The sequence below is a fragment of the Tachypleus tridentatus genome, chromosome 13, assembly GCF_004210375.1.
Source record: "Tachypleus tridentatus isolate NWPU-2018 chromosome 13, ASM421037v1, whole genome shotgun sequence".
In the NCBI taxonomy this organism is placed as follows: Eukaryota; Metazoa; Arthropoda; class Merostomata; order Xiphosura; family Limulidae; genus Tachypleus; species Tachypleus tridentatus.
In genome coordinates, this window is record NC_134837.1 from 29,804,368 (window position 1) to 29,866,269 (window position 61,902).

The window sequence follows — 61,902 nt, forward strand, 5'->3', positions numbered from 1 at the left end:
TTAGATTTTGCCCTCTAGATTGCTGTATGTTAGCCTCTTCTTTTGTAATAGACATTTAAGAATTGCATTCTTTAGGAAATATTAGAACTACTTTGTAAATATTAATACCTTTTTTAATACAAACCCTGAAAATTTAAAAGTAGCTTAAGTACTGGAGCAGTCAATGTTTTCTCAGCATCTTGAAGTAATACATCATATAGCACCTTGCTATCTTTCATTGACAGACAGATGTCCAATAACTATCATTATTGCTACTATTAGCCCTTAAACAGCAGCCATCAACAATTGATGCTGCAACCTACAACATTCCTGCTGTTTAAGGGTTAAAGAGAAATATTAGGGGCTGTCCTGGAAACTGTAGGCCACTTATTCCTACTTTTGTAGTGGAAAAATCCTGTATGTTCATAAAAGAAGCTTTTTTAAAGTTATTTAATATCATAGTCTCCAAAAATTCACCAAAGACAAATCTAAGGTTTTCTTTATGAAAGAAAAATGTTATTGTTATGTGGATGGTGAAACAAATGTATTCTTGGTCAATCATTTTGAAAATCACAAGTAAGGGTAAAAGATTACTTTAACTGGGTTCTAGGGTATATGAATGTGAGAAAGAAAACTTGTTATTTATGGACTCCTGTCAAACCAGAACCTTTATACTGATAGTGGCTTACTACAGGCTACTAGGGTGATTTAGGGGAATAAATGTTTATTATAGGGATTAAGATAATTATTTTCAGATCAACTGACTTCTCAGTATATTAAGTAGGCTTGCTATACAGCAGAGGATTGGCAGGCCAACCTGTGAAGTAAAATAGAAATCTGCTAAAACTGAAGTCTGTGCTGAGAACTAAATGTAAGTAAGCTTTAATTTATAGAAAACAACGCACATATATTACCTTACAGACAATGAACAGTTGTCTTTAGTGGAGTTTTGAAATGAGCAGGTTGGCTCTTGTCCTCAAAAAACTTATTTCCAAACTGACCATCTCACTCCAGTTCACGTTCTAGATTAATATCTACCTGCTGTCACAACTTTAACTGATGTGTGTGTGTGTGTAATTTTTTCCCTGCTGTTTTTTGTTTTAAATCTTCCATTGATTTAGCTAAATCAATAATTGTAGATTTATACAAACAGCTACTCTCCAAATAGCTTAATTCCTATTCAAACATAAAGGAGATTGTAACTTCAAGATATCATATGATCCTAACAATGAAATATATCACTTACCTTTCATGATCAAGGTACAGCTATATCCTCTATGTACACATATATATAAACGATTAATAAGAAGGATAACTAAGATGAAATTAACTTTTCTTTACTGTATGTTATACAAAACTTGCATGTGTTTAGAATAAACAAAAATTTCTACTTTGAAAGAGTAAGGTATGTCACAAAATCTTATAATATCATAGGAACAGGCAAAATAAAGGCCTCAAAATGTACCCAATTCTGAAGATAATAAGATGGCAAGACAAACGTTAAAAATTTGGAAAAGACAGGCTATCTACATTTAAGTTGTATTATCTAAAATCAATAAATTCTTTAAGCGAGGTGTCAACAGTTTCTTGAAATTGAAGGTGGATTTAAATTTGTACTTTCTTCAAAGGTGGATATGCAAGGGCAGTGGGGTAAGACCAAATGATCCTTTGTTGTAGTGTTATCACTGTTTCCTACCGATTTTTTATAAATTCTTCTGGTCAGGGTTAAAAATAAAATAGATGGTAAATGCTCATGTAATGCTGTTGTGTAATGATAGTTTTAGATTGTCTTTTATGTGCTTAAAGTATGTTCTGGTTTCTACAGAATCCATCATTTTCAAGTCTGTAATTTAACAATTAAATATGAATTTCTTTGCTATATTTGGAACATAATGAATTGTTGGAAAAGAACTGCAAATAAACTATACGTATATATTTAATTACTCGAGTCTAGTTGGAAAAGGATTTCACTGGTAAGTGAAATAAAATGTTTAAAGATAAAAAAGTAAGTTTAACACTGCTCTCTGTTATGTTTAGGTGAATTTTACAAACTATGAAATAAACTATAAAATTATTTTAGGGCAGAAAATTAAAGAGTACAAGTTTTTCATTACTAGTAAAAATAAACAAACAATCATGATATTAATTACCCATTTCGTTACAAACCTATAAAAACCTGTGTAACATTTAAACAACAAATTTTATACATACTAAATTTCATTCATTAAAATTCTTGTCATTACTACTAGCTGCTTCATCCTCATATCTTAAGGGAAAAAAATTGCATGTATTGTATACTTTCAATGTTTCATCACTAATTACATGAAAAAATATAGTTTGTATTCTGGGTTATTTTAGATCTCCAGTTTACACAAACTGATTTAGTAAATCCTTTGAATCATTGAAATCCCTAGGTAAATGTAGTTCACGTACATAAATTCACTACACAATTTTCATGATAAATCTTTTATTTTATACTTTAGTACAAATTACACCACGTGGTGGCAATTGGAAGAAATAAACGCATTAAGTTTCGTTACAGGAACAAACAAACTCTAAACCCCTGTCTAATTAAATGAATGACTTTTGTAGTACACACAACTTTATACTAGATCAGGCCCACAGCTTTGTTAACGATTGCACTCTCAAAATGATGCAAATAACTTTGGGTTTCAGTTCTTAAAGTGTGTATGTGACAGCCTTTAATGTTAAATCTGACAATTGATACGTTGATACGTTGGACTAACATGTAAGCTGTAACAGAGGTGCAGTCAAGCTGTTTCAATGTTACTTGGTCAAAGTTCAATCTTATCATTGAATAGCAAAGTTATGACGTATTTCAGCACTTTCGACCTTCCAATTTTTTTTATAATACTCAGACACTGAACAAAAGAGCCAAAGCTAAGACTTTCAAGTTACAGAAATATTAACTTAAGTTTCCCATTGGAAACGTTCATCATGTAAGGCAGCTACAGCATTTATGCAAAGTAAGGCTGCTTCAAATAAGTTATTCAAGAATCAAGATGGAAGTTCGAGCGTATATCAGTATTGTTTTTATACTAATGTTTATGCTTTATATCTTGATATCTAATACCTAAGTCCGAACACTTAATGTTCAAAAACATGAAGCGCCATCTCTTATCCACATTATGTATACCTTCGAAAATCACCGTGATGTATATATGAGATACAATTAACTGCATATATGTGTTAGTACGTCATATTACAAGAACTTTCTAAGCTTCTCATTGTTTAAATTGAGTGTTATTGCACCATAATATCTCAAGTATGTAAAACGCTCTAGTCCTCGGTCAGGATTAAATACGCATTCAAAATGAAGTTCAAGTTAGATAATTAAGTATATAGAAAGAGAGATCTAGAATGCCTTTAGCTATAAAGAGAGGCCCAGCATAGCCAGGTGGTTAGGGCGTCAACTCGTAATCCGAGGGTCGCTGGTTGAATCTCCATCACACCAAATATGCTCGCCCTTTCAGCCGTTGGGACGTTATAATGTGACAGTCAATCTTACTATCCGTTGGTAAAAGAGTAGCCCAAGAGTTGGCGGTGGGTGGTGATGACTAATTGCCTTCCCTCTAGTCTTACACTGCTAAATTAGGGACGGCTAGCGCAGATAGCCCTAGGGTAGTTTGCGCGAAATTCCAAAACAAACAAACAAAAAATTTTAAGTTATTAAACTATGGCGTATGTTAACATAACTGTATAATCAGTATGACAACTGCATTAGAACAATAGTGAAACAATAACCTATACGTTGTTTGGAGCACGTTACGGAAGATTGGAGACAAGTACTTTTATAATCTAACTAATATTTTAATATTAAGTAGTAGCATGCAATATCACTGATGAAGCCGCAAAGGTGAAACGTCAGTTAAAATTAAAAATATATATATTTTAATAATGTATGAAGAATAAAGGTTGTTTTTTCTATCTATTTTATCAAAATACGTATCTCCAGCATGCACTACAAATCGTAAAAGACAACAATAAAGTTAAATGATAATATTACCGACTATGGAGACGAAATATTACAATAAAAACCTAAATATGAGAATCAAGAACACAATTTTATAGCCCAAAGTTTCTGACTTTCCGTTCCATGGGTACTTCGTCCAGTACAATTTATAGCTATAAAGTTTTGTAAAAATATTTTAATTTTATTTTCACACAAGCTTAATCTATAAATCTCAATTTATTATGTGTTATATTTATTCTGGCTAACACTATCTGTATTCACAAACTTTAGAATACCTTTTGGATGTTTAAAAAGCAGACCCATTAAGTTCAGTTCAACTATCCAACACACAGTTATCTTGTCTTTTTCTGATCCTTCTCTGTATACCTACTTAGATTTCATCCCTTCACCTCATGTCAGAAGTACGTCATAAAGATGCTGATTTATACTGCAACGATTCTTGTTTACTTGTTTTCTATTGGACAAATCATTGTTGTGTACTCTTTCTGTTCACTTAGATAACTTATTATTGGGGCTCTTTACCTCATTGTTATGATCTTTTGCCTCCCCCATTTCTGTGCAATGACATTTCAGGAATATTCTAGATACTGTTGAATCTAGGGAAGAAGCTGTATGTAACCAATCTTCTCTTACCACATTCGACTCAGTTTTCTCAATCCCACCATTCCTCCACGGTACTTGACCGTGTTTCTGATACTCCCCTTTCAATTCCTAATTTCAATTTTTTTCATCCAACTTTTTGGCTGATGTTTGTTTTGTAAGACTCTTTTGTTGCAGACCCTGTGAATACGCGTTTTTCTTAGTTTCCCACCTCTGATCCCAATGCCAACCAATGTATGGTTTACCATCATTCTTACATCTTCAGCTGTGAAAAAGATAACCAACCCTCCTGCAGGCTTTTATTTCTATTTTATTGTGGTTCTTGAAAAGACCAGGGATGGTATTTAGTTACTAGCCTATCCATCGTTTTTGTCTGTAAAATTTCACTTCTTTTCATTGGACCTTTACCCTTGGTGCATTGATGACTAAGGTCCATCTCTCATATTCCTTTCTTCGTATTCCCATTACAGACTGCTATATATGCTTCCTTTGCTACATCCATTGGTACTATATTTTTATGTTTCCAACACTACATCGGCTACTATGATTTCAGTGACGTGATCAAAGCCTTTGCTCGACATGTCCATTGACTTGGCTTATGGTTTCGTTATTACACGCAAGATCGGCTCACTTTTCGTATTCACAGAAAGAGTCTTCCAGTCATATTTTCATTATTCTGAGGTGGTAATTCACTTTGGGTGAATTATCAAAATGTTCAAGTTCTTTCTCACTCCCACCCAATACCTTGTGCACTTGAGGGTTTTCTTCATTTTCATTCTAAGCCACTCACAGCCTTCTCTTCTTCATTTATTTGCTCTGGAACTTTCTGTCACCAGGATGTAAAATTCTCATACTTTTAAAGAGGTTCTATACATGTTGGGGAGTATGGCATTCATTATAACAGTTTATTCCTTTATGAATGGCTCATATGTGACTTTAAAGACCAGTGGGACCTTTCGAGGAACCCTTTGACCCCTTCAATTTGCCTGTCCCTCAGTGTACTCGAGAACTTTTTGTGGTAGCGATATCAATCTAAGACCACTGTTGTGGTTCCCTTATTTCAATTCATATTAGACCTACACCTCTTTACAGATGCTTCTCTTACCAGTTGAGATACACTCACCTCAGGCACATGAACCAGCACATGCAATTCCTTCATATCAGTGTGCTCGACCTTCATTCTGTAAAAAGGACATGCTTGCATTTTGTACCTCTAATAGTGGGTTGTTTGCTTATGATCCATTCTGGCAATTCTATGGTAGTTTTGCATAACAATCATAGAGTATGTAATAAATCTTTAATACTTTGTTTCTAAACACTCAAACTTCATTATTGGGCAACTATCCAATAAATTTGCATTATAGATTCTCATGTATTGAGAGCGATGAGCCTCACAGCAGACCGTTTGTCCCAACTGTATAATGTTTTTCCTATGGAATGGTTACTTTACTCAGAAGGTATTTTTGATAGGTATGCTTTCTTTTGGGTACTTACGACTTCGTTCCTCGTCGGTAATGAACTTTCATGTTTGGAACAGTATAGAGGAAGCTATCAAACAGAAATTTGATGACACTTTTCTATTATTGGAGGGCTTTTACTGCACAATAACATCATTATTCAGTAATATAAATCACGAGAAATCTCGTGAGTTGCCTAAGTGCTAGTGTCATTTAAATATTCAAGGCAGGTAAAATCTATGTGTGAAATGTTAGGTATCTATTGGAAATACATTTTCACGTAGGGAAAATGCTAACTTTCGAACACTATATCTCTTGCAAACTAATCAGCAGGAGATAATAGAATGGAGGTTTCCATTTTCACCCCTGAATCTGACTACTTTTATAATATCTCATAATTTTCCCTCTTGCTTTCACTTCAACGCTTTTCTTGTTGTTTATTAGTTGTTTTACCCTATATTTTATACAGTTATTAATTAATCGTAGTTTCAAAATTAACTCCATTTGAACGTGAATCATGAATTTCATATTAATATATATAGTTCTGACACTGAATCCGATGCAACTGGTTTACTTATGTTTTCCCTTAAATTTATTAGGTTACATATTACGATTTCAAACAGCCGGATATATTAATTTAGAAGTTAATTAAATGTTGATATGTTTCAAATTTATGATATTTGCCAACAACATGGAAACACAATTTTGTTTTTTAACACAAATATATTTTAATATACAAACAAAAAAAAGATTGTCCTCGCTTGGACAGCGGTAAGTATACGGATTTACAACGCTAAAATCAGAGGTTCGTTTCCTCTCGGTAGACACAGTAAGTAGTCCGATGTGGCTTTGCTATAGGAAAACACACATAAATATAATGACGGCTATTATAATTATTAATTATCGCGTTAGGTCAGACAAGAATAGAAGCAGTCTTCTATCTGGTCTAAAATTTACTTTTATGTTGATACACAGATACACTTCATTTGACGGGAGTATTAGTTAGCCCTATTCTTGGATGACATAACACGATTTACAAGCTTTCTTTTCAAAGAATGTCCGAAGTTAAACGGATTGTAACGATGAAACCTATAAAGTCTCCTGGTCAAATTTTGTACTTTTCCGATTAATTAGCGTTTATCAAAATTATAGTTTCCGAGGCTTATAGTGTACTGATTGGCGTACAAGGCAACTGGATGTATAAGACGACCCGCTAATTTTCAAGTGTAGGTTTCAGGTTATACTCGCCATATAAGTCGATCCCTCACCTCACCCCGAATCGTGTGTTGGATTAATGGAAACAAATGAGCCTGTGACGAATTGCTGTCCGATAGTCCTTAGTCGTCAGTACTGGAAAGAAAATACAGTGTATATGCTAACTAAATACATTCAATACATTCTACGATTTTATACACAATACAGGTAATTAAAACATAACTTTACGTTTCATAAACAATTAAAACATTTTATAAGTTTAGATTTTATCGGCTATTTGAATTAAAATGGTTATAAATTATTAAAATCCTTCATCATCTGACATCATAAGTTCATCAATTACATCCGATTTTAACTAGTAACGATGTATAACTGGTTCACGTGTGATCAGGCAATTTTTTATTTTTTGTTTTTTTTTATCATGAGCAACATTTCCCCAACTTTTAACTCTTCAGCGGAGATCTGGCTTGTATTTTTTTATTCCATCACCAATACATTGTAAATCAGCCCCACTATCCAACTGCATTGGATCCAACAATACAAACTTACCGTATACCACAGGATTAAAGGTTCACGTTTCATACTTGGTGTACATGATGACCTCTAGTTTTGAGGTACCTACATTACAAGTGAAGTTCAGCAATGTTTCTTTGACTGTATAATCTCAGCTTCTCATCCACTTCTTCATAGATGAGATTGAACAATTAAAGAGAGCCTACTGAACCTTTACACACACAATGCTGTATAGCTTTGATACTTTCTGTTCACATCTATTTATACAAATTTTAAAGGTTTTGATAATGTGAATGAATACTGTTGAGCTCATTAAATGGCAAAAAATATATATATGAGATAAAGTGTAGGTTTCTGGCCATACAAGTTCAGTCACTTTGAAAAAATTAACTTGGTTAATTGAATCAGAGAGGGTTAATTTGAGTAAAAAAATAATTATTAATTTAAAATGACAGGCTGTGTTCTACAATACCTCCTACAACTTATTGTTATGTGATCTTGACCAGTAAAGTTACTTGTTTTAGTAACTTGGATTTACTATTTATGGAAGATGTTTTTGCTATTCTACCAACATAAGTAACAGTGTAAACTAACGTAAAACAAATATTATTGCTTTTCACTTTCAAAAATTCTCTATACAAGTTTGAGAAACAGACGAGACCTACGCAATACATAATCAACAATATACGTTACATACACACACACACAAATCATACAAAAACCAACGTAGGTGGTGGTGGGTTTGGCGTTTTATGGCGCAAAGCAACAAGGTAATCTGTGCTACAAACGTAGGTACTAACATTGTACAGATGTGACTACGTTTCACCTTCCTTCTCAGAGAATTGAAAATTGGCCAAGGATTATAACACTTTCAAAAACCATGACAGTATGTAAAACAATACAAGTAACTTTATAATCATAAAATTACACAGCACAGAAAAGTGCTTAAACACAAATTCCTTTATTTGGCTTAGTCATTATTTGCACTACTTATGCGTTCTTTAAAAGGTGAAATATGTTTTAAACAAGTAATATAAATTTTCTTTTTAGGGTTTTCTAGCCAATAGACATGTATTTTATAAAAGCGACAAACATCTTGCTCAATTTTTGTCCAAAAGAAATGTTTCAATTTTGTTAAGTATTTCATTGACATCTAGGTTACGTCATTTGGGAAGTTAATGGGCAGCTTTCAATATTTCCGATTGATACGCTTTTCGAACAACGATATGATAAATTACAGCTCAGTCCTCTGAAGCTGACACCTTTGGTGATCTCCATTTTCTCATGGGCACACCATTTTTGAAGTAACCTTTTGAAACTTTTTCCGGTTCATCCTTTGGGAGTACATACTTAAATAGTGATGAGATCTGTGTATCCTCTTCTTGCTTATCAGTCAGTTTACTTTTAGCAAATGGAACTTCACCAGTGGAACCAGACATCTCCATCATTTCCGTTTACCATAGTCTTGTCAGTAAGATAATAACTCAAAAAATGTCTCTGAGAAATTTATACTGCCATCCTTTCTGGCTAAATTTCGTATATTTAGCTCAAGTCACAGAACATGAGGAAACATTTCTGGATTCTCCTCAACAACACAATCATCTTTAGATGAAACAGTGATCAGCCAGCTACCCATTTTGTGTTCGGCAACAATTTTTTTCGCCAATCACTGCGTTTCCCAAAACAATGACACAATCTGAACTGGCAGAGTAGGGCTTACTCCAGCCGCAACTTGTCCCAAAACTAGGTCTGATGTTAAACAAATGTTTTGAAGAGGAACATTAATAAAACAACATGGAATAACCTGAGCCATAACAGACTCACCAGTGGCAGAACTCGAATCTAAAGGCAATACACCTTCTAACAAATATGATTGAACCGCCCCAGTATCACCTAAAATATCTATGAGTATGGAATTAGCATTTTTATCTGTCAAAGTCACAGAACCAAAAAAAAACAGAAAAGGTCTAAATTCCTCCTAACTTCATCAACCTTTTCATCAGTGGCCAAATCAACATCAGGTGGGCAAAAACGCATTGGGTGTTGTATCCTTTTCGGTTTTCTTTTCAAAGACCAACAATCGGACACAACATAACCAGTCTTTTTACATAAATAACTAGCAAGCTTTAATGGTTTTGATAAAGTTTTATCGTGAGTGTCTGAAGATTTCGAACCATAGGATGTGGAATTTTTAGAAGAATCCTAAGCTTTGATGTATTGGATAGATATTGGTTTTTGCTGAGACGGCAGGAACTTCTTTTCTATGAAAAGTAGTTTTATGCGTTAAAATGTAATCATTAACCATCGGAAGGAGCCTCTGCTTCCTGTAGTGTTTCAACTTTTTTTCATCCAAATACGTTTTGAGGTCGTCACTCATACAGCGTATAAATTCCTCAATTAGATATAATTATCTTAATTTGTCGAAATTGTTACCAGCAAACATAGAATTCCACCATCGATCAAAATAAACTTCTTTTTTTTGTAGACAAATTCCATATAAATTTGGTTTTCTTGTTTGTGATAACCTCAAAACTTTTGACGATAAGTCTCCAGTACTATCTCGTTAACTATGAGGATAGCTGGTTTAACCTTATCATAACTGATGCAATCTTTTACAGATATGGCCAAGCGTGTTAAGGCGTGCGACTCGTAATCTGAGGGTCGCGGGTGCGCATCCCCGTCGCGCCAATCATGCTTTGTACGAAATTCAAAACAAACAAACAACCTGTAAACATAAATTACCACGCTATACTTATGTGTTATATTTGATACATTATACAACTGTTAATATAAGTATTCATATCTTACTTGTTGTGCATTTTATTTGAAACATTATAGAGCTGTAAATATAAAGAACCATAGTGTACTTGTTTCGCATTTTTTTAAACATTACAAAACTTAAATATAAATAACCATACTGTAATTATTGTGTTTTATTTCGAACATCACAACACTCAAATATAAAGAACCATACTGTACATGTTGCGTGTTTTATGGAAGATGTTACAGAACTAATAAACAACACTGTACTTGTTTTGTGTTTTTTTGAAACATTACAGAATTTAAATATAGATAACTATACTGCACATGTTGTGTGTTTTAATTGAAACATTACAGAAATGTACCAGAATTAGTTGTTCCCATCAGGACCAGGATGCCCAATAAGTACGTACCAGAATTAGTTGTTCACACCAGGACCAGGATGCCCACCAAGTACGTACCAGAATTAGTTGTTCACATCAGGGCCAGGATGCCCACCAAGTACGTACCAGAATTGGTTGTTCACATCAGGGCCAGGATGCCCAATAAGTACGCACCAGAATTAGTTGTTCACATCAGGACCAGGATGCCCAATAAGTACGTACCAGAATTAGTTCACATCAGGACCAGGATGCCCAATAAGTACGTACCAGAATTAGTTGTTCACACCAGGACCAGGATGCCCACCAAGTACGTACCAGAATTAGTTGTTCACATCAGGGCCAGGATGCCCACCAAGTACGTACCAGAATTGGTTGTTCACATCAGGGCCAGGATGCCCAATAAGTACGTACCAGAATTATTTGTTCACATCAGGACCAGGATGCCCAATAAGTACGTACCAGAATTAGTTGTTCACATCAGGGCCAGGATGCCGACCAAGTACGTACCAGAATTAGTTGTTCACATCAGGGCCAGGATGCCCACCAAGTACGTACCAGAATTAGTTGTTCACATCAGGACCAGGATGCCCAATAAGTACGTACCAGAATTAGTTGTTCACATCAGGACCAGGATGCCCAATAAGTACGTACCAGAATTAGTTGTTCACATCAGGACCAGGATGCCCAATAAGTACGTACCAGAATTAGTTGTTCACATCAAAACCAGGATGCCCAATAAGTACGTACCAGAATTAGTTGTTCACATCAGGGCCAGGATGCCCACTAAGTACGTACCAGAATTAGTTGTTCACATCAGGACCAGGATGCCCAATAAGTACGTACCAGAATTAGTTGTTCACATCAGGACCAGGATGCCCAATAAGTACGTACCAGAATTAGTTGTTCACATCAGGGCCAGGATGCCCACTAAGTACGTACCAGAATTAGTTGTTCACATCAGGGCATCAGGATTCCCATCAGTACGTACCAGGATGCCCAATAAGTACGTACCAGAATTAGTTGTTCACATCAGGGCCAGGATGCCCAATAAGTACGTACCAGAATTAGTTGTTCACATCAGGCCAGGCCCAATAAGTACGTATGCCCCAAGAAGTACGTACCAGAATTAGTTGTTCACATCAGGGCCAGGATGCCCAGTAAGTACGTACCAGAATTAGTTGTTCACATCAGGGCCAGGATGCCCAATAAGTACGTACCAGAATTAGTTCACATCAGAGCCAGGATGCTTACTAAGTACATACCAGAAAATTTTTGTTTTTTGCTCACATTTACATAATTCTAGCTAGTTTGATACAGTGCAGTTAATACATAAAGATATAGATTTCAGTTTGTCTACCTTTTAACAGTTACTAAAAACTGATACATTGTTGTTACATTTGAGTAAATATAAATTTTGTTATTTTTCATGAATATTTTTTTCAACATTTATCACTAAGTTCTTCCCATGAAACGTGCATATGTAAAAAAGACATGCTATGAGCAAAACGAATCCCCTCTCTCTGTCCCTAAGAAAATACGAGCAACGTTCATAATTGTTAAAAACGATATTTAACAGCCCAAGATAGCAAATTATTTACCAAATAAAGTTATCAGCCTTACCGTTAATAATTACAGCTTTTAGTTACTGCTAACGCATAAAAGATCTACTGTTAACTTCTACACTGAGAGACATAAAATAATTTATTTATCAAATCAAAGTTAATAATTACCATTGAAACTTATAGCAGATTGTTTGTAAAATTTATCATTTTAATAATATAAATTCATTTGATTCTATGATATCAAAGGTCAATTTTTTAACAAACAGTGAGAATTTTTAGGGGACCAAAGGTCACGAAAAATATAATTTGAGGTTTATGGTCAATTAGTCGGCCATATTTTGACCAATTTAATTTACATTTAGCCCAAAGATACTTTTCTAGAAGTCCAACCCATCGACAAAATATAAGGTGAATTCGCCTGTTTTTCGTAATTGTAGGGGTCTAAAAGCATAATTCTAGGATTGGTTTTTCTATCATGACTTCGGCAAATTACTGTAGTTGTTACCAAGATATTTGACAGGTACAAGAACAATACACACATAAATGTGGAATATGTCCATTTTGGGTCATTTGGGATGGTAAAAAGCTTAAATAAGTCCATAATTGTAGTGGTTTTGGTCAATTAACAATATTTCGACCAATTCAAGATGGATTTAGTAAAAAGACACTCTTTACAGGTCCCAAACAGAAATATTCTCAAGACGGCTAGTATGGGTTTTAGCACTTTAATTTACAACCAGTTTACACGAGATATAGTACAAAAATAACTTGTTGTTGAGTATCATAGCACTGGGAGTAGGTACTGTTTAAATATGTTTTATTTTATTAGGACTCTATAATTAATAAACTCATAAACCACAAGTTCATAAAGATTGTTTTTATATCCAGCCGGCAATGGTGTTTCTAAGTTCAAAATGACCCATAAAACGACACCTGAAGATGAGCTGTCTCAGTATACATTATTACAGACTTACTTTATAGTATTCTTCAGCTAAATAACTAGAAAAAAACAATAACAGTGGAAGTAAGCACAGCTAGTTGCTTATTCATGTTAGATACACCAATAAAATATTTTTATAATCGTTCAGTACATAATTTAAAGCAAGCCTGTAAACAAAACCAAAACCTACCAATGTTTTCAATTCCAATTCCGTCATTACGTTCTTCTTATTTCTCACAAGCCAGAAGTTTAGAGTTTGTATTCCACCATTTTTCTTTCAGTTTTCAAGTTTCCTCTGATTTAACAGTTCTAGAATCCTATAATATAAGGGTATAAATAAGATATAATAAAAATCTAATCTCAGAGATAATCAATCCGGTTCTACAGTCCTGTGATCCATACAGTATCATCAATGTTTAATTCAGTAAACACTTCCAACAAATAGAGAAAAAAAAATTCAACCTAATTTGTCACTTCATTCTTAAAAAGCTCAACATCCAATCCGTCACAGATTTATTAACTCATCTAAAATCTGATTCAAACTGCAGATTCCAGAGCGATTTATCTGTTTTAACTGCAGTCAGATTGAGATAAAAAATAACTGATGTATTATCAACTGCTTTAACATATAATTTAGGTATAAAAGAATATTCTATTACATTATACTGTCAGACTAACGTCAGGTTATGATTAGCATCTGTGTCTGAATCTGCATAGATAAATAAACATTCTTATTAATGTATTGTTCAGTTTTAAACAACTCATTGTTTGATTATCAACACTAACTGAAAGTGTTTAACAAACACCCATTGATGTCCGGTTCAGTTTTAAACAACTTCCTGCAGTATTTAACTTTTTATATATCTTACGTTAGTATTTAACGTATATTATTATATGTCTTAAATTAGAATTTAACTTATTTTATATCTTACGTTAGTACTTAACTTATATTATTATATATCTTATATTAGTACTTTACTTATATTATTAAATATCTTATGTTAGTATTTAGCTTATATTATTATATATTTTACGTTAATACTTAACTTATATTATTAAATATCTTGTATTAGCATTCGTTTTGAAACACAACACAGAACAAATAAACTTATATTCAAAAATAATCACGCTAATGGTGGAACGTTGAACATATTCCAACATATTAGGTTGGTTTGTATCATAAGTAATACTATTTGATCACCATATGTATATACATATGTTCAGTATTAAGTAAATAGATGCCTAGTCCTGTTCTATGTAGGTAGCACACTTTTATTAGAAGATATACAAATTAGGATTGAGGAATAGTCCTGATGTTTAATCAAAGTATTTTTCTTTTCCCAACTTGATACTATGTTTTCTGTATTAAAGTACACAGTAAATAATCATATCAAGCATAACTAGAACCGTAACATACCCCAAACAAATTACCATTGTTTCAAAATAGGATTTCTGACAAACTCGCGACTCTGTGTAATATGATATGCTACTGCTAAAGGTGAAGCGGATTCATGGGCACAAGTATCTTAACCCACGGGCTTTCAGTTTTTGCTACACCATTAAATATGTTTTACAAATTGCTAAAATATCTAACAGTCTTCTGTGGCTCATTTCTCTTTCGTAGGTTTCGATTCATTATTTCAATTAATATATCAGTTACATGTGAAAACGAGTAAACTTATTCAATAATTATATGATACCATACTGCGGTTATAAGAGTACACAATTTTTGGTAATTACCAGAATGTGTAGTTTCTGTTTTAAAAGAAATAAAATTAACGTAAAAGTCTAATTATGTTTAAGAAAACAAAGAATACTCACGAACTAGATAACTGGTCCCTAAGGTATGATCCTTCTTGCGCTGCGATAGTCATTGGTTTGCGGCTGAATTCGTTCCCTATAATCTGCAAGTTACAATCCGAGAAAGCTGCATACTTAATTTGAGTGGAGTCGGCTATTGAGAAAAGTATAATGTTTAATATTATTTATTTATTTAGATTTGTAACCTTACTTCTAAACGATATTGCTGACTAACCAATATCTACACCAAATACGAAGTTATTATTTACCAAACTGATTTTCACATAATGATAACATTCCTTACGTAATTTTAGTTTTGGGATTATTAAACAGAGATCAGAAAAAAAGTGCAGTGAAAATAATATATGTAAATGAAATATACTATTGATTAGTAGGAACATTTCTCACTTGAATAGTTACAACTAAACAAGTAATAAACATATTAATATGTATAATAAGTGTATAATATGTATAATATTAAATAATATGGATAATTAGTGTATAATATGTACAATAGTAAGTAATATGGATAATTAGTGTATAATATGTACAATAGTAAGTAATATGGATAATAAGTGTAAATTATGTATAATATTAAATAATATGGATAATTAGTGTATAATATGTACAATAGTAAGTGATATGGATAATTAGTGTATAATATGTACAATAGTAAGTAATATGGATAATAAGTGTATAATTTACACTTTAGTGTGCATGTCAAATCTCAAATATTCGTAAATATAGTAAGAAGTGACCACACAGTGTCCAGTATGCATACTTAATCTAAGTAATTTAATAAAGTTTGTTTTTATTTTGTATAAAACATCGTGCCTAGTATGTTTTTCCTACTTGAACTCTGTTAATTAACTGTAGATTCACTTTCTAACTTTACTGCTGTTTCTCTTGTTATACAGTGAACCTTTGTAACACTACGTGAGAAACCCCTTAATCTGGAAAGATTGTGGTTTTGTGCAGTTGAACTGTTGAGTTCAACAACATTAAGAGGAAAGAAAGACATTTTAAGACCGCTGAACCCAGTCAAGAAGAACTGGATGTGTCACTAGTGGATGACCTCTGCCTATCAGAATTGTTTCATCTGCAAGTAAAATAACGGGACCAGTTGAAACAGTCCAGTAGCACACAACTATCCACTGTCCATAAAGCAAGTATACGCACTTTGTGTATATAACCAAATAAATATTGCTTTCATTAATATAAACACTAAGTTTCCGGTCCATGTTTGGATACAAAATTAAATATTATCATTAGTACGAAACAAAGTACCTGGTAGGTTTATTTCTTTTGAATTAAGTAAGTATTGTTTTCATTAGTGTAACACAGAGTGTCTGGTCAGTTTATTCCTTTTGAATTAAGCAACCATTGTTTTCATTAGTGTAACAAAAAGTGTCTGGTCAGTTTATTCCTTTTGAATTAAGCAAGCATTGTTTTCATTAGTGTAGGAAAAAGTGTCTGGTCAGTTTATTCCTTTTGAATTAAGCAAGCATTGTTTTCATTAGTGTAGGAAAAAGTGTCTGGTCAGTTTATTCCTTTTGAATTAAGCAAGCATTGTTTTCATTAATGTAACAAAAAGCGTCTGGTCAGTTTATTCCTTTTGAATTAAGCAAGCATTGTTTTCATTAGTGTACCACAAAGTGTCTGGTCAGTTTATTCCTTTTGAATTAAGTATTGTTTTCATTAGTGTAACATAAAGCTTCAGACCTTTTCCTTAGCTCAATTTAGACCGTAATAAAGCAAACTTACAACTTACTATCCTAAAACACCCTACAGTTTAAAACAGTGATTCTCAACCTGGGTGCCGCGAGAGATTGGCAGGTGTGCTGCTGTGGTTTTGAAACACATTCAACTTTCTTGAGATTTTACAAGCAAGTCGAACACATCAGTTAATAAAAGCTACTATAGAGACACTCTGAAACCTTCCAAAACATTCGATAGTTTTCATTAAACTCGAGCACTGAAAAGTTCATACTTAAATTTCATTCTCGATTGCAACGGTTCGACTGTTAGTTTTATTGTGGCGCAACAAGCGCTTCGTACGTCATAAATGATGCATCAAACAATCAAACTGCTTTCTGGAACACGTTATCATTCTGCGGTAAGCTACAGCTACTACGCTGTAGGTAGGAATTTTATATCAACTGCACAACTTCGTGCTTATCGTGTATGAATTAGCTTTATCATTTATACATGGAAAAATATTTAAGTAAGTCTGGTGCTGCAAAGGAGAATGTGTTGAATCAGAAGCAAGGAATCAAGTACAACGAAAGTACAAAAACGATTTTTTTTTTCTTACAGCAAAACCACAAAGGGCTATCTGCTCAGCCCACCGAGGGGAACAAAAACGAATACATCGAATAAGGTTTTATCGCTTTGGGATCGAAACATTCTCAATTACCATTCTGCCTACTCTGCAATTCAGCTTTATCCAATGACACAATTTCGCACAGAATTTTAGACTGGTCATGGGTTTTGAAGGATCAAGTATGCGAACACTTCGAAGCGCCTGAAGATGAATTGTCTCTGCTATGGTCTCTTCAAGTTGATGAATCTACTGACGTTAGCGGAAAAGCTCAAATTCTGGCTTTTGTTCGATTCATAAAGATGGACAAATCGTAAACGAATATTTATTTTGCAAAGATTTAAAAGTACAGCAAAAGACCAAGACATTTTCGAGTTGGTGAATGAGAACATTTTGCTCTTCAAATTACATTGGAATAACTGTGCCAGCGTTTGCACAGATGGCTGTCCTTCTATGCAAAGAAAAGAGAAGGGATTCGTCACTCTGGTGCGTCAATAAAATCCAAACATTAGGATTTTTCACTGCATGATTCACAGAGAGGCGCTCGCCTCCAAATCTTTACCGAAAGATTTGCAGTCTGTTATGAATCAAGTTATTCAATTGGTGAATTTCATCAAGTCTCGGCCATTTTAATCTCGACTTTTCTCTGTGAGGCGATGGATTGAGACTACAAAAAGCTACTGTATTACACTGAAGTTCGATGGCTTTCGAAAGGAAAGGTGTTAGAGCGTCTTGTCCAACTAAAACTAAAGTAATTTCTTTCTTGGAGGTTGAGGAAGGAGGTTTTGAATTTTCTTTTCATGATGAGATCTGGTGGTTGAAGGTTCAATTTCTCTCCGACTTGTTTGACAAATTAAATTCTCTGAACTTAAGTCTCCAAGGACCATTTGAAAACATTATTACTGCAACGTCCAAACTGAAGGCCTTCGATGAAAAGGTGATGCTGTGGAAGAATAAGATCTCGAAAGGAGTTCTTGATTGTTTACCTTCTGTTAACGAATGTCCGTCAAAGAAGAAAATTGCCCCTCAAATTTTGAACACATTAAGCGACCTACAGTTCGCACTAAAACATTACTTTCCGTCACTTGCTGTCGACTAATATAACTGGGTGACACATCCATTCGGAATTAACGAGACAACAAATCTTACAACTGAGGAGGAAGAACAGCTCATTGATTTACGAAACGACAAATTTTATCAGTCATTGTTTCCCGAAAAGAGCTGGATGAGTTTTGGATCTCCATTAAAAAATTGACATCATGCAATCAGTTCAAAAGCAGTTGAAGTTATGCTTTCATTTGCATCTTCGTGGTTTTGCGAAATTGAATTTTCAGCATTGACTGAAATTAAAGCCAGAAAGAGAGAGAGGCTTCTTACAGTCGATGATGAAATGCGAGCTTGTTTGTCTACGTTAGAGCCTCGCTTCAATTTGATTTGCTCTCGGAAGCAGGCACAAACGTCACATTGAAAACCCAGGTAAAAATAAAAAGTTTTGATTTTTCTGCAAAACCGCAAAACTGTTAAAAAGCCTCAGAACGAAACTCACGGCCAAAGCAAGCAATATTAATGTCATCTGCACATTCACGATACTATCGCTTGCTCTGGCCGTGATTTTCGTTCTGAAGCTTTTTAAGTTAACTCTTCTGTGTTACGTGTATCTAAACGTGATGCACAATAACATTATTATCGCTTACTTTGGCCGTCATTTTTGTTCTAAGGCTTTTAGCGCTTGCCGTATAACGTGTACCTAAGCAAATTGTTAAGGCTTTCCAGGTGTGCCGCGAAAATTTTCAGATTGTCGTAGGGTGTCGCAAGTCAGAAAAGGTTGAGAACCACTGGTTTATATATACGACTCTATCGCCCCCTTTTTTTTGCTCTTGTTTTCGAGTATATACATTGAAGAGTACGTATTGGTACCTTTTCAAGCCATTAACGACAGTAGATGTTCGCTTTAAATGTAAACACTGTCACTGTGTTTCATTTATTTATTTGAAAATACAAAAGAAAAGAGCATTCGTAGATTGAAAAATTCAAAACAAAATAAAAAACACAAAAAAAGAAAGTATATCGCTACTTTTTACCAAAAGTAACCACACCAGTGTTAAGGAAGCTCAGTAGGACTTCCACCTCTATACTTATCAAGTGACCCGTCAGGAAGAGTGACCCGTCATTTACATAAGGTCTGAATAAAACAAATGAATCAAGATGTACATGTATTTATACTAAAATTATAAAAAATGTTTAGAATTGAGCATTTTAGGTGGTGATATGGTGCATACAATCATCCCCCCTACAGTTTGGTCTGTTGAATTGTTTTATTGCATCACAGGCCTACACATTGTGTTTGTTCTTGTGATTCTCGTGTTCTTACCATTCGAATTACATAATTAGGCCTAAATGTAGTTTTTTTTTCAGTAGCCGAAATGTACATCTTTAATACAGGCGTGCTTCTAAGCTTTTCGATCTAAGCGATAGTTCGTAAGTAGCAGTTAGTAGGCCTAAGTATACATGCAAGGCTTGCAAGCACTATCACACAATCTACCTACGTAGATACGGGTGTAGTTTTTTTTTTTTTTTTTTTTTTGAATTTCGCACAAAGCTACTCGAGGGCTCTCTGTGCTAACCGTCCCGAATTTAGCAGTGTAAGACAAGAGGGAAGGCAGCTAGTCATCACCACCCACCGCCAACTCTTGGGCTACTCTTTTACCAACGAATAGTGGGATTGACCGTCACATTATAACGCCCCCACGGCTGAAAGGGCGAGCATGTTTGGCGCGACGGAGATGCGAACCCGCGACCCTCAGATTGCGAGTTGCACGCCTTAACACGCTTGGCCATGCCCGGCCATACGTAGTGTAAGATTAAGTAAAATTTTCATCACAACAGATTGCCCCCCGCTAGTACAGCGGTATGTCTCCGGATTTACAACGCTAAAATCAGGGGTTCGATTCCTCTCGGTGGGCTGAGCAGATAGTCCTTTGTGGCTTTGCTATACGAAAAAACACACACAACAGATTGAACAGAGCATGAAATTCGAAAATATTACTCTCAAGCGTAAACTCCTGTGATGCAGATCTGGCAGGCCATTTGTAGCTTGCAGCTGCATCAATCTTATGTGTATATTGTGCGGTTTTCCTGCGCCATTTGTTCTTATGCATGTCTAACCGGTTTTATTGTTGAACGCCTTACTCTCCTTAACTGCCGAATCCGCTGACCATAGTGTATGTTTAGTGTACAGTTAACGACAGGTTCGGGCTGCTCAGATCCAGACGCGCCCTACATTACCCCCCCCTCCGCTCCCTTAAGTCTGAGCATCGATTTTACAACAGGGCTCATTAGACCTGTGTTTGTGGCCGTCATTAATCATGAAATTTCAGATCATCACCGCCCTCTAATAAAGTGCTCGTGCTTTATGGTAAAAGAACTATATTCTCTTATCATAGATAGTAAAATATTCTATTTTCTTGTATAATTAGAACACAAAAGGAGCGATTTCAACGGCCTGAAGCCTCTACTCGAATTGTATTGCTAGTTTTTGTTTAGGTGTTTTTATTTAATAGACGTGCTTATAGACATTATATCACAACGTGTTTGCCTTTTGATGAGCTTTAACAGGAATATAATATATTTGTGATTGTTCAAGTATTTTTCGAGAAACTTGCAATTACTTGTGTTCTAACTGGCACACATTATTGTCCCAGCGATGCCCAGGCGGTCAGTCAGCTCGGTAGTCACTCTGAGGTTCGCGCGTTCGACTTAAATACATTGTACAGTTCAATCCTACTTCCATTCTGTTCTATCTTCGTTCGTTGTACGTTAGAGTTTTTCAATAAAGATTGTATTTTAGCTTGTTGAGTCATCTGGGAAACAGATTCCAATTATGACAAGCAAGCGTCTGAAACTTTCCGATATTAGACAGTTCTGCAAGCCAGTTACTAGTACTACAAGTGACAATGCAGATATAGATAATCCAACAACCTCAAGCAAAGGAATAGAAACTTGCCATACAGAGAAAATACCATGTTCATCAAAGGACGAGTCTGAAAATCCTGGTGCAACTATTGTACATCATGAACCACCAGATAGTTGTGAAACAAGTTTGTGCAGTAATGAAAAAGCTGACACTCCACAGATACAGTGTGAAAAGCTATAACACCCAGACGCACAACTAATACCACGACACAAAGCAAAATATCAAAATAGCAACTTCCACGGCAAGTGGTTTGATGAGTTCCCATGGCTGCACTTCGACAATCAGACTCAAAAAAGTTATATGCTTTCATTGTGCCAAGGCAGAAAATAGAGGCCTTTTTACAGGGAAATTGGAGAGGTCAGTGGAGTATACCTTCCTATCCACTAGTTTTTTCAACTGGAAAAAGACAAAACAGAAATTCAACGAACACCAATCCTCCTCTCAGCACATATTCGCTGTATCTCCAGAAGGTTCACTTGATGTAGCGCCAATGACTGTCCAGCTACATGATAGAAAAAAAGAAGCAGCAGGAAGAATGCAAAAGAAGTCTAGCCAAAATATTCAGAAGTTTACGTTTCTTACTGCATCAAGGTTTAGCATTACGTGGACATACTGATACGGAGAGAAACTTCCTGCAGTTAATGAAGCTCCTGTAAAACGAAGATCCTGTGTTGACGGCCTACTTGTCAAAGAAAATCACATTCACATCACCCCAGGCTCAGATTGAAATAATGGAGATGTTCAGCCATCAAATACCGAGAAACTTATTACACGAAGTGCAGCAAAGTAAAATCTTTGCATTAATGGTTGATGACACTTAAGATGTTACAAGTGCCGAACAGGAAGTAATATGTGTATGAACGTATATGAGAACCTTGACGTCCATGAGACATTTCTTAGTTTGTACAGTGCTTCCAATAGAATTGGTGAAACAATATCCTCGACTATATTTGATGTACTGAATAGACTCAATTTACCACTGTCAGGATTAAGAGCAAAAACATATAATGGAGCCGCTAACATGAGTGGTGCGTACAGTGGATGCCAGGCAAAAATAAAAGAGAAGCAACCTTCAGCTTTATTTTTCACTGCGGAGCACACAAGGCTAATTTAATAATGCAACATGCAGTTGAAGCTTGTGAATGTGTTCGAGATTCTATCCAGTGGGTACACGAACTTGGTGTCTTGTTTCAGAGGTCAGGCAAATACAAGACAATCTTTGAAAATATTGTAATGTCAGACAGCAACAATGGTCCAGTTAAATACATCCGCCCACTGTGTCCAACACGCTGGTTGTGTCGCCTATCTGCAATTACATGTGCTAATAATCACTACAGTGACATTGTTGATTCTTTGTCTGAATTAGCAAATGAAAAATCAGATGTAGCAGTGAAAGCACGAGGTCTGCTGGACAGATTTGACAAAGAAAAGACAGTTTTAGGATTGTTGATGGCTCAGTATCCATTAGCTGCATTAGAAGAACTAAACCGTGCATTCCAAGCAAAATCAACGACAGTATGTGGCATGATTGAAGCATCTGCAATGACAGTTGAGAAATTGCGGGTATTGAGAACAGAGGAAAATTACAAGAAGATATTTGATGAAGCTGAGAATAACGTAACTTGAACTACCACGAATTCACAGACCCCCCAGAAGGATCACAGGTGATGGCTTAGCACACCATTCTGCAACAGCTAGAGATTACTACAGAAGCCAATATTTTGAATTTGTGGACACAGTCATAGAACATCTGACCACTAGATTCAATGCAGACAACAATGACTTGAGGCAATATCTGGCACTTGAGAACATGTTCACATCTGGCAAGATTGACAACTCGGTTATAAACTTCTATCCAGAAATCTCTACACAACGACTCAAGTTTCAGTTGCCCATGTTCAAAGGAATAACAAAAGCAGTATCTCTGAAAGATGCGAAGGATGCTTTCTGTAAAATACATGAAACAAACCAGCAGATGTTTAGTGAAGTGTTTCTTCTATTTGTTTGTTTTTGAATTTCGCGCAATGCTACACAAGGGCTATCTGCGCTAGGCGTTTCTAATTTAGCAGTGTAAGACTAGTGGGAAGGCAGCTAGTCATCATTACCCACCGCCAACTCTAGGGCTACTCTTTTACCAACGAATAGTGGGATTGACCGCATTTATAACGCCCCCCACGGCTGAAAGAGCGAGCATGTTTGGCGCGACGGAGATGCGAACCCGCGACCCTCAGATTGCGAGTTGCACGCCTTAACACGCTTGGCCATGCCCGGCCATACGTAGTGTAAGATAAAGTAAAAGTAAAAGACATCTGCAGTGTCTTGAAAACAGTTGTGTTTGTTAATATTAAGACAGAATTTTGTTTTATACTTTACTTCTAAAACATTTTTGATTATTTGTTATTGCCAATTTTAGTGTGTCTGTTACTACTTTTATATTTCCTTTATTAAAGCTTCTTACAATTAAAAAATTTCTATATGTTTAAAAAACAACCATAACAGAAGATTAACAAAGAAATATATGAAGGTTTGTTTCTTAAGTATACTATATATTGTTTCATTTGTTCAATTTCACACAAAGCTACTCTTAGTTAGAAATGACAAACCAGAGGGAAGATAGCTTCTCAAACCTTAGGTAACTTTGTACCAATGAAAAGTGTTATTGATTATCACATTATAACATACTAATTACTAACATGGTGGCCATTTTCAGTCATAGAATTTGAATCAATGACCCACAGAATATAAGTCAAAGTCCTACCACCCAAGCCTACACAGTACATTTTAAATATGAACACACTAAACAATAATACATTACCTAGAGACTATCAACTAATGCAACTCAAAAGCTCTTTACACAGCTAATTAAAACTGAAGATTTCTTTATATAATAACAATTTAAACACAACCAATAAATAACCTCAGAAGTACTGCAGTAACTTACTCAAGTGGTTCTCTACTGTTTCTCTACATAACCAGTAAGTTAAATAAACATATTTGCAGTATTAATATAAAATAAAAACTTCTTACCATTCCTTTGTTCAACATTTTATTGATTACACAGAATGCATGAGGTCGTGTTTCTCCCTAAAATATATTTAAAATCATCTTTTAAATGAATTACATAAAATCAAAATAATAAATAATACTTGTATACCTCATTCTTTTTTACATACTGATGAAAGTTAAAATACATTTATCTACATATTATGCCTCTACATTCACATCTTTATACACTTAAGAACCATAAGTAAAATTAAACCATCTTAACTGATTGCTTTCTTGCCACACGAGAAGTCATCTGTGTAAATTACTTATTTTCAGGTAAAAAAACTAAACACATTATTACAACTTTGGTCATTGCACATTCAAGGCCAAACTTAGAATCTTAGGTTGAATGAATACACTACCTTACTGGACAGAATAACACAGATATCTGTCACAACCAGTTGGTTACATGGACCAGTAAGAGATGCTCGTCTACAAGTAAGAAATGTTCGGGACCCACTATTGTTTACATTAGCAGATCGACCATATGCAGTAGTGTGGACTACTTGACTGTCTGCCATCACTCGCTCTTAGGTTTTATAGAGTATTCTGGTGGAATGTAAAACAATTATAATACAACAAATAACATCCTTTTATCTGGTTAAAGTGACAATATAAAACTTTTTAGGTAAAGAGTGGTCTAAACAAATGAGTACCATTTGATTCCTTTAAGTTCAGATGTTTCTAAAGCATCAACCTTTGTCACACTGTGTGTCATGTTTTGTTAATCCATATTCTTAAACTACTCTGAAACAAACATAACATAAAGTCAAGATTGGATCATTTGGTTATTCAAGGCTTTCCTTGTACACTTTCCTTTAAAAAAAGATACAAATTTAAAAATCACCTTCATTTTTCAGGAAATCACTGACAAATTAGAAAACTGGAGTCTAGTCTGTCTTTTTAAAATCTTAAATTCTGTCCTCCCATCCTATTATCTTATGAATATTGCACAAGACCTGATAAACTTAACTAAGGTCACCTCTCATGCTTCTTTGTTGAAGAGAAAATAAAATTAATAATAAATCTGAAATATTCCCTGTAAAATAACCCACGCTTTCTTTAATAAGAATACGAAAACTGTAGAGAGTAATATGCACAAGTCTTAATTAGTGGTTTCTGGAAATAATATCAAAATTGTATGGAGCAGTTAAATTTTTTCAACTTCAACTAACTGCATAGCAGTACGCTTAGCCCTACTAACATCATTGAAATAACATACAGTGTTATTTGAAAACTACTTGGAGTAAAATCAATTAGACAAGTTATGTTTATTTATAATGTTTTAGGTTTTTGAAATATGTAAGTAAGCTTGCAATTTGTTAAGATTTCTCTGAATAGTCTGTTTAAAATTAATCAACATTTGTCTGTTGACTACTTATATGTATAGTTAAAAACTATATTTACTAACTGAATATAGTAGTTTCAAGAATCGTCACAAAAACTCATTACTCACCCAATGTCCACCAATGGAGGTTTATCTCTCCCTCTGTGATAACACAAGTAAATGCTGGGGCTTCGTAAGCTACCATGGTTAAGATCTGCAGGAAAACCCAAAGGAGTTTTCTCAATGCAAGTATAGCCTTGAGGCACTATTTCTTCTTGACTATGGATGATAACTGTGATGTCTATGACAGAAGTCAGAGTATGAGAAGTTTTAGGAGTAATTCCATCATGGGTGAATTCTTCCAGAGGTTGGGAGTTGTCTGGCAAGCCTGCCACCACAAAATAACCAACCACTCGTTTGTCCTCAATTCCTTTGGAAACGGATCACAGCATTACTTCTAATGTTGTAAATGTTAGATATTTTGGAGGGAATTGTATCACTTACTACCAACTGGGAATAAATGTATAATAAAATGTACAAGTTCCATCAAACTATCAAGTCTGTTATGAACACCAAACCATGACTCAAACTTTGTCAAACAGATTTCATGTCATCATATGTCCGTGTTACAATATATTTTCATTACGTCAAGAAACCTAAACAGACCACTACTTATCAATGATGACGAGAAAACCCACTTGTAGAGATGAATATATATGTCAAAACGGCTGGTTTGGTTTGCGAAAATGTTTCTAATGTACAGGAGCGAACAACATTTCGATCTTCTTCCATCATCGTCAGGTTCTCAAAGAAAGAAAGAGGTAACTGACTGACAGCTGACCACTTTCTTTCTTTGACCGGCAGATGTCGTTTACTTGAGAATGAATCATATGAATATCACAAAGCCACATGACCTACTCAATTTCGCAATGCGTCAATTTGCTTGAAATTTGTCTTCAGCGTTGTCATTGGATAATAGCAAAATATCGTATTAGATAAAAGGCTGTGTTCAAGTGGGTTTTTTAAGTTAGGTGTAATTGTTTGGTTCGGGTAGTAGTTGCGAAAGGGTCAAATTTCTTTACTAGAGATTAATGTAGGATATTAATCATTTTTGGAGTTGTTTAATGCTGATAGTTAGAATGATGTTATTATGTTTAACCATTAATGTAAATAATGACGTATGATATACGTTACTTTCCGAGTTTTGATTTATTGTTCTTATATATTGAAGTGTATAATTGTACCTTTTTTTTTTTTTTTACTGTGGTTAACCCTAATCTTTTTTTCCCTATAGAACTTTCTAAAATTATTGTATTGTCTCTATTCGTAGTACATCAACATGGATCAAAAGCAGCAGCAAGTATCTGAAAAGACTCTCGATGAACAAGAATTAAAAAAGTGACTTTCTTAAAAGAGTTTCTTTACTGCCCCTTGTAAATATGACTACTCAGTATACTGCAGCCGCTTACGACCGCATTAAAACATCTAATGTCTTAGCAGCCCGTACTTTATCCATAGCTGAAAAGACTCGTGATGTTGTTGCTGGACACGCACATCCACTCTTACTGACTCTTTCTGGGCAGAGTAAGTACCAGTCTTTACTTCGGCGAATACTCTGCAAAACGTGCTAGTTTTAATGATTATTAGCAGCAACTTAGCTTGCTACAATACGTGTTGCAAGAAACGTGTTAATTTCTAGTGTACTTTAAACTGATTTTATTTTGTTATTTAAAGCTTTATCTACTTAAAAATGAAGCCTAAACTTTGTTCCTACTAAACTTTATTTCTACACGTACAATTTCAACTACATTTTCTAACTAAAACTACTCGTGTTTTGGTTTGGCAGTTAAGTTATACTTCAATCTGGCTTCTTTTACAGTTCAACTGGCTGATAACTTAGCCTGTTGTGGCTTAAATATCTTGGAAGAAAAGGCACCACTTATTGCCAAACCACCTGAGGAGGTTAGTGTTTGGAATCTTGTCCTCCTATTACTTAATCATTTTAGATTTTGGAAGCTTTATTTATTTAAACAATTGTCTTCAAGGAACTCTAATCGTGCTCTTTCCAGATATTAAAAGATGCTACAGAACTGTACAACTCCACCGTACAGAAGAGTTTTGACCATTACAATGAACTTAAAACTTATGGAAGTGAGAAGGTTAGTTTTAAATTTAATAAATATTCATCTTTTATAATAAACGAGTTTGGATTGAAGAGGTATATTTGCATTACACCTAAAATATATTTTGCTCTCCTATTTATTTGTTTCCATAGTGTGATAAACCGAATATTCAATGTGTTCTTGCTGGCTGTTTGCATTGTTAAATTATTAAATCTAATGTGTACTTCTTTTAACTTGTTGTAAAAACTTATAAACATTCCTCTTAACTAAATCTTCATTTCAAAATTAGATTCAACAAATAAAGGACTATGCTTGTCTAAAGACACTTGACCTTTCACTCACACTTTACTGGAAAATTGTATCTAATGTATTGGATAAAGCTTTAAAAGTAGCTGAACAACAGGTAGACTATTACCTTCCCCCTACTGAAAATGAAGGTAAGTAGTTTCTAGTTGCATCTAAAACTACCTTTTTGTGTACCTTCTGTAACTTTGAATTTTCATCTTTTTTAACTTTAGTTCCATACAACTTAACTGATCCAGTGAATTTGTACAAATATATTGTCAATACTTCAGACTAACGTTTTTACAACTGTTAATATAATTAATAACTTTGTCTTTTTCATGTTTTTGATCTTGCAATTTCTGTAGAGAATGTTGATCAGAAAGATGATATTTCTGTTGAAAGAATTAGTGGTCTCTACAGTAAAATCACAGGACGCTTCTACCTTAATACTGTATCGAAACTTCAAAATGTCCAGATACAAATTTGGGGAGTTGTATCTAAATTGAACTTCACTGTAACCCTGGTATCCTTTATGTGACCCAGTAATTGACCTTGAATTTAATTTAACATGATAAAACTTCATCTATAGAATTTTTCCTACAATTAGAAACACTTTCAGCCTGAACTTTCAATATACTTAGTTCCTACTTCTCCAACAAATGTCTAATTTAACATAGTATCTATTTTTATAGTATTAGATCAATACTACCTTAATTCATAGTTTAATACTAAACTCTGTAGATTTAATTACATAAATTATCTTAATACTAATTAAACTTATACCAAATATCCTTCAGTATTCAGCCATACTTTTCTATTAATCACATTATTAAACTATATCACAAAATGAAATGCAAATGTGCTAATGCAATATTTTTAACGTGTTTAAATATTCTCTTAACACTCTACTTGGAAGTTGTTAACTTCAGAACTTATAAATCTACCTACTGTGGAATATCTAACATATATTGTGACAAGCATATTAAAGTTTAACTTTAACTTCTCCCAGATGCAATATATCAGAGAAAAGTCCAATATTATGAACTGGACAAAGGATTCTCTTCAAAAGAATGTTTACTGGTTGTGGGAAGAGTTAAACAAAGAAACTGATCCAGATACTAAACCTGCTGTAAGTTTCTCTTATTTTGAACAACTTAATGTTTATCACTTGTCATCTCACTCTAGAGACTTGTAATACACTTGGAGTTAAACAATATCCAGTAAGTTTAATTCTATTTTGTTTTATTAGACTATAGGTGAACAAGTTCTTTATCTTGCTAGACAACTAACAAGACAGCTTGTGACCTCATACAATAGCCTATTTCCCTTATCTCAATTCTTGCCAACTGCTTTACAAGATGACTTTGAATCTGCCCAGAATTATTCTTTACATGTGTATGAACAGCTACATCAAGTAAGTTTTTAAAACCTTACTTAAATATATTTAACTTTGTATATAAACACTAAGTTTAGTCTTTCCAACTACTATGCTAAATAGTTGGACCCTCATTACTAATCATATTAATTACTTGCATAATTAACCTAACACACCTCACTTTCTTCTCCTTAAGGCAAAAGATTTCAATGAGATGACTTCTATAATGATCACAGAGTTGAAACAAAATGTGCTATACCTTGAAATGACCATCCTGGATTTACTTAATCATACATTCCTACAAAAACTGGTAAGTTTATTGTAAGTAACTTTATATTATTCAGATGTTTCTTTTCCAGTAGAAACTTTGGGAACATTAACTAACTTAATTCTTTTGTTTCAGGCTTCTGAAACAGCAAAACGAGAGACGAGTGTATCAGCTTATTTGGAATGAAATGGGCTTTAAGTAGCTGTATAAGTGACTTAATATTTTAATGTTTTAGTTGTGATGAATTTAAATTTTCTATACTTAATATATATTTAAGATTACTTTATTCTGTAATTTTTCTAATAAACATATTTTTTAAAATTTGCATTTCTGATTTTAATATCTTAGAACTCTTGCATACACAACTCTTTGACACCTGTAAGTTAATGGGGGTTTTAGCTTTATCTCCCATCCTACATCTAAGTCAATGCCTACAGTTGTAAATCACTAACTACACCAAACTAGGAATACCTTAATTTCTAAAATAAATCTTACTTAGGACCCTTAAATTAATGTTGTTGAATTCCCTAACATTTAAAATAGAAAAATTTAAGTTACATTTACCCCCATCTTGATATTAAAACCAGTTACCAGTTTTTAATTGTAAATGAATACATTCGTCAAAACAATTTCTCTAACTTTTCGGTTAACAAAACTACACTGACTGGATTTTTGTATGAAATCACTTTATGTATGAAACTCCTGCAATGTAGGGCATAGAAATGTAAATCTCTGCTACTATAGAAGCAGCTTCTTTAAGTTAAATATCTCTAATGCCACAAACAAAACTAAATGTAAAGGTTGGAAGAAACTTGTAACTGCAACCTCCTAAGAATTAAACAATTATTTTAAAACCTGGCATTTAACCCATATTTAATTAAATCCATTGGATTTAAAAAGCAAATGGTGATAAATAGATAACTTCACTCCAAACTAAGTAGGCAGTATCTAAAAAACAAAACCTTTTTTATAGAATATATAAATATTTTAATATTAACCATTCAGCATGAGGCATTGTGACACCAGAAGTAATGCTTGCATGTACCTGATAGACATTATCAACATGTCTTCAACTTAAGAGAAAATAATTACCTCTTTTATAAAAATGTTGTTGCATGCTTAAGTTGTTAGACACAATGTCTACATACCTAATTTTGTTCAAGTGATTTATAACAATTAAAATTTCCTTTTAGCAATGGAGGAAATGTCAAATATCAAAATAGTAACCTAATTCTAGGTTACTAGAAAACTGTATACTATAAAGGAGTAAAGTATAAATTAAACAAATACTCTGAAAGATGAGATACCATGGACGTCAATAGTGGTTACACTTTGTCCATAAATTAATAATTAGCACATGGCCACCACCTAAGATTTTTGGTGGCATTGTCTGTTTTACATCATGCATTGTCTGCAGCATATTCATGATGATGAAATGCTATCTAGTTCTTTCATAAACCTGTGAACTTCTCAGGAATGCTATCCTGTGATTTTAAAACTTCCAATCTTTACAAAAGTAAGTAGTAGTACTGACAGAACATTCATACTTCTAAAAACCTGTTCTAAAACAAACATTAACAAAGCTCATTTAATTATACTGCAATACCTTAATCTAATAAATTCCTGTAGTATAAGACACTTAATTTATAATGTGTATCACTTGTTTCAAGGTTAAATTCTGACAAGTGTCCTGGTAATCAAATAAATTTATGAAATTTCAAATCTTTGGTATACAATTTATTTATAGATGTACTATCCCCAAACTACAAGAACTCAATACAGTACCCTAGATAAAATTTATTGCTGAATTTTTATACAGATGAAGTTTATAATGGCAAAAGTATTGTTATTTGTAATGTATCTAGAGTCAAATACATCAGCTGTGCAATATCCAAAAAGAAGCCTATTGTTTTTGGTATGAAAATGCAAAACATCAACTGATACAGCATGACATCTTTCAATGCCAGAAAGGATATACATGTTAACACACAATATTTGTTACCAACATGTTACAAATGTCTTTTAATTTAACATAAGTAAAGGAGAGGAAAAAAAATTACAGTAAACGTTTAACCCATTTAAAAGAAAAGGCATATATTAAACACAGGATGAATTATTTTCCATATAATAAACTGTAGTACTCGATCACTTTTCATAACTGTTCTAATGGAATGAACCAGTTCATGAGCTTGGATTTGACACCAGTCTTCTCCAAAATTTTTTTAGTTTACCCTGTACCAGCCCACTGTAAATTTATGTAAAGAATGTATAAACTTCCATTTCTTTAGATTTTGCCCTCTAGATTGCTGTATGTTAGCCTCTTCTTTTGTAATAGACATTTAAGAATTGCATTCTTTAGGAAATATTAGAACTACTTTGTAAATATTAATACCTTTTTTAATACAAACCCTGAAAAATTAAAAGTAGCTTAAGTACTGGAGCAGTCAATGTTTTCTCAGCATCTTGAAGTAATACATCATATAGCACCTTGCTATCTTTCATTGACAGACAGATGTCCAATAACTATCATTATTGCTACTATTAGCCCTTAAACAGCAGCCATCAACAATTGATGCTGCAACCTACAACATTCCTGCTGTTTAAGGGTTAAAGAGAAATATTAGGGGCTGTCCTGGAAACTGTAGGCCACTTATTCCTACTTTTGTAGTGGAAAAATCCTGTATGTTCATAAAAGAAGCTTTTTAAAGTTATTTAATATCATAGTCTCCAAAAATTCACCAAAGACAAATCTAAGGTTTTCTTTATGAAAGAAAAATGTTATTGTTATGTGGATGGTGAAACAAATGTATTCTTGGTCAATCATTTTGAAAATCACAAGTAATGGTAAAAGATTACTTAACTGGGTTCTAAAGTATATGAATGTGAAAAAGAAAACTTGTTATTTATGGACTCCTGTCAAACCAGAACCTTTATACTGATAGTGGCTTACTACAGGCTACTAGGGTGATTTAGGGGAATAAATGTTTATTATAGGGATTAAGATAATTATTATCAGATCAACTGACTTCTTGGTATATTAAGTAGGCTTGCTATACAGCAGAGGATTGGCAGGCCAACCTGTGAAGTAAAATAGAAATCTGCTAAAACTGAAGTCTGTGCTGAGAACTAAATGTAAGTAAACTTTAATTTATAGAAAACAACGCACATATATTACCTTACAGACAATGAATTGTCTTTAGTGGAGTTTTAAAATGAGCAGGTTGGCTCTTGTCCTCAAACTTATTTCCAAACTGACCATCTCACTCCAGTTCACGTTCTAGATTAATATCTACCTGCTGTCACAACTTTAACTGATGTGTGTGTGTGTGTGTGTGTGTGTGTGTGTAATTTTTTCCCCTGCTGTTTTTTGTTTTAAATCTTCCATTATTTAGCTAAATCAATAATTGTAGATTTATACAGAACAGCTACTCTCGAAATAGCTTAATTCCTATTCAAACATAAAGGAGATTGTAACTTCAAGATATCATATGATCCTAACAATGAAATATATCACTTACCTTTCATGATCAAGGTACAGCTATATCCTCTATGTACATATATATATATATATAAACGATTAATAAGAAGGATAACTAAGATGAAATTAACTTTTCTTTACTGTATGTTATACAAAACTTGCATGTGTTTAGAATAAACAAAAATTTCTACTTTGAAAGAGTAAGGTATGTCACAAAATCTTATAGTATCATAGGAACAGGCAAAATAAAGGCCTCAAAATGTGCCCAATTCTGAAGATAATAAGATGGCAAGACAAACGTTAAAAATTTGGAAAAGACAGGCTATCTACATTTAAGTTGTATTATCTAAAATCAATAAATTCTTTAAGCGAGGTGTCAACAGTTTCTTGAAATTGAAGGTGGATTTAAATTTTTACTTTCTTCAAAGGTGGATATGCAAGGGCAGTGGGGTAAGACCAAATGATCCATTGTTGTAGTGTTATCACTGTTTCCTACCGATTTTTATAAATTCTTCTGGTCAGGGTTAAAAATAAAATAGATGGTAAATGCTCATGTAATGCTGTAGTGTAATGATAGTTTTAGATTGTCTTTTATGTGCTTAAAATATGTTCTGGTTTCTACAGAATCCATCATTTTCAAGTCTGTAATTTAACAATTAAATATGAATTTCTTTGCTATATTTGGAACATAATGAATTGTTGGAAAAGAACTGCAAATAAACTATACGTATATATTTAATTATTCGAGTCTAGTTGGTAAAGGATTTCACTGGTAAGTGAAATAAAATGTTTAAAGATAAAAAAAGTAAGTTTAACACTGCTCTCCGTTATGTTTAGGTGAATTTTACAAACTATGAAATAAACTATAAAATTATTTTAGGGCAGAAAATTAAAGAGTACAAGTTTTTCATTACTAGTAAAAATAAACAAACAATCATGATATTAATTACCCATTTCGTTACAAACCTATAAAAACCTGTGTAACATTTAAACAACAAATTTTATACATACTAAATTTCATTCATTAAAATTCTTGTCATTACTACTAGCTGCTTCATCCTCATATCTTAAGGGAAAAAAATTGCATGTATTGTATACTTTCAATGTTTCATCACTAATTACATGAAAAAATATAGTTTGTATTCTGGGTTATTTTAGATCTCCAGTTTACACAAACTGATTTAGTAAATCCTTTGAATCATTGAAATCCCTAGGTAAATGTAGTTCACGTACATAAATTCACTACACAATTTTCATGATAAATCTTTTATTTTATACTTTAGTACAAATTACACCACGTGGTGGCAATTGGAAGAAATAAACGCATTAAGTTTCGTTACAGGAACAAACAAACTCTAAACCCCTGTCTAATTAAATGAATAACTTTTGTAGTACACACAACTTTATACTAGATCAGGCCCACAGCTTTGTTAACGATTGCACTCTCAAAATGATGCAAATAACTTTGGGTTTCAGTTCTTAAAGTGTGTATGTGACAGCCTTTAATGTTAAATCTGACAATTGATACGTTGGACTAACATGTAAGCTGTAACAGAGGTGCAGTCAAGCTGTTTCAATGTTACTTGGTCAAAGTTCAATCTTATCATTGAATAGCAAAGTTATGACGTATTTCAGCACTTTCGACCTTCCAATTTTTTTTATAATACTCAGACACTGAACAAAAGAGCCAAAGCTAAGACTTTCAAGTTACAGAAATATTAACTTAAGTTTCCCATTGGAAACGTTCATCATGTAAGGCAGCTACAGCATTTATGCAAAGTAAGGCTGCTTCAAATAAGTTATTCAAGAATCAAGATGGAAGTTCGAGCGTATATCAGTATTGTTTTTATACTAATGTTTATGCTTTATATCTTGATATCTAATACCTAAGTCCGAACACTTAATGTTCAAAAACATGAAGCGCCATCTCTTATCCACATTATGTATACCTTCGAAAATCACCGTGATGTATATATGAGATACAATTAACTGCATATATGTGTTAGTACGTCATATTACAAGAACTTTCTAAGCTTCTCATTGTTTAAATTGAGTGTTATTGCACCATAATATCTCAAGTATGTAAAACGCTCTAGTCCTCGGTCAGGATTAAATACGCATTCAAAATGAAGTTCAAGTTAGATAATTAAGTATATAGAAAGAGAGATCTAGAATGCCTTTAGCTATAAAGAGAGGCCCAGCATAGCCAGGTGGTTAGGGCGTCAACTCGTAATCCGAGGGTCGCTGGTTGAATCTCCATCACACCAAATATGCTCGCCCTTTCAGCCGTTGGGACGTTATAATGTGACAGTCAATCTTACTATCCGTTGGTAAAAGAGTAGCCCAAGAGTTGGCGGTGGGTGGTGATGACTAATTGCCTTCCCTCTAGTCTTACACTGCTAAATTAGGGACGGCTAGCGCAGATAGCCCTAGGGTAGTTTGCGCGAAATTCCAAAACAAACAAACAAAAAATTTTAAGTTATTAAACTATGGCGTATGTTAACATAACTGTATAATCAGTATGACAACTGCATTAGAACAATAGTGAAACAATAACCTATACGTTGTTTGGAGCACGTTACGGAAGATTGGAGACAAGTACTTTTATAATCTAACTAATATTTTAATATTAAGTAGTAGCATGCAATATCACTCATGAAGCAGCAAAGATGAAACGTCAGTTAAAATTAAAAATATATATATTTTAATAATGTATGTAGAATAAAGCATTTTTTCTATCGTAAAGACAACAATAAAGTTAAATGATAATATTACCGACTATGGAGACGAAATATTACAATAAAAACCTAAATATGAGAATCAAGAACACAATTTTATAGCCCAAAGTTTCTGACTTTCCGTTCCATGGGTACTTCGTCCAGTACAATTTATAGCTATAAAGTTTTGTAAAAATATTTTAATTTTATATTCACACAAGCTTAATCTATAAATCTCAATTTATTATGTGTTATATTTATTCTGGCTAACACTATCTGTATTCACAAACTTTAGAATACCTTTTGGATGTTTAAAAAGCAGACCCATTAAGTTCAGTTCAACTATCCAACACACAGTTATCTTGTCTTTTTCTGATCCTTCTCTGTATACCTCCTTAGATTTCATCCCTTCACCTCATGTCAGAAGTACGTCATAAAGATGCTGATTTATACTGCAACGATTCTTGTTTACTTGTTTTCTATTGGACAAATCATTGTTGTGTACTCTTTCTGTTCACTTAGATAACTTATTATTGGAGCTCTTTACCTCATTGTTATGATCTTTTGCCTCCCCCATTTCTGTGCAATGACATTTCAGGAATATTCTAGATACTGTTGAATCTAGGGAAGAAGCTGTATGTAACCAATCTTCTCTTACCACATTCGACTCAGTTTTCTCAATCCCACCATTCCTCCACGGTGCTTGACCGTGTTTCTGATACTCCCCTTTCAATTCCTAATTTCAATTTTTTTTCATCCAACTTTTTGGCTGATGTTTGTTTTGTAAGACTCTTTTGTTGCAGACCCTGTGAATACGCGTTTTTCTTAGTTTCCCACCTCTGATCCCAATGCCAACCAATGTATGGTTTACCATCATTCTTACATCTTCAGCTGTGAAAAAGATAACCAACCCTCCTGCAGGCTTTTATTTCTATTTTATTGTGGTTCTTGAAAAGACCAGGGATGGTATTTAGTTACTAGCCTATCCATCGTTTATGTCTGTAAAATTTCACTTCTTTTCATTGGACCTTTACCCTTGGTGCATTGATGACTAAGGTCCATCTCTCATATTCCTTTCTTCGTATTCCCATTACAGACTGCTATATATGCTTCCTTTGCTACATCCATTGGTACTATATTTTTTTGTTTCCAACACTACATCGGCTACTATGATTTCAGTGACGTGATCAAAGCCTTTGCTCGACATGTCCATTGACTTGGCTTATGGTTTCGTTATTACACGCAAGATCGGCTCACTTTTCGTATTCACAGAAAGAGTCTTCCAGTCATATTTTCATTATTCTGAGGTGGTAATTCACTTTGGGTGAATTATCAAAATGTTCAAGTTCTTTCTCACTCCCACCCAATACCTTGTGCACTTGAGGGTTTTCTTCATTTTCATCCTAAGCCACTCACAGCCTTCTCTTCTTCATTTATTTGCTCTGGAACTTTCTGTCACCAGGATGTAAAATTCTCATACTTTTAAAAAGGTTCTATACATTTTGGGGAGTATGGCATTCATTATAACAGTTTATTCCTTTATGAATGGCTCATATGTGACTTTAAAGACCAGTGGGACCTTTCGAGGAACCCTTTGACCCCTTCAATTTGCCTGTCCCTCAGTGTACTCGAGAACTTTTTGTGGTAGCGATATCAATCTAATACCACTGTTGTGGTTCCCTTATTTCAATTCATATTAGACCTACACCTCTTTACAGATGCTTCTCTTACCAGTTGAGATACACTCACCTCAGGCACATGAACCAGCACATGCAATTCCTTCACATCAATGTGCTCGACCTTCATTCTGTAAAAAGGACATGCTTGCATTTTGTACCTCTAATAGTGGGTTGTTTGCTTATGATCCATTCTGGCAATTCTATGGTAGTTTTGCATAACAATCATAGAGTATGTAATAAATCTTTAATACTTTGTTTCTAAACACTCAAACTTCATTATTGGGCAACTATCCAATAAATTTGCATTATAGATTCTCATGTATTGAGAACGATGAACCTCACAGCAGACCGTTTGTCCCAACTGTATAATGTTTTTCCTATGGAATGGTTACTTTACTCAGAAGGTATTTTTGATAGGTATGCTTTCTTTTGGGTACTTACGACTTCGTTCCTCGTCGGTAATGAACTTTCATGTGTGGAACAGTATAGAGGAAGCTATCAAACAGAAATTTGATGACACTTTTCTATTATTGGAGGGCTTTTACTGCACAATAACATCATTATTCAGTAATATAAATCACGAGAAATCTCGTGAGTTGCCTAAGTGCTAGTGTCATTTAAATATTCAAGGCAGGTAAAATCTATGTGTGAAATGTTAAGTATCTATTGGAAATACATTTTTACGTAGGGAAAATGCTAACTTTCGAACACTATATCTCTTGCAAACTAATCAGCAGGAGATAATAGAATGGAGGTTTCCATTTTCACCCCTGAATCTGAATACTTTTATAATATCTCATTTTCCCTCTTGCTTTCACTTCAACGCTTTTCTTGTTGGTTATTAGTTGTTTTACCCTATATTTTATACAGTTATTAACTAATCGTAGTTTCAAAATTAACTCCATTTGAACGTGAATCATGAATTTCATATTAATATATATAGTTCTGACACTGAATTGGATGCAACTGGTTTACTTATGTTTCCTTAAATTTATTAGGTTGCATATTACGATTTCAAACAGCCGGATATATTAATTTAGAAGTTAATTAATTGTTGATATGTTTCAAATTTGTAGCTTAGTCATTATTTACACTACTTATGCCTTCTTCAAAAGGTGAAATATGTTTTAAACAAGTAATATAAATTTTCTTATTAGGGTTTTCTAGCCAATAGACATGTATTTTACAAAAGCGATAAACATCTTGCTCAATTTTTGTCCAAAAGAAATGTTTCAATTTTGTTAAGTATTTCATTGACATCTAGGTTACGTCCTTTGGGAAGTTAATGGGCAGCTTTCAATATTCCCGATTGATACGCTTTTCGAACAACGATATGATAAATCGTTGAAGCTGACACCTTTGGTGATCTCCATTTTCTCATGGGCACACCATTTTTGAAGTAACCTTTTGGAACTTTTTTCGGTTCATCCTTTGGGAGTACATACTTAAATAGTGATGAGATCTGTGTATCCTCTTCTTGCTTATCAGTCAGTTTACTTTTAGCAAATGGAACTTCACCAGTGGAACCAGACATCTCCATCATTTCCATTTACCATAGTCTTCTCAGTAAGATAATAACTCAAAAAATGTCTCTGAGAAATTTATACTGTCATCCTTTCTGGCTAAATTTCGTATATTTAGCTTAAGTCACAGAACATGAGGAAACACTTCTGGATTCTCCTCAAAAACACCATCATCCTTAGATGAAACAGTGACCAGCCAGCTACCCATTTTGTGTTCGGCAACAATTTTTTTCACCAATCACTGCGTTTCCCAAAAAACAATGACACAATCTGAACTGGCAGAGTAGGGCTTACTCCAGCCGCAACTTGTCCCAAACCTAGGTCTGATGTTAAACAAATGTTTTGATGAGGAACATTAATAAAACAACATGGAATAACCTGAGCCATAACAGACTCACCAGTGGCAGAACTCGAATCTAAAGGCAATACACCTTCTAACAAATATGATTGAACCGCCCCAGTATCACCTAAAATATCTATGAGTATGGAATTAGCATTTTTATCTGTCAAAGTCACAGAACCAAAAAAACAGAAAAGGTCTAAATTCTTCTTAACTTCATCAACCTTTTAATCAGTGGCCAAATCAACATCAGGTGGGCAAAAACGCATTGGGTGTTGTATCCTTTTCGGTTTTCTTTTTAAAGACCAACAATCGGACACAACATAACCAGTCTTTTTACATAAATAACTAGCAAGCTTTAATGGTTTTGATAAAGTTTTATCGTGAGTGTCTGAAGATTTCGAACCATAGGATGTGGAATTTTTAGTAGAATCCTAAGCTTTGATGTATTGGATAGATATTGGTTTTTGCTGAGACGGCACAAACTTCTTTTCTTTGAAAAGTAGTTTTATGCGTTAAAATGTAACCATTAACCATCGGAAAGAGCCTCTGCTTCCTGTAGTGTTTCAACTTGTTTTTCATCCAAATACGTTTTGAGGTCGTCACTCATACCCGTCATTTACATAAGGTCTGAATAAAACAAATGAATCAAGATGTACATGTATTTATACTAAAATTATACAAAAATGTTTAGAATTGAGCATTTTAGGTGGTGGTATGGTGCATACAATCAACCCCCTACAGTTTGGTCTGTTGAATTGTTTTATTGCATCACAGGCCTACACACTGTGTTTGTTTTTGTGATTCTCGTGTTCTTACCAATCGAATTACATAATTAGGCTTAAATGTAGTTTTTTTTTCAGTAGCCGAAATGTACATTTTTAATACAGGCGTGCTTCTAAGCTTTTCGATCTAAGCGATAGTTCGTAAGTAGCAGTTAGTAGGCCTAAGTATACATGCAAGGCTTGCAAGCACTATCACACAATCTACCTACGTAGATACGGAGTGTATTTTGTTGTTTTTTGAATTTCGCACAAAGCTACTCGAGGGCTATCTGTGCTAGCCGTCCCTAATTTAGCAGTGTAAGACTAGAGGGAAGGCAGCTAGTCATCACCACCAACCGACAACTCTTGGGCTACTCTTTTACCGACGAATAGTGGGATTGACCGTCACATTATAACGCTCCCACGGCTGAAAGGGCGAGCATGTTTGGCGCGACGGAGATGCGAACCCGCGACCCTCAGATTGCGAGTTGCACGCCTTAACACGCTTGGCCATGCCCGGCCATACGTAGTGTAAGATTAAGTAAAATTTTCATCACAACAGATTGCCCCCGCTAGTACAGCGGTATGTCTCCGGATTTACAACGCTAAAATCAGGGGTTCGATTCCTCTCGGTGGGTTGAGCAGATAGTCCTTTGTGGCTTTGCTATACGAAAAAACACACACAACAGATTGAACAGAGCATGAAATTCGAAAATATTACTCTCAAGCGTAAACTCCTGTGATGTAGATCTGGCAGGCCATTTGTAGCTTGCAGCTGCATTAATCTTATGTTTATATTGTGCGGTTTTCCTGCGCCATTTGTTCTTATGCATGTCTAGCCGGTTTTATTGTTGAACGCCTTACTCTCCTTAGCTGCCGAATCCGCTGACCATAGTGTATGTTTAGTGTACAGTTAACGACAGGTTCGGGCTGCTCAGATCCAGACGCGCCCTACATTACCTCCCCCCCCTTTCCCTTAAGTCTGAGCCTCGATTTTACAACAGGGCTCATTAGACCTGTGTTTGTGGCCGTCATTAATCATGAAATTTCAGATCATCACCGCCCTCTAATAAAGGGCTCGGGCTTTATGGTAAAAGAACTACATTCTCTTATCATAGATAGTAAAAATATTCTATTTTCTTGTATAATTAGAACACAAAAGGAGCGATTTCAACGGTCTGAAGCCTCTACTCGAATTGTATTGCTAGTTTTTGTTTAGGTGTTTTTATTTAATAGACGTACTTATAGACATTATATCACAACGTGTTTGCCTTTTGATGAGCTTTAACAGGAATATAATATATTTGTGATTGTTCAAGTATTTTTCGAGAAACTTGCAATTACTTGTGTTCTAACTGGCACATATTATTGTCCCAGCGATGCCCAGGCGGTCAGTCAGCTCGGTAGTCACTGTGAGGTTCGCGCGTTCGACTTAAATACATTGTACAGTTCAATCCTACTTCCATTCTGTTCTATCTTCGTTCGTTGTACGTTAGAGTTTTTCAATAAAGATTGTATTTTAGCTTGTTGAGTCATCTGGGAAACAGATTCCAATTATGACAAGCAAGCGTCTGAAACTTTCCGATATTAGACAGTTCTGCAAGCCAGTTACTAGTACTACAAGTGACAATGCAGATATAGATAATCCAACAACCTCAAGCAAAGGAATAGAAACTTGCCATACAGAGAAAATACCATGTTCATCAGAGGACGAGTCTGAAAATCCTGGTGCAACTATTGTACATCATGAACCACCAGATAGTTGTGAAACAAGTTTGTGCAGTAATGAAAAAGCTGACACTCCACAGATACAGTGTGAAAAGCCATATCACCCAGATGCACAACTAATACCACGACACAAAGCAAAATATCAAAATAGCAACTTCCACGGCAAGTGGTTTTATGAGTTCCCATGGCTGCACTTCGACAATCAGACTCAAAAAGTTATATGCTTTCATTGTGCGAAGGTAGAAAATAGAGGCATTTTTACAGGGAAATTGGAGAGGTGAGTGGAGTATACCTTCCTATCCACTAGTTTTTCAACTGGAAAAAGACAAAACAGAAATTCAACGAACACCAGTCCTCTCAGCAAGATTCGCTGTATCTCCAGAAGGTTCACTTGATGTAGCTCCAGTGACTGTCCAGCTACATGATAGAAAAAAAGAAGCAGCAGGAAGAATGCAAAAGAAGTCTAGCCAAAATATTCAGAAGTTTACGTTTCTTACTGCATCAAGGTTTAGCATTACGTGGACATACTGATACGGAGAGGAACCTCCTGTAAAACGAGGATCCTGAGTTGACGGCCTACTTGTTAAAGAAAATCACATTCACATCACCCCAGGCTCAGAATGAAATAATGGAGATGTTCAGCCATCAAATACCGAGGAACGTATTACACGAAGTGCAGCAAAGTAAAATCTTTGCATTAATGGTTGATGACACTTAAGATGTTACAAGTGCCGAACAGGAAGTAATATGTGTATGAACGTAGATGAGAACCTTGACGTCCATGAGACATTTCTTGGTTTGTACAGTGCTTCCAATACAATTGGTGAAACAATATCCTCGACTATATTTGATGTACTGAATAGACTCAATTTACCACTGTCAGGATTAAGAGCAAAAACATATAATGGAGCCGCTAACATGAGTGGTGCGTACAGTGGATGCCAGGCAAAAATAAGAGAAGCAACCGTCAGCTTTATTTTTCAATGCGGAGCACACAAGGCTAATTTAATAATTCAACATGCAGTTGAAGCTTGTGAATGTGTTCGAGATTCTATCCAGTGGGTACACGAACTTGGTGTCTTGTTTCAGAGGTCAGGCAAATACAAGACAATCTTTGAAAATATTGTATTGTCAGACAGCAACAATGGTCCAGTTAAATACATCCGCCCACTGTGTCCAACACGCTGGTTGTGTCGCCTATCTGCAATTACATGTGCTAATAATCATTACAGTGACATTGTTAATTCTTTGTCTGAATTAGCAAATGAAAAATCAGATGTAGCAGTGAAAGCACGAGGTCTGCTGGACAGATTTGACAAAGAAAAGACAGTTTTAGGATTGTTGATGGCTCAGTATCCATTAGCTGCATTAGAGGAACTAAACCGTGCATTCCAAGCAAAATCAACGACAGTATGTGGCATGATTGAAGCATCTGCAATGACAGTTGAGAAATTGCGGGTATTGAGAACAGAGGAAAATTACAAGAAGATATTTGATGAAGCTGAGAATAACGTAACTTGAACTACCACGCATTCACAGACCCCCCAGAAGGATCACAGGTGATGGCTTAGCACACCATTCTGCAACAGCTAGAGATTACTACAGAAGCCAATATTTTGAATTTGTGGACACATTCGAGAACATCTGACCACTAGATTCAATGTAGACAACAATGACTTGAGGCAATATCTGGCACTTGAGAACATGATCACATCTGGCAAGATTGACAACTCGGTTATAAACTTCTATCCAGAAATCTCTACACAACGACTCAAGTTTCAGTTGCCCATGTTCAAAGGAATAACAAAAGCAGTATCTCTGAAAGATGCGAAGGATGCTTTCTGTAAAATACATGAAACAAACCAGCAGATGTTTAGTGAAGTGTTTCTTCTCACGAAAATTTTGCTTGTGTGTCCAGTATCCAGCTGCATATATGAACGCAGCTTTTCTGCATTAAGACGGTTGAAGACGTGGTTAAGGTCAACTATGTCTCAGTGCCGCCTTGACCATGTGACAGTTTGTCACACTCACAAAGATGAGGTCGACAAGATACATATAGAAGAGCCTATGATAGAATTCATAAACAGATCATCACAAAGGAGGCCTACGTTTGGGAACATGTAGACTAGAGAACTAAATGAATCTTACTTTAATAAAAAGTATGAATAATTATGTGCTACATTGTATTGATGTGTAATTTTTAAGAGTTCGCAAAGACATTTTAATTATTTTTATCAAACAACATAAACAGTTTTTCAGTAGATATAAACTTATCAAGGGTAATTACTAATTTTATTAATATTTGAAAACGTAAATCATGCAATGAAAGTTATTAGTAAACTTGTCAAGTATAATGGCCATCTTTTATACTGTGCAGTGTGCAGGAATAAATTCATGTGGCAGTTAATTTGTGACACATTTGTCTTTATTCTATTAATATTTTGAAAACTGTTCACAACACCTCACTTATACAAACCTACATGGAAACCTTGAAGTATCGTGGCAACAAGATTACTCTGCGACTGCATGTTTACAGCTTTCAGATTCACGTAATCAGAGATTACCAATTTGCAAATTGAACAGTCCACATGAGTGGTTGCAAAAAATCATCCCCTTCATTGGGTGTAACAAATCTACGGCCCTGAAAGTGAGTAGTTTTTCGAAATTTGCGATTGTAATGTAAATCACTTTCACGTATCAGCTCCCAAATACAGTCTCCCATCATGGGAAATAACACTTTTTACTCAGGAACAAGAAAAAGTATAAATTTTGCTACATAGTGTAATTGTTAAAAATACATGTTTATGTATTTTTATTTGTTTGTTTTTTGAATTTTGCGTAATGCTACACAAGGGCTATCTGCGCTAGGCGTTCCTAATTTAGCAGTGTAAGACTAGTGGGAAGGCAGCTAGTCATCATTACCCACCGCCAACTCTAGGGCTACTCTTTTACCAACGAATAGTGGGATTGACCGTTACTTTATAACGACCTCGCGATTGAAAGGGCGAGCATGTTTGGTGCGACGGGAATTCGAACCCGCGACCCTCAGATTACGAGTCGAATGTCTTAACCCACCTGGCCATGCCGAGCCCATTTTGATGTATACCTCCAGCTGCATTAGTACTTATTTTATTTTTAATGTAATTACAAATTGATTTTGTATGATAATTTTACACATATTATAAATTGTTATCAGCTCTAAATCCATGATGTCTGTGTTGTTTTATAAATGTATTGTCAGTGTAGTTATATATATATATATATATATGAAGTTTTTAATTGAATTTTACTCAGTTGTTTGAAGTTAGGCACAAAGATAAGCAATGAGCTGTCCTTGCTCTTCCCACCATGGGTATCGAAACCCCGTTTTTAGCATTTTAAGTCCCGCACACATACAGCTGTGTCACGGGAGGAGGGTCATTTTATTCAGTGATTTGGAAAGTAACAATATGTCATCATTCTGATAACATTCAACTATCAATACTTTAAACAGCAGGCATGATTCATGTTGTGGTTTCAAAAGATAAACAGTCTTTGAAAACAAACACTGTCTTTTAACTTTACCAATGCCTAAAGAAGAACTAAACAATCATAAAATATTTTTGTTTGTTTGGGAATTTCACACAAAGCTACTCGAGAGCTATCTGTGCTAGACGTCCCTAATTTAGCAGTGCTAGTCATCACCACCACCGCCAACTCTTGGGCTACTCTTTTACCAACGAATAGTGGGATTGACCGTCACATTATACACTCCCACGGCTGGGAGGGCGAGCATGTTTTAGCGCGACGCGGGCCATAAAATATTAAGTCATGAACTAATCCAAATAATAACACCAACACTAAACAGTCTTGTATATCCAAAAATAAGCCCTTCTATAAAAAATATTAGCAATATTCTTTAACATTATATACAAACAGTTATTAATTTGTATCCTAAATCGTCTTATATAGTCTCCACCAATATTTGTTGGCCTCTCTTCTCTCATAGGGTCTCCTATAGGGCTTTACAGAAAAAGTCAAAGAACTTTCAAACAAAGTTGGTTACTGACTGATTTATATTATAAGCTCAATCTACAGGAGGACGACATTTACCAGTTTCACGTGTAAAAGTTACTCACATTTTACATGCAAACATATACGATTTCTTTTATTTTTTTTTACTGTCGGGTCATCGATGGGCCAATTTTAAATTTACGGACTTATAACACTGAAATCCAGAGTTCTATTCCTAATGTTGATCGATATTTGAAGTTTCAGCCACTTATGAAGTAGTTTTTATGTCATAAATCACAATTGATTCATACCGGACCTACACCTCTTCACAGATGCTTTTTTTTTCCGGTTGGGGTACATCTCTGAACAACAATCTCACCTCAGACGTCTGGACCAGTACAAGCAATTCCTCCACATCAGTGTACTCGACCTTTATTCTGTCAAACGAACATGTTTGGATTTCTTACCTCTGCTACTGGATTGTTTGATTATGATCCATTCTGACAATTTCATGGTGCTTTTATATATCAATAATAGATTACCAGATCTTTAACTCTGTTTTTAAACACTCGACCAATGAATCTACTTTGTAGATTGTAATGTATTGAGAGTGAAGTACCTCATAGCAGGCCATCTGTACCATGTTACGCCTATTACGTAGCCACTTCATCTACAAGTTTCCTGATGTGTATGCTTTGTTTTCGGTACTTACGACTTCTTTTCTCGTCAATAATAAAGTTTCATGAGCACAGATACCGTAAGCAAACATAGAGCTGATGTCACTCTCCCTAATCTTATCTCCAATACCTAAAGAAGAGAGGGCTTTTACTGCACAATAACATCATTATCAAATAATATAATTCATGAGAACTTTCAAGAGTTTAGGTAGGAGTTGCCTGAAAGCTAGTGTCACGCAAATACTCATGGAAGATGCTAACAGAAGATAGTATCTTTCTCTGAAATGGTAAGTATCTAATGGAAACACATTTTCATGTAAGAAAATGTTAACTTTCCCAAACCAGATCTCTGATGGTGACCAGCCAGCAGAAGATAATAGAAAAGGGGTTTCCCATCTTCACCTTTACATTTGATGATGTGTTAAAAGTTTTCCTCTTTTACTTTAAGGCTTCACATGCTGTTTGTTAGTCTTTCCTTTATTTTCTCGTTATTAATTAACTATAATTTTGAAATTCACTCCAGTTGAAAATGAATCTTGAATTTCATGACTTTTAATACCCTTTTAACCTGGAAGAATTTTCAAAACATTTCTCAATTGGTCTGAATTTTCTTCCTTTTATTTTAGGTTGATCTACTCCTAATCTGTCTATTAGTGAAGTTATTTCTGTTTTGAGAGTCATGTCTATGATGGAAGTCCCTATATCTTTGACTCACACTTACTTTCACACATGTCACTGAGTATGATAGAATTAATTGAATATTTCTGTAGGTTCCCTGAAATCCTTTATCCATCCCTATCTTTCCTACAAGATCCTTTGTACATTGTGTTTTTCAGTTCCTAACAGTTCTAATAGTTATATAATCAGTTGAATACTCAACGTCTATACATTTACCATCTATCCAAGTCTTTTCTGGTCCCCAGTACCACATCCTTCAGCTTAGATGGTAAATTAATTTATTCAGGATTAGACCAACTACTGTACTTGCTGTGTGGCTAGTCAAGAGTACTCATGCATTATCCACATCTGAAAAGTGTTAAACCTTACACTGTACACAGCTTGTCTATTGAAGTGTGTGTGTAAATCTGCTTTCCTTGATACAACATATTCTTATATAAGGTATCAAGTGATGTTCATGACTTGAAATACTAAAGTATACAGCTGTAATGGGTATGATGTGTTTAATGACTGAATATATTCATGATGCATATTTGTTCCAGCTAACATTCATGGCCAACATGTGTAACTTGTACTTACATTTGGAATGTTAATGTATAATTTTTTTCTGAATGTATGAAAACCCATAAACCTGTGAATAACATACCACATGCTCATATTGTGTAGCTTACATGTTAATACCAAGTGTAATATATAAATAATCCCATATTTATTATTTTCTCACAGGTTAAGTATTAATATGTTTAACATCATTTAACAATACAAGTAATTCTGTTAAATATTTAAATGTTCAAATACCTGTTTCAAACTTTAATGTTACTTTATACATTACACCCTGTGTTTATTTATGTTACACCTTATGTTAGTTTATACATTATACCTTATGGATTGTGGGAAATTTGTTATATTAAATTCAAGTTGTAACTATGACTAGAATCTCAACTATTCTGTGGTTAAGAATATTTAGGATTTTAAAAATATGATAAGAAACATTAATAATCCATTTTTATGATAAACACATAAAATGCTTTTAACAATTCTTTAGATATCTGATAAGCTTACAGTTCTGAGTGTTTGGTTGACTTGTTTCCATGCCCAGTGAATAATTATATAAAATGTTAAACTAATGTTCAAACACCTAAGATCTGTTTCTTATGTTCAAATATATAATAAATTATTTTCTATAAACTTAATATTTATGCTGAAACCACTGTCTAACACAGCCATTTACTAGGATATTTTGTATGCAGTGTTCATGCATGTAAAAAATAGTTAGGCTAGAAAGAAAGTTTAGTTAAAACATTTATCTAAAGTTTGAAATGTACAAATAGATAGGATTTGTCTCACTATATATAAAGGCATCAAAGCCATGCTTCTATTTTTATTGTATGTCAAAAACCTAATGAAAAAGTTAGAATTAATATAAAAGATCAATATTATTGTAAGTGGTAAGTTACATACCTTATTCCCTCTCAAAATTAATAGGTTTTTCTACTAGCCTAGCTTTAAATTGAAATTCTTATAGGTAGGATAAGAATAAATTAATTTACAAGACCTTGGGCACAGTTAAATACAGCAATTGAAAGGGTTTGTCCTCCTGTTCACAGTACAATGTTAAAATTCTGGAGTTCATGATGTATATATATTTATTTATGTAGTACCTATTTAAAAACATTCTACAAAAGCATCAAAGTCATGCTTACATAAGTGACTGCACAATACAGTTGCCAATTAATAATCTGTAAAGTTCATTACTTCCTGTGATGTTAGACTATTTTTATTGTATGTCAAAAACCTATTAAAAGGAAAAAATTAATCCAAAAGATAAATATTACTGCTTGTAAGAGGTACATTACATACATCTTTCCATTTCAAAATTAGTAGGTTTTTCTCCTACTGTTTCTGGCTAGTCAGAGGCTGAATACAGTCCACATAACAAAACTCTTTGATAATACTTGTCATCTCCACTTGATCTGAATAAAGAAAATGAATAGTTGAAAGTACATTAAATACAAGATAAATGCAGATTTACTTGATACAAATGCTCCACTGAAGCTGGCCAATTGTGAGAAACTGACTCCAGAGCCCGCTCTTTGTAGGCAACCCACCAGGTTCCTGTCCCTTTTGTTGCCTTTACTAGCTTCTTTGAGGCCAGCCCAGTTCTGTGACAAATTGTCATAAAACTTCCATAGGTTTTGTAAAAAGGTTTGGATACCATCAAGGTAAGAGATGTCCTTGATGGTCTTCTTAATTGCAAGTTCCAATCTGTGACTAACACAGTGGATCCCTATCAAATAAGGTTTTTGCACCTTCAATCTCTTGACAAGTCCTTTATTTGTGCCCAAATTGACAGCTGCCCCATCAGCTGTCAGACATACAATTGAATCAGGCCAGTCGGGAAACTTGCCATATATGGATAATGCTGCAAATACAAAATATTAGTACTCAATATTAATTACTTTCTGTATATATATGTATATAAATCTAAATTTGTACTTTGGAAAATCCAATTGCTCCATTATCTGTTATGCTAGTTGTGCTAGATTAAGTTCCAATTCTGTCAGTGGTAAATACATGGTTCTTCTTGGTTTAAATCAATTGAAAAATGCTTGAGTTTTCACCGATGTATATTAATAATGGAATGACTATGTAATCCTGAATTAAAACACAATTGTACATGAAATATTGTCCATTTTAATTTTTCTTAATTAGGGATTCAAAATAAATTCAGAAAATTCTCATCCCAGGTAATTAAGAAACCTTTATCTGAACTAAGTGCCTGTAGCAAGTGTTCAGAATCAGCCTTCTCAACTGACTGCAAACACAGGAAGTGGGTTACTGGGTAACAGTCACTGTCCAAGTATCTTACATAGACTATCTACTGCTCAATGTTGGCAACGTCTGTTGAGCCGTCAGTCATAATGCCATAGAATAATGAGGTGTGCAGACGAGATCTGACATTAATTCTAATTGTTTCTGCAATATATTTCGTAAAGATAACTGCTTGTTTGTCATTGGCATAATGTTCTGCTAAGTTCATACAAAAGTTGTGCTCCTGCAGCAACAGAAGCTCTTGAAAATCGCTGAATGGTTTGACATTCAAAGCCATATAAAGGGCAGTCCTGAACAGCACAAGCAAATGATCTTTCTCAGTCTGGTTAAGTTTACTCAATTCTTTCATTGTAGGAGTTAAATCAGGTGTTTCTTTAGCTGTCTTAGCTTGACAACTTAGACTGTGGGCGTGACTGTTTTCATGCTCCTTAACATCACTTGATCTCAGGTTGGAAGATCCTGTTATGAAGGTGTTCTTCTGCTTTCCACTACTTTGGTCATATTCCTGACAAATTGAGCAAAACATCAGTCTGGTAGTGTTATTATACTCCAGCCATGGTCGGCCTCTATTCAATACATCCTGGAAACGACGAGTAGGCTTAGCGCCAATACTAGCAGTAACAGTTTTTGCTTTAACACTTGGGCTTGGGTCAACAAGCTTGGGCTTTTCACTCGGGGTTCCGTAGTATTGTATTTTGATTCATTAGTCTTGCTCATGAAGCCAAAGTGAAATAGATCGTGAGACTTTCCCATTTTTTTACTATCAGATGCCATGGTCAGGTCGTCGTGAATGTTTGGCAGTCACATGACTATCCGGGACGGCACGGATAAGGCGACGTAAAAAGCGTATTTTGTGAGCGTTCACGACCGTTTCATTATAGAATTAAAATTTTTGCGTTCACAACCGTTTTTTTTTGCTTTTTTTTTCTCTTAAATTAAATCTTAAATTTTGCAAGTTATTTTCCACTCATTATAGAATATACTTTTAAGCAAAATCTTTGGGCTGTGGATACACAGCTTTTGCCTCGCTTATTTTTGAGGGGACGATGTATTTGCGTCCGATATGTTAGGAATATGAACACTGGTCACGTTGTCCGGTGATAGATGGGAAAGTGTCAGTTAAACTTGATTTTTTTTAATGGACATGTCCGGCTTTAAATAGAAAATTTCGATCCCTGGAGGTTCCACCTTATTCCCAAGACCTTTCCCCTACATAAACCTTATTCCCAAGACCTTTCCCCTACATAATTTCATTTTCTCAAGACAACTTTTTGAACAATAAATGTTTTCAAAACCAAGCTCCTGCAAAAGAAACTTTCAGGGAGTTCATTGACCATAGAAACTCTGAATTGTGCAGCAGGGACATAAACAACATCGTTACACGTTGGCAAAAGTGTGTTGAGGCAAATAGCTGTTAATTTGATTAAAGCATGTTTCACAACGATGGTTTATACTTTTCCAAACTACGCAATTCCAAAACAACATTTATTTCTGGACAACCTGATATAATAAGTTTATTCGTAGGATATAAAAGTAACTGATAGATATAACAAGGTTATAACTGTAGTAAGAGTATATAATGAATCATTTCAAAAAATGGAAAGAGGTGAACAGGGTCACTGTGTTTGATTCAGTACATAAACCATATCTCAGCAAAATTAAAAAAAGATACACGTTTCTTTTTTGACATTCTACCTTAATAATATAAGTAATTATAATCCCTAATTTTATGAAATTACAGACTTAGTATTTTCACATCACAAACATTTAATTTTAAACAGTGCTGCATTCAACATACTTCATGGGCCCACCATGGCCAGATGATTAAGGCACTCATCTCATAATCTGAGGGTCGTAGGTTTGAATCCCCATCACACCAGATGTTACAAATTTACTGCTGAGCTTTTTTACCCATACAGCAAAAAATGTAGGGAACACAAAAGTTATTTCTCCTACCTGGTTTAAAACACAAAATATCTGGTCTGTTCATTGACTTTTTATAACAGAGGTAGACCTTTAGAAACAACAAATAAATCACCATGATGAAAGTAGACACAAAACATTGAAGTTTCTACAAGTAAATTATACAAATGAGCCTGTTAAACATGAGAGAAAATTTTAGCTTTTTAACAAGTATATTTGAATGTTATTACAGAATAGGTATGTGGCCCAACTTTATATTAGATAACTTTAGCATTTAAGTTTTTTGTTTGTTTGTTTTAATGTTGATTTAGAAAAACAAAATCATGCTAAACAAAGAGAAAAACAAATAAGAATACAAGAAAAACACTCATCTTCTGTTCTCAAACTAATTCTCTGTAATTATTTGAGATTTTAGCCCTAAGCCTAAATCGCCTGCTACACTTCAAAAACATTATTTTAAATGAAGCTTGATGAATAAAAGAACAATTATTTTATATAAAAATAAAATTAAGGATTAGTTACCCTAAGGAAAAAATAAGTAAGTTTACAAACTCAATAGAAATTTACAGTTGAAGTATTTATTTACAACCTTGATTGTTTAATTTATTACAAAGCTATAAACAAGGCCATCTTTGGCCTGTCCTCCACAAGAATTACCTGGATTTTAACAGTGTATGCACGTAAGTGTACAGTTGTCATACTGGGAAGACTTTATTTACTTACAATTTTGGAAATTACGTCTTTGTTGTGTACCTATAGATCGAGATAAATTCTGCTTTATTTCAGAACAAACATTTGTTAAAGTACTTGGTAAAATTACACACTATACAAGTCACCGCAAACCCTGGTCATATGCCTGTGAATACATTATTTTTAAATGTATGAACACAAATTAGGAGAATTCAGTACCTGTACCTTAATATTAGTGTGACATCCTGTAATATTAGTCTAATGTTCATCTGCAGTGTCTTGAAAACAGTTGTGTTTGTTAATATTAAGACAGAATTTTGTTTTATACTTTACTTCTAAAACATTTTTGATTATTTGTTATTGCCAATTTTAGTGTGTCTGTTACTACTTTTATATTTCCTTTATTAAAGCTTCTTACAATTAAAATTTCTATATGTTTAAAAAACAACCATAACAGAAGATTAACAAAGAAATATATGAAGGTTTGTTTCTTAAGTATACTATATATTGTTTCATTTGTTCAATTTCACACAAAGCTACTCTTAGTTAGAAATGACAAACCAGAGGGAAGATAGCTTCTCAAACCTTAGGTAACTTTGTACCAATGAAAAGTGTTATTGATTATCACATTATAACATACTAATTACTAACATGGTGGCCATTTTCAGTCATAGAATTTGAATCAATGACCCACAGAATATAAGTCAAAGTCCTACCACCCAAGCCTACACAGTACATTTTAAATATGAACACACTAAACAATAATACATTACCTAGAGACTATCAACTAATGCAACTCAAAAGCTCTTTACACAGCTAATTAAAACTGAAGATTTCTTTATATAATAACAATTTAAACACAACCAATAAATAACCTCAGAAGTACTGCAGTAACTTAATCAAGTGGTTCTCTACTGTTTCTCTACATAACCAGTAAGTTAAATAAACATATTTGCAGTATTAATATAAAATAAAACTTCTTACCATTCCTTTGTTCAACATTTTATTGATTACACAGAATGCATGAGGTCGTGTTTCTCCCTAAAATATATTTAAAATCATCTTTTAAATGAATTACATAAAAATCAAAATAATAAATAATACTTGTATACCTCATTCTTTTTTACATACTGATGAAAGTTAAAATACATTTATCTACATATTATGCCTCTACATTTACATCTTTATACAGTTAAGAACCATAAGTAAAATTAAACCATCTCAACTGATTGCTTTCTTGCCACATGAGAAGTCGTCTGTGTAAATTACTTATTTTCAGGTAAAAAAACTAAACACATTATTACAACTTTGGTCATTGCACATTCAAGGCCAAACTTAGAATCTTAGGTTGAATGAATACACTACCTTACTGGACAGAATAACACAGATATCTGTCACAACCAGTTGGTTACATGGACCAGTAAGAGATGCTCGTCTAGAAGTAAGAAATGTTCGGGACCCACTAATGTTTACATTAGCAGATCGACCATATGCAGTAGAGTGGACTACTTGACTGTCTGCCATCACTCGCTCTTAGGTTTTATAGAGTATTCTGGTGGAATGTAAAACAATTATAATACAACAAATAACATCCTTTTATCTGGTTAAAGTAACAATATAAAACTTTTTAGGTAAGAGTGGTCTAAACAAATGAGTACCATTTGATTCCTTTAAGTTCAGATGTTTCTAAAGCATCAACCTTTGTCACACTGTGTGTCATGTTTTGTTAATCTATATTCTTAAGCTACTCTGAAACAAACATAACATAAAGTCAAGATTGATCATTTGGTTATTCAAGGCTTTCCTTGTACACTTTCCTTTAAAAAAGATACAAATTTAAAATCACCTTCATTTTCAGGAAATCACTGACAAATTAGAAAACTGGAGTCTAGTCTGTCTTTCTAAAATCTTAAATTCTGTCCTCCCATCCTATTATCTTATGAATATTGCACAAGACCTGATAAACTTAACTAAGGTCACCTCTCATGCTTCTTTGTTGAAGAGAAAATAAAATTAATAATAAATCTGAAATATTCCCTGTAAAATAACCCATGCTTTCTTTAATAAGAATACGAAAACTGTAGAGAGTAATATGCACAAGTCTTAATTAGTGGTTTCTGGAAATAATATCAAAATTGTATGGAGCAGTTAAATTTTTTCAACTTCAACTAACTGCATAGCAGTACGCTTAGTCCTACTAACATCATTGAAATAACATACAGTGTTATTTGAAAACTACTTGGAGTAAAATCAATTAGACAAGTTATGTTTATTTATAATGTTTTAGGTTTTTGAAATATGTAAGTAAGCTTGCAATTTGTTAAGATTTCTCTGAATAGTCTGTTTAAAATTAATCAACATTTGTCTGTTGACTACTTATATGTATAGTTAAAAACTATATTTACTAACTGAATATAGTAGTTTCAAGAATCGTCACAAAAACTCATTACTCACCCAATGTCCACCAATGGAGGTTTATCTCTCCCTCTGTGATAACACAAGTAAATGCTGGGGCTTCGTAAGCTACCATGGTTAAGATCTGCAGGAAAACCCAAAGGAGTTTTCTCAATGCAAGTATAGCCTTGAGGCACTATTTCTTCTTGACTATGGATGATAACTGTGATGTCTATGATAGAAGTCAGAGTATGAGAAGTTTTAGGAGTAATTCCATCATGGGTGAATTCTTCCAGAGGTTGGGAGTTGTCTGGCAAGACTGCCACCACAAAATAACCAACCACTCGTTTGTCCTCAATTCCTTTGGAAACGGATCACAGCATTACTTCTAACGTTGTAAATGTTAGATATTTTGGAGGGAATTGTATCACTTACTACCAACTGGGAATAAATGTATAATAAAATGTACAAGTTCCATCAAACTATCAAGTCTGTTATGAACACCAAACCATGACTCAAACTTTGTCAAACAGGTTTCATGTCATCATATGTCCGTGTTACAATATATTTTCATTACGTCAAGAAACCTAAACAGACCACTAATTATCAATGATAAAAGGCTGTGTTCTAGTGGGTTTTTTAAGTTAGGTGTAACTGCTTGGTTCGGGTAGTAGTTGCGAAAGGGTCAAATTTCTTTACTAGAGATTAATGTAGGATATTAATCATTTTTGGAGTTGTTTAATGCTGATAGTTAGAATGATGTTATTATGTTTAATCATTAATGTAAATACTGACGTATGATATACGTTACTTTCCGAGTTTTGATTTATTGTTCTTATATATTGAAGTGTATAATTGTACCTTTTTTTTTCTTTTCTTTTTTTTACTGTGGTTAACCCTAATCTTTTTTTCCCTATAGAACTTTCTAAAATTATTGTATTGTCTCTATTCGTAGTACATCAACATGGATCAAAAGCAGCAGCAAGTATCTGAAAAGACTCTCGATGAACAAGAATTAAAAAGCGACTTTCTTAAAAGAGTTTCTTTGCTGCCCCTTGTAAATATGACTACTCAGTATACTGCAGCCGCTTACGACCGCATTAAAACATCTAATGTCTTAGCAGCCCGTACTTTATCCATAGCTGAAAAGACTCGTGATGTTGTTGCTGGACACGCACATCCACTCTTACTGACTCTTTCTGGGCAGAGTTAGTACCAGTCTTTATTTCGGCGAATACTCTGCAAAACGTGCTAGTTCTAATGATTATTAGCAGCAACTTAACTTGCTACAATACGTGTTGCAAGAAATGTGTTAATTTCTAGTATACTTTAAACTGATTTTATTTTGTTATTTAAAGCTTTATCTACTTAAAAATGAAGCCTAAACTTTGTTCCTACTAAACTTTATTTCTACACGTACAATTTCAACTACATTTTCTAACTAAAACTACTCGTGTTTTGGTTTGGCAGTTAAGTTATACTTCAATCTGGCTTCTTTTACAGTTCAACTGGCTGATAACTTAGCTTGTTGTGGCTTAAATATCTTGGAAGAAAAGGCACCACTTATTGCCAAACCACCTGAGGAGGTTAGTGTTTGGAATCTTGTCCTCCTATTACATAATCATTTTAAATTTTGGAAGATTTTTTTTTTATTTATTTAAACAATTGTCTTCAAGGAACTCTAATCGTGCTCTTTCCAGATATTAAAAGATGCTACAGAACTGTACAACTCCACCGTACAGAAGAGTTTTGACCATTACAATGAACTTAAAACTTATGGAAGTAACAAGGTTAGTTTTATATTTAATAAATATTCATCTTTTATAATAAATGAGTTTGGATTGAAGAGGTATATTTGCATTAAACCTAAAATATATTTTGCTCTCTTATTTATTTGTTTCCATAGTGTGATAAACCGAATATTCAATGTGTTCTTGCTGGCTGTTTGCATTGTTAAATTATTAAATCTAATGTGTACTTCTTTTAACTTGTTTTAAAAACTTATAAACATTCCTCTTAACTAAATCTTCATTTCAAAATTAGATTCAACAAATAAAGGACAATGCTTGTCTAAAGACACTTGACCTTTCACTCACACTTTACTGGAAAATTGTATCTAATGTATTGGATAAAGCTTTAAAAGTAGCTGAACAACAGGTAGACTATTACCTTCCCCCTACTGAAAATCAAGGTAAGTAGTTTCTAGTTGCATCTAAAACTACCTTTTTGTGTTCCTTCTCTAATTTTGAATTTTTATCTTTTTTAACTTTAGTTCCATGCAACTTAATTGATCCAGTGAATTTGTACAAATATATTTGTAAATACTTCAGACTAACAGGTTTTACATCTGTTAATATAATTATTAACTTTGTCTTTTTCATGTTTTTCATCTTGCAATTTTCGTAGAGAATGTTGATCAGAAAGATGATATTTCTGTTGAAAGAATTAGTGGTCTCTGCAGTAAAATCAGAGGACGCTTCTACCTTAATGCTGTATCGAAACTTCAAAATGTCCAGATACAAATTTGGGAAGTTGTATCTAAATTGAACTTCACTGTAACCCTAGTATCCTTTATGTGACCCAGTAATTGACCTTGAATTTAATTTAACATGATAAAACTTCATCTATAGAATTTTTCCTACAATTAGAAACACTTTCAGGCTGAACTTTCAATATACTTAGTTCCTACTTCTCCAACAAATGTCTAATTTAACATAGTATCTATTTTTATAGATCAATACTACCTTAATTCATAGTTTAATACTAAACTATCTGTAGATTTAATTATTTAATTACATAAATTATCTCAATACTAATTAAACTAATACCAAATATCCTTCAGTATTCAGCCATACTTTTCTATAAGTCTTAATCACATTATTAAAGTATATCACAAAATGAAATGCAAATGTGCTAATGCAATATTTTTAACGTGTTTAAATATTCTCTTTTGAAGTTGTTAACTTCAGAACTTAAATCTACCTACTGTGGAATATCTAACCTATATTGTGACAAGCATGTTTAAGTTTAACTTCTCCCAGATGCAATATGCCAGAGGAAAGTCCAATATTATGAACTGGACAAAGGATTCTCTTCAAAAGAATGTTTACTGGTTGTGGGAAGAGTTAAACAAAGAAACTGATCCAGATACTAAACCTGCTGTAAGTTTCTCTTATTTTAAACAACTTAATGTTTATCACTTGTCATCTCACTCTAGAGACTTGTAATACACTTGGAGTTAAACAATTTCCAGTAAGTTTAATTCTATTTTGTTTTATTAGACTATAGGTGAACAAGTTCTTTATCTTGCTAGACAACTAACAAGACAGCTTGTGACCTCATACAATAGCCTATCTCCCTTATCTCAATTCTTGCCAACTGCTTTACAAGATGACTTTGAATCTGCCCAGAATTATTCTTTACATGTGTATGAACAGCTACATCAAGTAAGTTTTTAAAACCTTACTTAAATATATTTAACTTTATATAAACACTAAGTTTAGTCTTTCCAACTACTATGCTAAATAGTTGGACCCTTATTACTAATCATTGATATTGCTTCTACTTGCATAATTAACCTAACACACCTCACTTTCTTCTCCTTAAGGCAAAAGATTTCAATGAGATGACTTCTATAATGATCACAGAGTTGAAACAAAATGTGCTATACCTTGAAATGACCATACTGGATTTACTTAATCATACATTCCTACAAAAACTGGTAAGTTTATTGTAAGTAACTTTATATTATTCAGATGTTTCTTTTCCAGTAGAAACTTTGGGAACATTAACTAACTTAATTCTTTTGTCTCAGGCTTCTGAAACAGCAAAACGAGAGACGAGTGTATCGGCTTATTTGGAATGAAATGGGCTTTAAGTAGCTGTATAAGTGACTTAGTATTTTAATGTTTTAGTTGTGATGAATTTAAATTTTCTATACTTAATATATATTTAAGATTACTTTTTATTCTGTAATTTTTCTAATAATAAACATATTTTTTTAAAATTTGCATTTCTGATTTTAATTATCTTAGAACTCTTGCATACACAACTCTTTGACACCTGTAAGTTAATGGGGGTTTTAGCTTTATCTCCCATCCTACATCTAAGTCAATGCCTGCAGTTGTAAATCACTAACTACACCAAACTAGGAATACCTTAATTTCTAAAATAAATCCTACTTAGGACCCTTAAATTAATGTTGTTGAATTCCCTAACATTTAAAATAGGAAAATGTAAGTTACATTCCCTCCCCATCTTAATATTAAAATCAGTTTCCAGTTTTTAATTGTAAATGAATACATTCATCAATAACTTTTGCCATTTAACAAAACTAAACTGACTAGATTTCCACTTTACGTATGAAACTCCTGCAATGTAGGGCATAGAAACGTAAATCTCTGCTACTATAGAAGCAGCTTCTTTAAGTTAAATATCTCTGTGTAATGCCACAAACAAAACTAAATGTAAAGGTTGGAAGAAACTTGTAACTGCAACCTCCTAAGAATTAAACAATTATTTTAAAACCTGGCATTTAACCCATGTTTAATTAAATTTATTGGATTTAAAAAGCCAATGGTGATAAATAGATAACTTCACTCCAAACTAAGTAGGCAGTATCTAAAAAACAAAACCTTTTTTTATAGAATATAAATATTTTAATATTAACCATTCAGCATGAGGCATTGTGACACCAGAAGTAATGCTTGCATGTACCTGATTATAGACATTATCAACATGTCAACATGTCTTCAACTTAAGAGAAAATAATTACCTTTTTTATAAAAACTTTGTTGCATGCTTAAGTTGTTAGACACAATGTCCACATACCTAATTTTGTTCAAGTGATTTATAACAATTAAAATTTCCTTTTAGCAATGGAGGAAATGTCAAATATCAAAATAGTAACCTAATTCTAGGTTACAAGAAAACTGTATACTATAAAGGAGTAAAGTATAAATTAAACATGTACTCTGAAAGATGAGATACCCTGAAAGGCAATAGTGGTTACACTTTGTCCATAAATAATAATTAGCACATGGCCACCACCTAAGATTTTTGGTGGCATTGTCTGTTTTACATCATGCATTGTCTGCAGCATATTCATGATGATGAAATGCTATCTAGTTCTTTCATAAACCTGTGAACTTCTCAGGAATGCTATCCTGTGATTTTAAAACTTCCAATATTTACAAAAGTAAGTAGTAGTAGTAGTAGTACTGACAGAACATTCATACTTCTAAAAACCTGTTCTAAAACAAACATTAACAAAGCTCATTTAATTATACTGCAATACCTTAATCTAATAAATTCCTGTAGTATAAGACACTTAATTTATAACGTGTATCAGTTGTTTCAAGGTTAAATTCTGACAAGTGTCCTAGTAATCAAATAAATTTATGAAATTTCAAATCTTTGGTATACAATTTATTTATAGATGTACTATCCCCAAACTACAAGAACTATCAAATCAATACAGTACCCTAGATAAAATTTATTGCTGAATTTTTATACAGATGAAGTTTATAATGGCAAAAGTATTGTTATTTGTAATGTATCTAGAGTCAAATACATCAGCTGTGCAATATCCAAAAAGAAGCCTATTGTTTTTGGAATGAAAATGCAAAACATCAACTGATACAGCATGCCATCTTTCAATGCCAGAAAGGATATACATGTTAACACACAATATTTGTTACCAACATGTTACAAATGTCTTTTAATTTAACATAAGTAAAAAGAGAGGAAAAATAAATTACAGTAAACGTTTAACCCATTTAAAAGAAAAGGCATATATTAAACCTAGGATGAATTATTTTCCATATAATAAACTGTAGTACTCGATCACTTCTCATAACTGTTCTAATGGAATGAACCAGTTCATGAGCTTGGATTTGACACCAGTCTTCTCCAAAATTTTTTTAGTTTACCCTGTACCAGCACACTGTAAATTTATGTAAAGAATGTATAAACTTCCATTTCTTTAGATTTTGCCCTCTAGATTGCTGTATGTTAGCCTCTTCTTTTGTAATAGACATTTAAGAATCGCATTCTTTAGGAAATATTAGAACTACTTTGTAAATATTAATACCTTTTTTAATACAAACCCTGAAAAATTAAAAGTAGCTTAAGTACTGGAGCAGTCAATGTTTTCTCAGCATCTTGAAGTAATACATCATATAGCACCTTGCTATCTTTCATTGACAGACAGATGTCCAATAACTATCATTATTGCTACTATTAGCCCTTAAACAGCAGCCATCAACAATTGATGCTGCAACCTACAACATTCCTGCTGTTTAAGGGTTAAATAGAAATATTAGGGGCTGTCCTGGAAACTGTAGGCCACTTATTCCTACTTTTGTAGTGGAAAAATCCTGTATGTTCATAAAAGAAGCTTTTTAAAGTTATTTAATATCATAGTCTCCAAAAATTCACCAAAGACAAATCTAAGGTTTTCTTTATGAAAGAAAAATGTTATTGTTATGTGGATGGTGAAACAAATGTATTCTTGGTCAATCATTTTGAAAATCACAAGTAAGGGTAAAGATTACTTTAACTGGGTTC

General features: G+C 33.8%; 4 protein-coding genes across 8 annotated transcripts; 2 read left to right on the top strand and 2 right to left on the bottom strand.

Moving 5' to 3' along the window:
• Positions 1 to 23,989: 23,989 nt before the first annotated feature.
• LOC143237779 (DENN domain-containing protein Crag-like) lies at positions 23,990 to 26,308 on the bottom strand (the record flags this gene model as incomplete). Its single annotated transcript, XM_076477361.1, is given in 3 exon segments — positions 23,990 to 24,580; positions 24,904 to 25,090; positions 25,998 to 26,308. Coding segments are annotated over 3 exon segments (618 nt in total), but the record flags the coding sequence as incomplete, so codon positions are not given.
• A 589-nt stretch (positions 26,309 to 26,897) lies between these two features.
• LOC143237777 (perilipin-2-like) lies at positions 26,898 to 30,240 on the top strand. The gene is made up of 10 exons (XM_076477358.1): positions 26,898 to 26,961; positions 27,199 to 27,452; positions 27,748 to 27,830; positions 27,938 to 28,027; positions 28,281 to 28,428; positions 28,642 to 28,799; positions 29,286 to 29,405; positions 29,526 to 29,690; positions 29,848 to 29,961; positions 30,055 to 30,240. The coding sequence occupies exons 2-10, from the start codon at positions 27,308 to 27,310 to the stop codon at positions 30,103 to 30,105; spliced, it is 1,074 nt and encodes a 357-aa protein (XP_076333473.1). The 5' UTR covers positions 26,898 to 26,961; positions 27,199 to 27,307; the 3' UTR covers positions 30,106 to 30,240.
• A 17,974-nt stretch (positions 30,241 to 48,214) lies between these two features.
• On the bottom strand, positions 48,215 to 55,876 carry LOC143237778 (DENN domain-containing protein Crag-like). Of its 5 annotated transcripts, none has more exons than XM_076477360.1 (4): positions 55,396 to 55,876; positions 54,307 to 54,493; positions 53,926 to 53,982; positions 48,215 to 49,469 (listed from the first exon to the last, which is right to left on the bottom strand). In XM_076477360.1, exons 2-4 carry the CDS (start codon positions 54,463 to 54,465, stop codon positions 49,455 to 49,457), a joined length of 231 nt encoding a protein of 76 aa, XP_076333475.1. In that variant the 5' UTR covers positions 54,466 to 54,493; positions 55,396 to 55,876; the 3' UTR covers positions 48,215 to 49,454. The 5 variants fall into 5 exon arrangements, 2 of the variants coding, with proteins under 2 accessions (XP_076333475.1, XP_076333474.1); XR_013020258.1 differs by lacking the exon at positions 54,307 to 54,493 and adding an exon at positions 52,127 to 52,284 and having other exon boundaries at positions 48,238 to 49,918; positions 55,396 to 55,871; XM_076477359.1 differs by lacking the exon at positions 48,215 to 49,469 and adding an exon at positions 52,352 to 53,004.
• Positions 55,877 to 55,932: 56 nt separating this feature from the next.
• On the top strand, positions 55,933 to 59,307 carry LOC143237775 (perilipin-2-like). Its single transcript, XM_076477356.1, has 10 exons — positions 55,933 to 56,045; positions 56,291 to 56,543; positions 56,839 to 56,921; positions 57,036 to 57,125; positions 57,379 to 57,526; positions 57,742 to 57,899; positions 58,377 to 58,496; positions 58,617 to 58,781; positions 58,943 to 59,056; positions 59,150 to 59,307. Exons 2-10 carry the CDS (start codon positions 56,300 to 56,302, stop codon positions 59,198 to 59,200), a joined length of 1,173 nt encoding a protein of 390 aa, XP_076333471.1. The 5' UTR covers positions 55,933 to 56,045; positions 56,291 to 56,299; the 3' UTR covers positions 59,201 to 59,307.
• The last annotated feature ends 2,595 nt before the right edge of the window (positions 59,308 to 61,902 follow it).

Coding starts and splice junctions, on each gene's coding strand:
- LOC143237777 (XM_076477358.1), top strand. CDS start 27,308: ATGACTACTCAGTATACTGCAGCCGCTTACGACCGCATTAAAACATCT. Junction 28,429..28,641: donor TCCCCCTACTGAAAATGAAG/GTAAGTAGTTTC, acceptor CAATTTCTGTAG/AGAATGTTGATCAGAAAGAT. Junction 28,800..29,285: donor TGAACTTCACTGTAACCCTG/GTATCCTTTATG, acceptor AACTTCTCCCAG/ATGCAATATATCAGAGAAAA.
- LOC143237778 (XM_076477359.1), bottom strand. CDS start 54,465: ATGGCAGACAGTCAAGTAGTCCACTCTACTGCATATGGTCGATCTGCT. Junction 53,983..54,306: donor GTGTTATTCTGTCCAGTAAG/GTAGTGTATTCA, acceptor AATATATTTTAG/GGAGAAACACGACCTCATGC. Junction 53,005..53,925: donor AAATGTTGAACAAAGGAATG/GTAAGAAGTTTT, acceptor CTCGATCTATAG/GTACACAACAAAGACGTAAT.
- LOC143237775 (XM_076477356.1), top strand. CDS start 56,300: ATGGATCAAAAGCAGCAGCAAGTATCTGAAAAGACTCTCGATGAACAA. Junction 57,126..57,378: donor AAACTTATGGAAGTAACAAG/GTTAGTTTTATA, acceptor TTTCAAAATTAG/ATTCAACAAATAAAGGACAA. Junction 58,782..58,942: donor TGTATGAACAGCTACATCAA/GTAAGTTTTTAA, acceptor CTTCTCCTTAAG/GCAAAAGATTTCAATGAGAT.